Source organism: Peromyscus maniculatus, chromosome 1, assembly GCF_049852395.1.
Source record: "Peromyscus maniculatus bairdii isolate BWxNUB_F1_BW_parent chromosome 1, HU_Pman_BW_mat_3.1, whole genome shotgun sequence".
Lineage (NCBI taxonomy): Eukaryota > Metazoa > Chordata > Mammalia > Rodentia > Cricetidae > Peromyscus > Peromyscus maniculatus.
Window position 1 is genome coordinate 79009652 of NC_134852.1, and position 71630 is coordinate 79081281.

The 71630-nt window shown below is 48.4% G+C and overlaps 1 protein-coding gene across 2 annotated transcripts; it reads right to left on the bottom strand.

The window, feature by feature from the left end:
• Nucleotides 1–556: 556 nt before the first annotated feature.
• Nucleotides 557–30688, bottom strand: Synm (synemin). Of its 2 annotated transcripts, XM_042277832.2 has the most exons (5): nt 29742–30680; nt 23786–23910; nt 10363–10433; nt 4869–7318; nt 557–3977 (listed from the first exon to the last, which is right to left on the bottom strand). In XM_042277832.2, exons 1-5 carry the CDS (start codon nt 30549–30551, stop codon nt 3657–3659), a joined length of 3777 nt encoding a protein of 1258 aa, XP_042133766.2. In that variant the 5' UTR covers nt 30552–30680; the 3' UTR covers nt 557–3656. The 2 variants fall into 2 exon arrangements, with proteins under 2 accessions (XP_042133766.2, XP_042133761.2); XM_042277827.2 differs by having other exon boundaries at nt 557–7318; nt 29742–30688.
• Between the last annotated feature and the right edge of the window lie 40942 nt (nt 30689–71630).

Here is a 71630-nt window from a genome sequence, read left to right on the forward strand (position 1 = left end):
CCATTCGTGTTTTTAGTTTTGTTGATAAAAGGCTAGATTACAGACAGACAACGGTCACCCTCTCCTTTGTTTTAAGCCACTAGGTTTTTGTTTGTTTTTGTTTTGCAAGATACTAAGAAGGGACCATGAGTCCCATGTGCTTTGAGCAACCATCTGTCCCGCTCCCACCTGAGACAAGGCTGGTTTTTAGCACTGGGTAACTGTACCTTGGCACCCTCCTGGTACAGTTGGCACCCTCCTCCACCCTGGGCAGAATGGATGGCTGTCTCATCCTGCTGCCAGGTCTTCCAGGCTGTGATGACATGTTAGCACTACCTGTCAGGTCGCCACCTGGACACAAGCTAGTTAGTGCATGCTTTCTAGTTTGTACCTATAGCACGGAGTTCTGATCCCAGGAGGAGTCAGAGAACTGGAAGTTTCCAGTCGTGACCTTTCCAATAATTCAGGGCTACCATCGAAACATGGACAGAAACCCAGGTTGACTTTCATTGGAGTCTGAAAGAACCACACGGAAAACCGGCCGGAAAACATTCATTCTTGTTAGGAACAATGCAGATTTTTTTTTCCCCTCAGATCTTTATTTCTACACATTCTTGTGACAGTTCCCTTTGTAGGGAACAGGTTAGCAAAATAAGCTTCTCAGATAATTCTAAATAAACACTTTAAACAAACTATCAAAACAACCGGTGGAAAGCCCAGAAACATTCAGCGTCTTGTAGTCTCAACAATAACAGACTGGGAGAGACTGGGTGTGTCCCCACCCTCCCTGCCCTACCACAGTGTTGATCTGACTCCAGAGTGACTGCTTTCAAAAACCTCAGGGAGCTTTGGGGTGGCGTGCTACAATGTCACAGAGAAGATCCCTGCCCTTGTGACCTAGTAAGCAATGACAGCCGAGGACCCCTCCGTTCCAGTTAACACTTCAAACAGAACACTGCCTTGCTGCGCATTCCAGCTTAGCGATGAAAATTAATATTTAATACGAAGACATCTGTTTTTTCAGAACAAGTAGAGGTGGCCATGATATTTATAACCTGTTCATACTAGTGTCCATGTGTAAGTTCATGGACTAAGACAATGGCATCCAGCTAAGCCCACTTAGTCTCATAATAAACTCCACATTGTCACTCTGTCTCCTGTCATTACACCAAGGCTATCACCTCGACCACAGTCTAATAAATCACTCAGACTTGCTGATTACAGTAAAAAAAAAAATCCATCAGCGCATCCCTGACAGTATTAGAAATGACAGGCTAAGGCAGTAACTTCTGTATCAGGCTGACACCCAGGAGTTAATCTTTACAGGTAACAAAGGCTTAAACATTCCATTCACATCTGCTTCCTTCCTGTACCCCAATGCAAGATGTTTGCAAAGCAGATCACCTTAAGCCATGCTGCATTTCTCTTCCCCTTAGTAATGAAAAAAACTCACTCTCCTTCGCCCAGCTGCTGGGACCAGAGGGGGAGATGTGCCCTGTGAGACACACAGGAAGGGAGACCCTCCTGTACCCTGGTCCTCCCCTCCCTGAAGATGGCATCACCTTGGATCCTTCTTCCTCAGTGCCCTACAGGCCATTCTGTGGCCTGCGTTCAAAAGCCCAGCTCATACATATCAGAGCTGCTATTCTGCGCTCACAGAATCCTGCACTGTAGAGGCCATTTTTATGTGATGCTGAATCTTCAGCAATGGGAGTTTTTGAAACACTATCCATGTGTAAAAGAACAATTCCAAATGAGCACACTCATCCTATTAAACCCAGTGGTGCACAGCTTCAGGTCCACGATCTGTGGTCCATGAGGGTCGGGGTTTTGTCCTCTGTCAGAACCTGTCCTGGATGCCTCAACGCTGCGCTGCATGGGAAGCACCTGGTTCCTTCTGCTAAACACTGAAATCCCCAACCCTCATGATTTCTGTTCAAAGTGCAAAAAGCTTTTCTGAGGTTTGTATATGCTGCTGCCTTTTTATCCTTCATTCTAGGAGCTCAGAAAGACCTCCAGCCCATGAGAGGTGAGTTTAGAATCACTTGTTCGGCAAGCACTAGCTACTTTGGGCTTCTACGTTCCTGCCAGGACCAATTCGCCAGTCCAGCTGCAGTCAAAACATCTGTGTTCTCTTCACTGCCAACACAGCTGCCTCTTACCAGCGAGAGTGAATGTTCTGGTCATAAGGGCTACAGCACCAAGAGGCCCAACACAGCCCCTACCAAGTGGTTCTCACCCCTCTAACACTGCGACCCTTTAATACAGTTCCTCGTGTTGTGGTGACCTCCAACCCTAGAATTACTACTGTAATTTTGCTACTGTTATGAATCATAATGTAAGTATCTGTTTTCTGATGGTCTTAGACGACCCCTGTGCAAGGGTCATCTGATCCACATGCTGAGAACCACTGCTCTAGCAGGAGGGAGCTACTCCAGAAAAGTGTTCTGCTATCTCACAGCCGAGGACTGTAAAGACCCGAAATGATGCCATGAGCAGTCCTCAGTTGGCCATGCCTGTGGCCATGCTGGCAAATCGGTACGATCAGGACAGTCACATGGATCTGAAGCATCAATAAGACCACAGCTGTGCTTTCCATAAATAACTCTAAGCCCTCTTTTCAAAAATGTTCTGTACATAAAAAGTAATTCATTCAAATTGAAAATAATTTTAAATCTCTGATAAGTAACTTTTCCTTAAATCATCTAGTAGATATTTTTTCAAACATAAAGTCTTGCTTGCTTTCTCTCTATATATATATTTGGTTTCTGAGACAGCATTTCTTTGTGTACCCCTGACTGTCCTGGAACTCCCTTTGTAGATCAGGCTGGTCTTGAACTCACAGAGATCTGCCTGCCTCTACCTCCCAAGCATGGGATTAAAGGCATGAGCCACCACTGCCCTGCCTGGCTAAGATTTATTTCTGTTTTTATTGGTGTGTGTGTGTGTGTGTGTGTGTGTGTGTGTGTGTGTGTGTGTGCGCGCACATGAGTGCAGGTGCCTACAGAGGCCAGAAAGGACATCGGATCCTCTGGAGCAGGAGTTACAGGTGGTTGGGGGCCACCTGATACGGATGCTGGCAACTGAACTCAGCTCCTCTGTAAGAGCGGCACAGGCTCCTAACCATTGAGCCATCTCTCCAGCCCTTCCATAATTTCCTTTTGAAAAGACTTCAGAAGGGGGAAAACTCTATGTATTTTCCTTCCCAGTGTCCATCTACTGTTGGATATTAGCACATGCAAATAAAACCTACCCTTAAGCATCTTATTTTAACCTGGTTAATGTTAATGTTAAAGTGTCTTGCTTATAGATAAACAGTAGAACAGCGGTAAGTCACGCCTGTGACCTGATGCAAAACTGGTACAAACTCTCTCCGTATGTGGAAAGAAAGCTTTAGAGAAAGGAGTTTCTTAAGACTAAAAAGATGGAAAGTGTCTGCAAAAGTCTCAGCTCAAATGTAAAATCTGAAAGCCTTGAAAAGGCCCGAGTAGCTCTCAAACCTTTACAGATGACTTCTAAAGCAAACTGACTCTGCCTCAGCTTCTCTAAATAAAGGTATCGATAACCAGCCTCCCCTCCCCCATACACTTAGTAAAGGCTTTGCATATTGGTATGTTAAAGGCTGTGTGTAGTGGTGTGTTTCCAAAGCGCCATTTAAGACAAGATCATTCCACTTATCAAAACCATCCATCGCCCTCTTCCTCCTCCTCGTTGTCTAGATAGACAAGGGCGACCTTCTTCTCCTCTGAGGCCACTGACCTTTGGTCTACCATTCTCTGCGGCTGCACGGTCTTGTCAACTCCAGCCTGCTCCGTGCCTTTCTCTCCGCGGGTCTGGTGTCCATCCCCAGCGGAGGCCTGAGAGCGCGTGCTGGTGACCTGCTCAGTCCTACTGTGAGCAATTCTCCAGCCACCACGGTCAGACACACTGTGAGCTTCCACTTCCGACCCTGCGTCTCGGGTCCAGCTGCGGATCGCCCCTGTGTGACTCACATCCATCTGAAAAGTAAATGAAGTTTCTTTGGGCCCTGGTGCAAGGTGGCTTAGTGTGCTGCTGTCCCCTGCTAGCCCGCCTAGCTCAGGGGACGCCACTGAACCATCGAGTACAAATGTTTTAGACATGGGTCCATGGATGACAATGGGTGCAGAGGGGCTCTTCTCTGTAGAGCCTATCTGAATGTGCCTAAAGGACCTGCTGATGCCTGCTGTCACCTCTGCTCCTGTGTCCCCCACACTGTCCGGAAGGGACTCAGAAATGACCCTCTGGAATGTGTTCTCTTTGTTCCTCAGGATTTCTCTACCTGAGGTGAAACTGTGAGTGGCCTGGGTCATCCCTGCCGAGCCCCCCACAAGGACCGTGCCTTCTGAGCCTCTAAATTCCAAGGTCTGTGGAGCTATCAGCTTGGAGGTTTGGTGCCTCTGAGGCCCAATGTCAATGTGTTGGATGGATGTGCTTCTCCCTACAGACACCCTGGTGTGCTCAGAATCCTCTTCTGCTCCCCACTCCACTTGGTCTGGGATGGGAGCTATGAACTGGATTTCCTCCCTGAACCCTTCTTTGGGGCCTAACTGGAGATGCCTAACAAAAGTCTGGGTACCCACTGACTCTTCCGTTGCAAAATTACTACCAGCCTGGGCTGCCCCAGAAAGAGGACCCAGAAAACGAATTTCCTTTTCAGCATGAAATTGCTCAGAGCCAGACATTCTGTGGTCCCCGGATATGTCTGCTTTTACAGCCAGCGCTGTTGGGTGAGGCTCCTCTGTGTCTCCTGCTCCCCGCCAGGTAGGCACAGAGCCTCGGAAGGTGACTTCTGTGGACACGTGACTTTGATGGGGACCCAGTGTAATGTGTCCCTCAGAGCTGACTGTCTCACTGAGGTCCCCACTTACCTCCGCCACCTGTGCGGTGGGTCCTCCGTAGGACACCTGCTCAGTTCTCCACATTTCAGTGGGGCCTAGTTTAACATGCCTTACAGACTGGCTTATTTCCTCCAGCGTGTGAGACTGCACAAAGCCCGTTGGGCTGGTGACTTCAACAGTGGCCGACACTGGGCCCTGGGTTACACGCTGATCTGTGCTGGAAGAGGTCCAGCCAGCATCATCCCTCTCAACAGATGGGCTATACAGTTCCCTGGTGGCCCAGCGCTTGAAGAGAATGCCCCCAGCAGGCACCTCCTCTCCATCTTCCCTGTCTGGGCTTCTAGGCATTGGGCTGGAGCGCTTGGTCAAGCTCTCTCTTACCACAGACTCCACAGCCCTCTCTATTTCTCCAGCCTCATCCCTGCTCAGCTCCTCCAGGTCTAACTGGTCAGCATCCACTGTCTGCGAGAGGTTGACTTCAGCCATCAAGGTCACAGAACCAGGAGCAGAGCTCTCGACCTTCTTTACATCCACTGAGACACTCCCCGGCTCTCCTTGATCCTGTCTGGTCAGAGCAGACAGCTCCTCCTTCATGCGCTCGGGCAAGGTTTCCTCCAGCTGCCCGATGACCTCCACCAGCTGGTGCCGGGGCTCATTGGAGAAGACCCCCTTGATGGAGGTGTGGAACTCATGCGGTATTTTGATTTCCTTCTCAATGACTGTGGGTTCCGCATGCAGTTCACCACTAGCTTCTTCCTTCAAGTGAGCAGAACCAACGGCACCCCCCAGGGAAGGTGCTGGAATCTCCAGGACCTTCACGTGCTTCTCTTCCCCCATGTCATCTCTCGTTTTCCTCCTCCAAGTGCCCTGCACAATTTCATCTTGCCATGAGTACCGGATGGTGGACTCTTCCTCTATGTGGATTTGGCCATACACTGATCCATCATCTTCTCTGTCCTGCCCCCCGGGGTACTCATCTGGGGTAGACACAAAGTAACTCTGCTCTCCCTCTGAGTCACCGCCTGCCTCCATCACTTCTTCCACGTGAGGGATGCTCCCCTGGGGCTGCTGGGTCCTTCGATGTTGATGCGTTGAGAACTGCACATGGGTCTCTCCGTCACCATCCTCTTCCTCGACAAACCCCTTGGGGCTGGGAGACACATCATCGGCTTCTTCCACTTGGAAGGGGGTAGAAGACTCTGTTTTCCCACCACCTACGTAGCTCACGGGCTCTTCCACAATCTCCACGTTTACGACTCTGGCTCTCCCCTCCCTCCCTTTCAGCCCAACGTGGATCATCTCTCCTATCATCTTCTCAGCTGACTCGCCTTTCAGCCTCACTTCCTTGACATCCTTGCTTAACAGGTACTCCAGGCCAGCTTCGTCGGACACGTCGACGTCTTCTGTCAGCTTAGACTCCACCACAATTTCCGTCTTGGTCTTCCTACTGCCGGGGAGTTCTTGCCTGTCCACGTAAGTGACCTTTGTGTCTGGGAAAGAACTGGCATTCTCTTCCGCTTCTGGAGACTGCGTGAACTGCTTGAGGATGGTGGTGACGATGTTTTCTGCTACGGTCTCTGTCATTGAATCACTTGGCGGGGAGCCGGCAGCGTCCTGGGTGCCCAACCGGAACTTGGCCTCTTTGGTTTCTGCCCCTCTTCCCTTACCGTCACCAGCGTCCTTCCGCCCGGGTGACTGCAAGCCTTTGGTGGACACTTCTGGGCTGCTGCCCCGGGATGCTTCTAGATGGATGGGTACCTCCCTTCCCTTCACACCTCCCTCCTGCAGTGATTTCTTCTCTTTGAGCTCGTCCCTCCTCTGCTGGCTTTCTCTCGTTCTTGCGTCTCTGTCTAACTTGGTCAGTTCTTCCCACCTCAGGTTTCTTTCTTCTGAACCCTTCTCTTTAGAATCAAACCTTTTCTCTTCTGGCTTTAATTTGATGACCCCTGACCTGTCCCTTTCTTGTTCCCTAGCGGCTTTCACTTCTAGTTTCTTTCCCAAAATGACAGTTCTCTCGTTTGACTGAACGCTGTTCATGGCACCTGCCGCCACATTGTCCCGGTGATCTTTGTGTGACTCTCTGGAGATAATGGACTCGGTGGCCAGCCGTTTGGGGGTGTCCCTGGTGCCTTCAACTTTGGATCGATCAGGGAATGTTTTCACTTGAGTATCAGTGTTTCTCAGATGGCCATGGGTTGGAGCACCAGGTCGGAGACTGGCTTGACTGTTGACAGTTTTCTCAAGGGATTTTTGCTGCAGGGTTGTAGCTGAGGAGGAATACCCGGAGGTCAGGAACCCCCTTCTGGTAGTGCTCCCGACAGTTGTGGTCGTCTGTGAGTCAAGGTGCCCTGGCCTGTTAGAATACAGAGCTGAGCTGTGATTTACAGCTGCCCAAGGTGTTTTTTGCCTTGGAAATAGATTTTTCTCATTTTTCCTCTGTAATACTGAGTTGGTATAGCGATAGGATGTGCTTCTGGACTCTGTGAAAATCGAACAAACAGTTCATTTAGATGACAGGCATCGTTATTTTTTTTCCACCATAAAAGCACTGCTGTAGGTCATATCCCATGTTAGTATAAAATATACTGTTATTACAGGAAGAACCTTTTCAAGACAATACTTGTATTCTCTACATTATCTTTTGGTTGTTTTAGAATTCTCGTCAGAATAAAATACGGCCCTACAAATACCTCCGCCTAATGCTCTTCTCCAGCTGCTGATCTTAGAATATTGCTCCAGCTTAAGAGAACTGTCAAAGGTCTGAATGTGAAGTGTGCTAAGTGTGCCAGAGAGGTCAGAGACATTGGGTTTTCTGGTTAAACCTTCACGATATTATGCTGTTTCAGAATCATTCATTTCTAGTCTGTTGAGGTAAGTTTACTATTTCAGCAGAGAAAAGCTCTACCACTACAAAGTGTAGATTACTGGGTACCAAACAGCATACCCTCCACCTCAGATGCTCTTGTTTTATCAGTTCCTGTGCTGAGCTGCAGGTATTGAAGACTTTAGATTTCTAAGCTGATCTGTATGTTTATACTTGTCAAGGTATAGTTTCAAAACCAATCCAGTTGTCAGAGATTCCCCCGGTCCTGATGGCATCCTCCTGGAGTTAGCCAGCCTGAGGGCTTCTTGTTTTACTCAGGCTCATCCTCAGATGGTGCGACCCTTCAGGTGCACAGACTCCACCAGGGTAACCGGCTCGCCGGAGCGGCAACTGAGTTAGAACAAGACCAAAGCACCATCCACTCCGAGAGCATCTCTTAGTGTCCACTGTACCCCAGCTGGCTGGGCACCTCCCTACCCCTCCTTCATGGCAATGGAGCCTAGAGGCCTCACTGAGTCAGGTTCCCAAGATACAGGGAAAGAGACCAGGCTGGAACATTTTTTACAAAGATTTCTTTTTCGGGTTAATATACTGATCCTAATCTAGAAACCCCAGAAGACAAACCCCCAAGGTCAATAAGAGATATGGAAGCTCACAGGCTAGTTTTAGGTCTCCTGTGTCATAGGAAGCAGGCAACATTATCTCAGGGCACAATGTAAAAGGCAACTAAGTGCACTAATAAGTATTGATCAGCTTACTAGGCAATCATCAGCAGGTTTATTCCATAAATAGTTAATGAGTAGCTGTACTCTGCAGGAGACAGAACTACTTATAAGCATAAAGGCTGGATCACAACTAGTCACCTTTATTCCACAGCACCTTTCTTTAACATAATACCTAAGCATTAGGAACATTTAGTTTATAAATGTGAAGTACGCATATTGTTCAAGAAGCTTGAAGAACAATGGATGAGTAAATCAAGTTAGCAGAGACGCCTCCCTGCCTTCCTCCAGACTCTAAAGGCATGCATGGCCAGACAAATATCAGCAAGTCCCACACTTAGAAGGCTAGTCCTCCCAAAGAGTTTGGTCCTGGGCCCTTTATTTCTCTCTTCTAACTTCAGGTTATGTGTTAGATTTTAGTAAACCTTGAAATCTGGTGGGTGAACAGCTCTTCTTTTCTAGATGTCGGGTGCTAACTGATACCAGGCAGGCCAGTCATTGGTCCCGTGCAGGGATCTCTCCATTTTTTTTTCCCCAGACTTACTCTCAAAATGAGGACACAGGCTTGCTGGCTGTTACCTGAGGACAAATTCCTTCTAGTCATAGATGATTAGAACCAAAGTTCTGAGCCCAGGGACCCGCCAAAGCTGAGTTTGGCTAACAGGAGCAAGGAAGACTTAAACCACACTGAGGAAGGTACATGGTGGGACGTGCAGGTGATGAGTTCCGAAGGTGCCCCATCTATGGGCTCTACGCCCACACATCTGATGAACTAAAGGTCAAAACTATTTCAAGGGCTGGAAAGATGGCTCAGAGGTTAAGAGGTTAAGGCTGTTCTTCCAGAAGTCCTGAGTTCAATTCCCAGCACCCACATGGTGGCTCATAACCACCATAATGAGATCTGGTGCCCTCTTCTGGCCTGCAGACAGAAGACTGTATACATAATAAATAAATAAATAAATAGATAGATAGATAGATAGATAGATAGATAGATAGATAGATAGATAAGACTGTTTGAAATAATGTATCCACACTGAACACATGTAGACTGATCTCTCCTCATTCTCCTCTAAGTAATACAATGTGCCAGCAAGTGACATGGCACACACATTGTACTACACACCGTAAGTCATCTCGAGAGGATCTGAAGTCTGTAGGAGGATGTGCAAATCCTATAACATTTTAGACAAAGAACTTGAACATCTGCGACTCACTTATGAATAGATGTCCTGGCGACAGTCTCCCCCAGACACCCAGGAAGACTTTATGCTGAGCATTCCATATGTCTTTTAACCTGCCATTGCTTAGCCAGATTCTCTTTTGATATTCAGCAGGCTTAAATATTTCACTTAAAAGTTATCTTAGAGACTTTAAAGGTCTTTCAAGCGAGCATATTGAGCTCTCTTGTGCCCGATCTACTGCTGTAGGAAAAAAAGCCCCATCTGAAGGCTTGGGCCCAAACAAGACCGGACACCTTCTGGACTTGCCATGCCAACCTAAGGGGGCAGGATAGTGTCATTGACCTGGCGGAGTTACAGTTTCCAGAGTGCTGGCTGCCTGGTGTCCAAAATAACAATTTTGTGTGTTAGCTGCAGCCATAACTGTTTGGTCTGGAAAAAGAAAATATGCCCCTTCAAAGGATATAATGAACAAGTGCACATCCTTACCACCTTTCAGAAGGCCTGGATTAGGTGCTTCTCCTCAGCTAGAAAGTACCTCAAAATACAGTCTACACAAGCAGATAAGTCCAGTGAGTACTTCCAAGGTCATTCTGATTCACATTGTAATTTAAATTACGTCCCTTTCAACTAAAATCTACTTGGTACTTAAAAGTATGATGAACTATTTGTTATCTGTGAAGCAAATAGTTTGTTTTCCTAAACCCTCTTCTAAATAAGTTGAACCCTCCTCCCTCTGTGGAGTGGGCCGCTCAAATAGGAAGCATTTTAACATCACAAATACAGTCCCTAATATTTACCTTGTGGCATGTTTTCAATGTTCTTCACCCAGATCAGTATCTCCGGATTGCTTTCTCCTTCCAACAAGGCCCTGTGAAAGTTATTTTTAAAAATAGTTTATTATAGAATGAAAGAGAGGGGAAAAAAAAAAAAACGGTTTTCATCAAATACGTTGGGTAACGTCACAGGACCTTGCATTTTAAGACCTGTGCCTGGAGGTGTAGCTTGGGTAGGGGCTGCGCCAGGATGGGACCCTGCTCTGCTATCGTCCCCCTGACACCCAGCATAGCATCTGCTACATGACATGCTCGGGTGATACTGGCTGGAAGAAGAAGGTGCATGGGCTGAACTCTAAAACTACCAGAGAGTTACGTCCTTGTAGGAAGCCTCCCCCCTCCACTACCACCCCCACCGCGCCAAAAAAAAAATAAAAGAAAGAAAGAAAGAAGAAAGAAAACCTTTCCTGTCCTAGGCAAAGTGAGGCACACACCAAGTAGTGTCGGGGAGACTGATGAAGAAGGGCAGGCTAGGGCCTAGCTTCTTTGGCCAGCAGAGAGGCCCAGGCCAGTACTTCACCCAAGTCACAGTGCCCCAGAACAACATACACATACAGGAGTCACGGAAGTGGGAGACAGTTGGAGAGAGAACTAGGAACAGAGCAGGGAGCAGGAACAGACACTTTGCTGTGGGAATATGTGTGGCTCTCATTGGATAATAGATAAAGCTGGCTATTATCTATTGATAACAGATAAAGCCTATGGCAAGAAAGCTTACAGCCAGGCAGGAAATCCAAGCAGAGGTACAGAGAGAAGACGGGCAGAGTCGGGAGAGACTCCATCCAGCCGCCACCAAAGGAGCAACAAGATGCCCGCAGACCAGTAACGCCACAGCTACGCGGCAGCATACAGATTTATAGGAATGGGTTAATTTAAGATGAAAGAGCTTGCTAGCAAGAAGCTGAAGTCATCGACCATACAGTTTGTAATTAATATAAGGCTCTGAGTGATTATTTTATAAGCGGCTGTGGGACCTCGGATGGGAGAGATTCATCCAGACTGCTGGAAAGGAAGGACTGGAGACATTTCCATCTATAGACACCATCTGTAAATAGGAAGCTGGATGGAAGTTGGTGTTTCTTTCTTTCTCTTTTATAATGCTGAGGATCAAACCTCGGGTCACACATATACTAGGCTAGTACTTTGCCACAGAGCTGCAACTGCAGAACTAAGTGGACATCTCAGAGATGAAGGCGAGCGTGTAGAAAAGCAGCCCCACGGGCATCCCATTTCACCCAGAGTGCCATCCTCCGCCTCCTTTAACAGGACACAGTGGAAAACACCCGGCTAGGTTTAGCTCCAAATTTCTAAGACCACAGTCTTCATTAAGTTGTCATTGGCACCTGCCACCTCAGAGAGGCACTGAGGGTTATCATCTGTGGAGTGCCAATCAGCTGGTCACTTTCAGAGACCCACAGGACTGCTAGAAGCTGCAGATGCAACAGTTGTGTGGTTGCTAGAGCAACGTGCGACATCAGCAACCCCAGCTCCCAGAGATACAGCGCACATGGCAAAGGCTGATGAGAACCACGGCCACATGGAAACACTGATGATAGAACCCAGGGCCAGCAGGGAAACAGAGCAGGGAGCCGGGATCCCAGCTGGGCGTGGCATTTGAGGGAACTACACCAAGGTTCGCGGCTACTGAGTTAAACGTGGCGATCCCCACAGTGGCAATGAGAACCCTCTGGCAGCTAGGAGAAAAGAAGCACGGGATCTGCCTGAGGTCCACACTGGTGGGCTGACCACAGAAGCTGCCACTGAAGTACACATGCCAAGAACACCAAGGCCAGGGCTGAAGCACTTCCACTCAGGATGAAGGCCAGGAAACAGGACACCAATCCGTTAATCCCCCGCCCTCATGACCAAGCAGTTTAGCTTCCAGGAACACAAACAGCTTCCATCATCAAAAAAACAAAACAAAAAAAAACCTCTGAGGTCTGTATAACAAGAGGAATGTTTAGGGGCCAAGTCAGATTTCATGGGTCTACATCCTGGGGTTATCGCAGCAGAGAGGCGTTCCACAGTTGAGGACCACAGCAGGGTCTAGAGACAAGGCCAAGTTTAGACTGAACAAGCTTCACAGGCCACAGGGCCAGACGTAGACCCAGGCTGCCAGACTCAGGCCAGAAGGAGCCTTTGGGAGTTCAGGTCAGGAGAAAATATTGCTGAGGGGCCCAGGGGACCAATGACCGGGAAAAACTATGCCTTCCTCCACCCCTCAAAGGATAATGGTTCTGTCTCTCCTCCAGGGGAAAACCGAAGCTTTATCCAGCTTTACTGAAGACGGGGCCAGCACAGAATATAACACTTTCAACTCCCATATCCACTTACTCTGGTGCCCTGAGCGCTGGGCCTTGCCCAGCTACCTCTCAGAGGAAAACAGGCCAGAGTGAAGACAGCGTCTTCAAGGGCCCACAGAACACCCAAAGACAGAACTCGAACCCAGACCCTCACCTTCCAGTTGCTAGGCTTCCCTATGCCAGAACACACAAATTATGCCCTCTGTCTATATAGACCCTCTGTACCACATTGATAACAGCAAATTCAACCTCTCGGTAATTCCGTCCCAATTATGAATCCCTCATCTGTGCCCTAGTGGCTGACGGAATCCTAGAAGGCAGGGGCACCTATCACCTTGTAAGCACCCAGTGCAGAGCTTGAGATGGACAGTTGGCCCCTGGGTTCTCAATTCTTCCCACTTGAACCTCAGTGGCTGCACTGGACCCTAACCTGTCCACACAGCTCCCGGGACTAATGTGGCAGAGTCAGAGACTACACTAGTAGGGAGATTTCCTGTGACCCCTTCAAAGAGCCGCTGGAGAGACAGGCTTGTAGAACTTGAAGAAACATGGAGAGTGCTCTCTGAGGCTCCCACCAAACCTGGCTATTTTAAGAGCAGGGCAGGAAAGCTGCCTCCAGGCCACTGAGACTGCAAGAATGCCAACCCCCTGAGTCACTGGCTATTAGAGAGCACTTCATAGAGCTCCACAGGCTGGTTGCCTCTCCAGTAGGAAAATAGGCAAATAAGCAGGAGACCAGTCCCTGGCCTCGTTAGGAGCCCTGCACAACTCCATGATGTGAAAGTGAACTGTAATGTGGCCTCTGGCCCCGCTCCAGGCCCTAATGGGCCACCCAGCATCCCAACCAGCCCGTTACAGGGCTGCTTGCCTGGGATGGATGATCTGAATGGAATCTCAGGGCGTAGCTGCTAGTGCTCGGCATTGTGGGCACAAGGCTGGTGAGCAGTACATCTCCCATAACTGAGGATAAGATAAGAGAGAAGGACTCACGGGGACACTTCCAGGAGTGACACCCATGAGGAGCCCGCTGTGGTCCTGTGGATCCGTGCCTGGTTCACATGGTGCTTCCAGGCAGGTGTGGAAGGGGGGGGGGGGTGGAGAAAGCAGAGTCACAGAGCCTCAGAGCTGCCCCCTCCAGCCTGCTCACTGTGCAAAGCTGAGCTCCACGAGCGCAGGAGGGATGACAATATGGGCCGCCCTAGACACTGACCAGAGCCGGTCAGTCACTGGCGGATGGAGGAGAAAGAGAGAGGAGAGAAAGGGGGGACAAGCCGAATTCCATTCACAGGAGGAACAAACACTGTTACACAGATACATGAGTCTGGGGATGCAGGAAGGGGGTGAAGGTAACAAGGAAGGGCCATTGCTAGGCATCTGTGGTCATTTTTTCCATGATCAGTACTAAATTGTATTCCAAAAGCCAGCTTCAGATCCATACCAGAGACTGGGAAAAACAAAAAAAAAACATTAATTAGCAGACAAGCAAAGGATGCTGATAAAACAGAACAGAACCACTGGCAACAGGCAATGGAGCACACGCTAGATAGCCTGACTCAAACCCCGGATGAGACTTCTGAGTTCCCTAAGACTCAGCAGGCAATGGAGCACACGATAGAGGCAGGTAGCCTTGACTCAAATCCCGGGTGGGGCTTCTGAGTTCCCTAAGCCTCAGCAGGCCACTCTTGCCAGTTGTGACATCCTTTCCCTGTTTCTGAAATGGGACTCTCTCTCTCTTTTTTTTTTTTTTTTTTTTTTGAGGCGGGGTTTCTCTGTGTAGCTTTGTGCCTTTCCTGGATCTCGCTCTGTAGACCAGGCTGGCCTCGAACTCGCAAAGATTCACCAGGCTCTGCCTCCCAAGTGCTGGGATTAAAGGTGTGCACCACCACCGCCCGGCGGGACGGCGGGATGCACTCTTTCGTTTGTGATGACAAGTAAGCAGGTGGCAGAGAGTTCACAGGACAATGGCTGTCACCGAATCAGTGCTTGGTAAATGTCATTGGCACCATCACCTCCTGCTTCCACGGCCCCGGGGGAAAAGTGATTTTCAGTGGCTGAGGTCAGCCAAGGGGAAAGGAGTGCTCTTTTCTTTATCTGGCTAGGCCCTCATGTGTCGGTCCATCCTCTCACCTACTGTTGTTGGACATTCAGATAGTCTCACCAGGTCGCTGAGGGTGGCTTTGAACTTGAGATCCTCCTGCTTCGGTCTCTCAAGTACTGGGATACAGGCGTGCACTACCCCACCCAGCTCCTCTCAATTACTTATCCTTTATTTCATTTTATTTTGGTTTTTCGAGACCACGTTTCTCTGTGTAGACTCACAGAGAGCTATGCCTGCCTCTGCCTCCCTAGCACTGGGATGAAAGGCCTGTCCCACCATCACCCAGCTCAATTATTAATTCTTAAACTACAAAATTTTGTTCATTCCAAATATTTTACCTAGTAGCCAAGTCTCAGCGTGAAACACAGATTTCTAAATCTTCCCCCCAAAACTAGGATATAACTTTAAAAATAAATAAAATCTACATCATAGAAACCTTGTGAAAGCTCTAAGAAATATAGTCTTTAAAGACATGTGAGAAGATACAGGTGGCCTGAAAAATAATGGACCAACCAGAAATGCCATTACCATGAGGCTATAAACACTAGGAGTAATCTGCATTGCTCCATTAGCAGGCTGGAGACCACACCCTACCGTCTTCCGTTAGAATACAGTTATCTCATCCGCGGTGATCAGAAAGTGGAAGCAGGGGACTCTGTGCCCATTATTCACCTGCCTGGGGTTTTGTTCGTTCAGTGTGGGGCCCGGGGAGGCAGTACACACTTGTGTACAGGTCTGTGTCTGCACCAAAGCCAGACTCTGCACAATTCCTTTGAGTCAGGGTCTCTCACTGAGCCTCTAAGCCGGTAGCCAGCAAGTTCCAATCACCTGTCTCTGCCCACCCCACAGCAATGGGGTTACAGCTCAGCTTCTGGGGATAAGAACTCATGTCCTGGGGGCTGGAGAGATGGCTTAGTGGTTAAGAGCACTGACCGCTCTTCTAGAGGCCTGGGGTTCAATTCCCAGAACCCGCACGGTGGCTCACAACTGTCTGTAACTTCAGTTCTAGGGGACACAACACCCTCACACAGACATATATGCAGGCCAAACACCAATGCACATAAAATAAAAATAAATAAACTACTTAAAGGTGGAGGGAAAAAAGGACTCACATCCTCAAGTTTGCACAGCGAGTGGTCTTACCCACTGAGCCACCCAGACATGACTGTGTCTAACTTAACCTCCTCCAAACGGTTTATTATACTTATTTACTGGACGTGGACACGCTCACACATGTGCCACATCATGTGTGTGATCACACAACCGGTGGGAGTCGATTCTCTCCTTTTACCACGTGGGTTCCAGGGAATCAAACGCAGATGTGGCGGCAACCCACCGAGACACCCTCACCAGCCCTCACTGTAAGACCTGGGCAGTCCATCTCCATAGTCTATAACCATGTCCCGGGAGGAGGGACCTCGGGACTTCCTGTGTTGCTTTCCTGTTTCCTTGGATTGTGTTCGCTGTGAGAGAAAGTTTGCCGTCGGAAAGGTTTCTCTGGGGCTCAGTTTCCTACATTTCTGTTTGCCCTGTTTCTGTGCAGCTGCCGTGAGGCTGAAATGACACAGTGAGGCGAAGCAAGAGGAAGAGTGGAGAGGTGACCAGGGACAGCAGCAGCCTCTTTCCAGGTTCCACCTCCTGGTATGTATAACTTCTCGATCCTGCCGTCCACGGTGAGCCCAGTGATTAATCCACCGGTGGAGTCAGAGCCCTCAGGATCCAATCACTTCCAAAAGCCCGTCCGCTGGCAGGCAACCAAGCCTTCATTCAACACATGAGCCTTCTGGGGCATGCTTCATTTCTGCACCACCACCCAGGTAAGCTAGAGAGCCTCCACAAGTCTCTCACTCCATGTGTGCCTTGGTTTCTTTTCTGCTGTGCAGACACCATGGCCAAGGCAACTCATAGAAGAAAGAGTTATTGCGGGCTTGCTTACAGTTTTCAGAGGGTGAGCTCGTGACCATCATGGTGGGGAGCATGATGGCAGTCAGGCAGGCCTGGTGCAAGGTAACTGTGAGCCACATTTGGAGACAACTACCACCAGGCAGAGAGAGAACTAACTGGGAATGGTGTGGGGCTTTTGAAACCTCAAAGCCCACCCCCAGTCACACACCTCCTCCAACAAGTCCACGCCTACTAATCCTTCCCAAACAGTTCCACCAAATGGGGACCAAGTGTTCAAACATATGAGACGCTGGAGGCTGTTTTCGTTCAAACCATCACATGTCCAGAACTTAGAAAGCAAAGTCTCATTTGACTCCTGACCAAGGCTACATGGACTGTCTTTCAGACCAGAAATCCAGGCTGAGCCTCCTCCCCATGACAGACTTCAAGCTTCTTTTCCCCCACTGTCCTTTTTAGCAGCTCATGGATGGTGACAGGTATGCTACTGTTTTGTGAAGAAGCTACTTACTTTACAATTGCCCTTTCCACTCATCCTCCATCCATATCAGCTGGACCAGACCCTGATGTGTGTAGAATGCTGTTCTCCAAGCAAAACAGTGGTCATCTTCATCAGATCAGCTGCATCCACTTGCAAGAGTCCATCAGGTTCAGGCTAGTCAACTGTTGACATTCCCTCACAGGAGTGGGGCTGGGAAGTCACTGGACCCTCCCCCGCCTGAGATTCCAGCAGCTCATCCCAAGCATTTGGATGTAGTTCTGTCTGCCATATCTGCATGTGGTCCTGGGGGAGTTCAGGGAGGGTCTAAGGTACAGAGGCTGAGGGATGTCAACTGGAGAAGGGCTCTATCTGCCCCTATGGGGCTGCCATGAGTCTGGGGTGAAGACTTTGTAGGGTAGATGCTCTGAGGTCACCCGTGCTCTCCATGTGAGACCACTGGATCCTAGAGTGGAACCGTACGTTGAGTTGTCATTGGGACCTAAGGAGGGGACAGACATTGTTTATGTCTCGTCCGTGGAATGAGCTCTTGAAACACTGTGGCATCAGTGAGATGGGTTAGGATGCTGCAGGTTTTGTCCATTGCCATCCTCAGATTGTAAGCCAGTCCTCCATAAACATCCGCTCCTGATGAGGGCTCTGTGCTGGCTGCTCCAGCCTGTGACCCTGGGGGCTGAACAGCACGCTGCTCTCGGTGTTTGCCCAGGAGCACCGGCCAGCTCCCACGGGCTCACTCTCCACACTGCCACTTGTGTCAGGACTTTATCACGGACACTCGGTGACCAGAAGAAATCCCCCATTCCACCCACAGACATCCAGAACCTCTGTGCCCAGACTGCCTATAGCCTATCTGCCCAAAGCTGCCTGTCCTGCTCACGGTTCCAGACTGGGATGGTCCCTGGCCTGCTCCAGAAAGCCCTACATCAGGCTCCAGACATCTGAGGTCCGGCATGCAGCTTCCTTTCCAGAGCTCTGCTGACTCACCTCCACTTTTCCTTCCTCCACACATTTTGGAAAGCATGCTTGCCCAGTTGGAGTGCCTTCCCGGTCCCTTTCTGCCGGTCTGCTTCTTAGCCCCACAGACACACCTGAAGGACTCAGCTCAATGCCCACACCCTTTGAAAGCCTCTCCCTCCTTAATCTAAACCACAAACCACTGCTAGCATTTCCTCCAAATATTGCATTTTATCATTTGACTCACCTCTGACTTCTACGTCCCATGCCCCAAAATGTCTGTTCAAGTGTCCCTACACTTCCAGACCCTGACCAGTTTCATTTCCCTCTAAATCCTTCACACACACACACACACACACACACACACACACACACACACCCCACAACCATGAGCTCCATAAACCTTGCACTTGAGTGTCCTCTAGGACATCTTCTTTCTTACCATGAAAAAGGTCACCTGGGTTCATGCCAACTTAACTACAGTTTATATTCCTTAACACGGAGGCTACTCTAAGCACGGCACCCTGCATGCCCAGTGTTTTGGGGCAGCCTGAGGGCACAGGCCCTCCCTCATATGACACAGTCCCACAGGTGAGGAGGCTCTGGCTCACACATGACCTGCACGCAGCTCTCCAGACCCCATCTCCTCATGCCAGGCATTCATTCTGTCTAGAACACCCTTCCCATCCCATAGAGTGGTTTTCTGACTTCCCTTCCCTAGAACCAAGGATTTCTGCACCTCCAGAAATCCCTCCCCACAGGCCCTAGGTTCCTTCTGCTGGAACCTTTGCAACCACATACTGCCCGCAGCATCCCGGTACCCAGCTCCAGGGAGGGAAAGTCCTGAAGGTAACTCTCAGGCTCTGAATCTATCAACAGTTCGAGCTGGGGTGTTCATAGCTTCACAGCTCATTCAAACTGGGTCTCCACCAGGTGGGTCCACGGGACTCTGTGACCTCACACAGATCCACTCTGGCCCCACGGAGATGGCCACATTTGCTGAAAACCATCCCACTTTGCCTCCAGCATACAATAGTCTACCCTTAGTGTCTCCTCCAGGCTGCTGCTGAGACAGGCTTAAGTCTGACAGTAATAGTCGGCTGCTTACACACACACACACACACACACACACACACACACACACACACACACACACACGCCAGCACGAGATTGTCTTGGATCTTGTTAGAAGGCCACTTGGATCTAGCAGCTTGGAGTTGGGCTTGAGATTCCACATTTCCAATGTTCCACGCTGCAGCAGCTGCTGGGTGCATACCCCAAAGGGTCCTGGGCCAGAGGCTCTCCATGCTGGTGGCACCTGACAATCACCCAGAGGGAGGCTAACCTCTACAACTGGTCCCACCCTGCACCAATCCAACTGGAATTGTAAGGGCAAAAGTTAACCTGTCAGCCCCACTTGCCCAAGGCCAGGTAATTCCCTGGAATGCAGGGCGCTGTTGTTCATGTACGATAACCAGTCACGTGTCTTCACTTCAGGAAACAAGGTTGGTTGGTTGCCCTAGCGGCACATGATGTGCTTGGTCAGACTAAGACAGGAGGTACGGAGGCAGGGAGTATGTCAGGATGTATGCTTGCCTCTCCCCCCCCCCCCATTGGATGACAGCAGGAATTACTATAGGTTTGTGGGTTCTGCCTTTATGAGCGCCTGGCTAACCTAATTCGGCACCATTTTCTGGGAATCCTGGGTATGGACTTGGCCAGTGTCCATCTTCCTGGCCAGTATTTAATAAAGCTCGCTGCAGTCGGATGATCCTAGATTTGGTTTGTCTCCTTGCCATTTTCAGGTTCAACAGAATCTCTGGGGTTAGGGCCCAGGGGGCAACGCCTTTCCAGGAGCTCTGGAGGGTTTTCTGTTCTGCATCTCAGCATCCTTCCTCTCGTAACTCTCGGCTGCTGGGAAAAATCTGGTGATGACGGAGCAGGGTGATGAGCACTCCAGGCCGCACACTGCTGTGGTCAGCCCTGGAGGCAGAGGGGAGCACCTCCGCTGTCTGCCTGCCTGCGAGCCTTGTCCTTGCTCTGCTGTCCACAGCCCAAGCACTGGTTTACAGCCCCTGCCAACAGCCACCTGCACGGCCCGAAGCCAAGGCCAGGCTGGCTGGCTTCTAGGGCCTGGGGTCCCATTCTCACACAAAGCTGCCATGCAGGCCTGGCTACTGATAGGCCAAGGAGATTTGATAAAAATGTCCAGCCTTGGACTCTTCTAAGTTTGCCTGGTTTCCCATCCTAGCTTACGTTTACTTTAAAAAGAAAGAAAAAAAAAGATATATCGTCATCATTTATTAATGAGCCAGCATTGGGGAGCTGTAAACATGCAGTTCTATTTTATAATTACTTACATTTCTCCTTCACTGTGAAGGTTCCAGGAAGGGCAGAACATCTGGGTGAGAAAACAATCAAGGCCCTGGAGAGCTAACCTTGGTCAGCAGATAAAACTGCAGCAAAATGTGCCCACAGCTTTAGAGAGGCTCAGCCTCTCCCCTTTCCTGTGACCTGCTCAGTCAGAGGAAGCACAGGACTCTGACAATCACGGAGCACTTGGGGGCGATGACCATCACAGGGAAAAGCCTGGGGCAAATCACACCAGGCCCAGAGGGGGGCAATTCTTGCCTCAGCTGCTGTCACCCTCTGCCCCGTGGGGCCGAATGTTCCACACCATGGCTTTCAGAAAACACAGGAGTCCACGTTCAAAATTGGCAGGTCAGTTTGTAAAGCTCACAGGGCACAACAAAACGGCCTAGGTCACCAGATGGCAAGGGCACTAACGCACAGGAATTACCACACCTGTGCTCACACACAGCTCACCGAGGAAGAACTGAATGGAGGGTGATGTGAGCTTGCTTCAATACACCCCTTGCTGATAAAGAAAAAAAAAAAAAAACCTTCCAGGCTTTTGACTTACATAAAGAATTGAGTTGTATTACCAGTTGTGTATTTTCAACATCTATGGGTGTCTACCAGACTAATGATAAGTGCAGGAGGTGGGAAGTAGAGGCACACTAACCACCAAAGCCAGCCTGGGCAGGGCGAGGCAGCCTAGGCTTCTGATTTCCCCTGGGCAAATGCGAACAGCAGGCAGGGGTCCAGTGAAACCCATCACTCACTCCGGCTGAAGGCTTTTTAAGCGCCTAAGAGATGGCCACATGAACCCATGATGAGGTTAGAAGAAGCGTGGCAGCGACAGGCAGAAGCAATCAACTGCGTCCCTGCAGATGGTCTGACTGCGGGCTGGAGCTGAAACGGCTCATAATCAATGTGCTTGGAACAGTGAGGCCCGGAGCCCTGTGAGCACTGTAGCTAAAGACAGGCTCCGCATGCTTGGGCGGGCCGCCTGCCTGTGCACACTTGATTTTGGCGACCAAGAACCAGAGGCATGGCAAGTGAGGAAGAAAAGGACTCAAGACCCCAGGGCAGCAACACATAAAACCGAAGCTTCCTTATATGAACTGATATGAAAAGGAATGGGAAAGTTTGACCGTCTCTGTAGGGAAGGGCCCCCGCCCCAACGTCAGGTGATCGCTAAGACGGACACAGGAACCAGACCTGGGGGCTGCCTGGCATGTACCATAGTAGAGTGCCCAGTTTGGGCTACCTCCCCCAAGGGCCAGCCCCTGTCCACATACCTCCTAAGAGGCTGGCCCCACCCAAGTCTGGAGCACTTCGGTCCCCTGCCTAGGGAGATCTGGCTCAGGAGCATGAGGCTGGGAGGCCATTCGCCTAGAGCCATCACAGGATGGAAAGGGCCCACAGGGACAGATCTCTTCCAGCCATCTGGACCAACTCTGCCTAGAACTCAGGGCCTCTTCTGTTGTATGAGTAACACATTCCTTCTTCGACTCAAACTGGTCTGAGAAGCGTGTCTATTGCTCACACTTGAAAACCAGCTCTCATTAATGCTCTCTTTCTCCCCAGAAAAGCCTGCCTGTTTACAGTACCCCTTACCAGCGAAGCTCAGGGCTCCTGTGCAGCATGTGTGAATACCCAACCGGCTTAATTTTGCAATTGTTAATTTTGTGAGGTTTCTAAGAATGCCCAGGGAGGACCCAGGGGAAGAATGATAGGAAGGTGCCCTGCCTTTCTCTCTCTCTCTCTCTCTCTGAGCCCTGGGTCCAGACACCCTTCGCATGGTGGGAAGTAAGACATAATTCCAGGACGGACCCTCAGTTCAGCTGAGGTTCCTCCAAGAGCAGACATACCTTCAAGGAGGACTTCGCCTCTCAGCAACCTTCTAGGGCCCAAGATTCCCAATTGAGTACTTCTTCTCCATTAATGGAAATTCGGGCCAAGCAAAAACTAGTTTTCCACTCAGGAAAGGCATCATGGCCAGCCCAAGGCTCTGGGGTGAACTAACAGCATACAGCAGGCAGGTGGCATTGTTTTTCAGTGGGCATACAGCAACTCAACTTACTTTGATGTTCTCATAGCACAAATCAGATGTGGCAGAGATATTGCAGGGAGTAATGAGCTGGGCCTGGCTCTTACCTGCTCTGTCCCTAGTCAGAGTGCCCCTCTTACGCACTCCAGGTTTGACTCTGTCCTCTGCTAGGGGTGACACTCACCGTTGCAATGTTTCACCGACAACTGTGCCCTCTTACCGGCCAGGGCAGTGTCCAAAGCACCATCATACATGTAATTGATTTGTGATCACAACTCTGGGGATGAAGTGGGTATCATGCCCCTTTTACACACTTCAGTGAGAAAGACACAGGTCCACAACCAGACCCAGCTGGTTCTGTCTCTACCACCAACAGCCCCGAGGACAACCACCCCTCTCACACCTGTAAGAGCGATGCATGGCGTCCACTTAGAGACTGGGAGCAGAGGTCACTCAGCACTGTGCCTGACCAGCAGCACAGATCCATGATGACTGGGCTGCCGTCACCATTCTTACTAATGAGAACCCTGGTCTCCACAGACCTTCCACCTTAGGTTGCTGAGGTCTGGCTCCCTCTATGGCAGTCCTCATTGTATATGAAAGCTGCCAGAAGGAAGGGCACCACCTCAGCCAACCATCAGTGTCCACGCAGAGGCAGGGAGGGATCCAATCAGGAGAAAGAGCCAATGGGCTAAGGACTAACTGTCTTTTATGCCCTACTCTGCATACACACCCTCTAAACACACCATGACCTTTATGTCTGGGTTGGTTGTATTACAGTTGACATCTTGGGAAAGAAAAACTGTTCTGGGGTTCCACGCTACTCTCAGAACACAGATGCTGGTTTTCAAGACCAAACCCAAGACTCTAGAAAGTCAGTTCCTTGAAGCAACAGCACCGATGAGTCAAGACCCCTAGCATCCAAACCTTGAACCTCCGCCCTCTACCTCCAACTTTTCTGAGCTTAGCTTGCTCTTCTGTAAGCCTAGTACCTAACTCCCAAGACTGAAGTAGATATGCGCCACGTTCTTAAACTACATCCAGGATACAGAAGCACAGGGGACCTCAAGCAAGCCCATCTTCTCCCTTCTCCTCTCTTCTCTTCAGCTCTATAGTCCTCACTCAGCCATGCCAAAGGGCTGTTCTCTCCTGGTCACAAAGTCACAGGGATTCCTCAAAGGCCACAGGGACCATCCATCACTGGTTTCATCGAGACAGATTCAGCATAGTCTCACCTGTAGGTGGCTACTTCCAAGCTGAGGCCAGTCTTCACCTGCACAAGCTCCTGGTACTCCCGCAGCCTGTCAGCCATGGCCAAGGTGAGGGCTTCCTTCTCGTCCTCCAGGCTGTCAATCACTCTCTGAAGAGAACAAAGAACTTTTAGATCCATACCTCAGAGGTTCATAGAGCCAACTAAAGAAACCAACAGTGCAGGGCATAAAAGGAGCTGTAACCTGTATATGAATAGTTTCATATAACGAATCTCTTGAAGAGGGAAGGTTCTCTCTTTATTGCATATGGAGGATTTTGATAGGATAGGTACTTTTATGTTTGGACTTCCTGACAAAATGAAGGCTTAGTTTAGTAAAATCACTTCTGCTTCAGATATCAGGCCACATAGGAGACCCAAATATATCCAACCAAGCAAGTAAGGCACTACTTAAAAATTAGCCACAACAGGAAATCTTTTTATAAGACTTAAAACAGAAATCACTCTCATGTGAACTAAAATGTCTCCCAAAGTCATCCCTGTCCCAATAAAGGCAGAAAAGTTGATATAAATATCTTCTTTTTACCTATAAATGATACTTTAAAATAATCTGAGGAGAAATACATTCTGGGCATAAATGAACAAACTCAGACCCACACATAAGTCTTCCTTTTGGAATGGAGTTGATAAGTTGACAGACTCCCAAATGGTTAATTTTCTTCAGTAGATCTGCCTTTTCCCAAGCTGGGAGACACTGACACCCCTGTAATCAGGCCCCTGGCCAGAGACCAGCACAGACCAGTCACACAGTACACACCAGGTAAACTGAATTTAAGATTAAACGATCAAGATGATATCACCCTCTTCAAAAAGTCCATTTCAAGCCAAGTACTATCTTCTAATCAATGTACACTTTACAATTTTGTGTTTTCTTCTTCACTGTTGGCCCATCACTCTGGGAAATAATTAACCAAGCAAATATTTAAACACTAAGGTAAGTATTCGTGTAACTTCTGTAATGGGAAGTAGCGCTATGTGTGAATGCAATTAACCAAACTTGGGTACATATTCAACACAACCTTTGTAGAATTCAAAACTATACAAGTGTTGAAATATGAAAAAGGGAAATATGTTTTCAATATTGCTAGAGATCCCCACCAAGGGTCAGCAGAGGGTTCGTACTGTCTACAAACACAAGGACTAAACTCGACGAAGCTCTCACCTGGAGTCCTTGCTTGCATTATTTTATTTTATTTGGGGCAGGGTTTTTCTATGTCACCCTGGCTGTCTTAGAGCTCACTGTGTAGACCAGCCTGACCTCAGATTCACAGAGATCCTCCTGCTTCTGACTCTCAGGTGCTGGGATTAAAGGTGTGCACCATGTCCAGCTGCATTATTCTCAAAAGATGACTGTCACGTAGAGAAATCTGCTTTTGTAGCACTTCCATTTATAAGGTGACGACTGTTAAGTTTTCTGTATACAACTGGTGCAAAAAATCTTTAATTTTCTTAAGGATTTATTTTATTTTAAAGTGTGTGTGTGTGTGTGTGTGTGTGTGTGTGTGTGTGTGTGTGTGTGTGTGTGTGTTCCTGTGTGTGCATGTTGTACATTTTTAAGAGAGGGTCTCACTGCAACCCAGGGCAGCCTGTAACTCACAATTCTCTACCTCTAGAGTACTGGCATTTCAGATGTGTGCCACCATGCCTGGCTTGATAGCTTTTCTAATATAAGAACTTTGACCTAAGTACTAGAACTTGAGGATTTATCAATTATCCTATGCAAAGAAGTTTAAGTGCTGCGAAACCGCTTAGGAAAAAAAAAATCAGATGAACTCCTTTCTCCACTCACAGTTCAAAATTACAGAGTCATGCCACAGCCCTGTCCAGGAATATGCTGTCCCCTCCCTCAGAATAAAGGCTGGTTCTCTGTCCCCACCCCACAAAATATGAACAGCAAAGTAAAGTGGCTCTAGAGTTGAAATAGATTTAGTTCCAAGTGAATTTCCATGTGAGTCAACTCTTCCCAAATGGTGAAAGGAAAAGCCGCTGACTTTTGGAGGCAGGAATGAAATCACAACCAATCCTGCCAGTGGGAGGAAGTCTCAGACTCCAGCTCTGCTCTGCCAAAACTTTTCATGCCTGTGGGCCGGGCCAGGAGTGCTGGAGCCTCCCACACGGGGTGATACTTCCAGCCCGCACAGAAGCAGTTTTATCCGAGGCTCCGAAAACCCAGGGGAGAGCGCAGTCTTTTAGCCGCTATGCAGAGAATTTTCCAACAACAGCATCCGCAACGCTAAGCTCAAGTTCTATGTCAGGGACGGTGGGCTGCTGCTCTCTCTTCATCATGCTTGAGCCTGCCCTGGCTGAACACAGCAGACAGGATGGCCAGAGCTTGCTCATGTCCTTGTTGCCTGGGATCTTAAATGTTGGCGCTTGAGGGGACTTGAATACTAGGATAGTTCATTCACACTCAAAACTAAATAAATTAATAAGAAGCATGAATTGAGCCAGGTGTGGTGGCACGTGCCTTTAATCTCAGCACTTGGAAAGCAGAAAGAAGCAGGAGGATCTTTGTGAGTTCAAGGCCAGACTGGTCTACACAGTGAGTTCTAGGACGGCCAGGACGACATAGGGGGATCTTGTCTCAAGAGGAGAAGGAGTAGGAAGAAGAGGAGCATCGGCAGCATGACTCGGGTGCTATTATGTGTTTATAGCTGTACCAGGCAGCACCCTCAACTCCAGGCTTATCTCACAGTGCCAGGAGGGCATGCCAGAGGCATCTCAAACAGCCTGTGTATACACTGAACTCAGATCTCTGACCTTTACTGCCCTTCTGCATAGATCTCCTTCAGCAAGGAGTGCCCGTCTTCTGGTTCCTCTTCCACAGACCTGGGGTCAACTTTGATTTCCTGCCTCTCTCTTACTATATCCAACCTCTCAGCAAACCTTGACAGCTTGACCTTGAACGTAGGGCCCTTCCTCAGGGCAGCGCTGCCGCTCCCGGTCCAAGCCTCCTGCTGTCTCGGGTGCTGCAAGCGTGTCTTCACGAGGTGCCCTGTCCCCACACTGACCCAGCACAGACTATGCTCAATGCAGCAAAGGATGACCTGTTAAGACACTCCCTCTGCTCAGGACTCCCTGGGGCCTTTCAGTGGCACTCAGATTTAAAAAGAGGCATCTGAGCATCGGCTCTCTGCTTCACTCACGGTCCCAGCCACGCTGGTTTCCTGACTTCTCCGTGAGTGGCATGCATTGGTGCCACCTCAAGACATTTGCCATCAGGGCATGTCCTCTTCCGTTATTTTTCACTGCTTTATCCCCTGGCCACAACAGATGAGCCTGGCACCCCGAGTGTTCGACAAGTATTCACTGAAGAAAGTAATTAAATTCATTTAACCAATAGCAACCCGTGAGCTGCTTTTCATTTTCACGGATGAGGAAACCGGACCGCACAAGGGCTAATGAGCTTACTCTTGAGGAAATCTTATAATCTGAGATAGGGTGAGAGTCAGAATTCAGCCCGAAACAGGAAGGCTACAAGAAGGCGGAACCTTAACTGCACAGCTAATTCTGCCTGCATTCTTATGAAAAGAAATGCCTCATTCATATTTTGGAGTCATTTGCAAACAACTGGTGGCTAGGAGCTCCCGTCATAGGGAGATCATGAGCGTGTCTGGGGTAAGGCTGGAATAAGTGACAATGTCGCCAAGGCCCTTCTGAGGCCTCTTACAGGTCTTCCAACATCCCCTGCCTCCAGGATACAGGGGGAAAGCAAGTAAAAGAAATAATGCTAAAATCATACACCAGGGACAGGGTCTGACAGCGTCCTAAGGTTCTAAGACAGCAGGCCACCTCTGGGCTGGCTCTGAGAAAGAGCCATTATTTCACTGACGCAGAGTTAAAGGTTTTGCTTGTATAAAACAGAAGAGAGAAATGTGGCTCAGTGGTGAGCTGCTCACGTCAGTCTGGATGGAACTCTGTTTGGTCCACTTACTGACTAATGGCTCACCATCAATTTTACCATCTGTAAAATAGGGCTCATGATAGTCTCCACCTCCTGAGACTGCTGTGTGGACTAAGAGGGAAGACACAGACCAGATCTGATGCTCCTCAAAGCTGTTAGTAATGCAACATGTTTTTCAGGAAGTCAGCTAAGCCAGCCTTTATCTTTTCAGTCTCTCCAGAGCAATCTTCCAAAGAATTGTAAAAAAAAAGTAGAAGCTTGGGGTTGAAACAATATTTCCTCTTTAACATAATTCTGAACACTGTTTATGATTGGTGATAAATCATTCAGAATGGGATCTGAAATGCAATTTCTTTTAAGCTAACTGAGAAAGTGGTCATAATATAGTTAAGATTGCAGCTGGTAACATTTAGCAAAAACAAAACCTAAACAAATTGAGACTGAAGGAAAAAAAAATCAAGGTTCTCATTGACCCTGTCCTGGCTGTCACTTCCAGGGGGGAAAATGCCAAATCGGAAACAGAGAGATCCCAGGGTAGGGAGCTGAGGGTGGGTCCTATTTAAGTCAGGAGTGACGTCAGTGTGACTTCACTAGGGTCGGAGTCCTTGCACAAGGGCTGGACAGTGGTTCTATTTGTGCTTCCAAGTCCCGGTCTTCCCTCCATTCGGGGAACTCTGCTTCTATCTGCCTCAGATTTGAGGTTCCACTGAAGATCTTATTAAGGGGGAAAGATTTTGCTGCTAAAAAGAACCCTGAAACCAGAGATTCAAGGCCCCAAAGTATGCCAAGTAGGGTAGGAGAGGGAGGAGCCTAGAAGTCTACAACCCCAAATTCCCATCAGATTGCTTCCTTATCACTTTCCACCATCTCCAGCTCAGTCTCCAGCTCTCTGGCTACCAAAACACTAGCCCAGCCCTGGAGACCCAGAGGAAACCAAGAGACTCGAGGTTACCTCACACCTGTCACATCACCCCAGTCATCCATCCCACACATCTCATTGTGATTTGTCAGGACACAACATCACAGCCATCTCCAACCTTTGGCTCCTGGCTGCAAACTCATCTTTTAAAATCTTCCCGAAGTTGAGCTCATGTTATTTCAAACCAAATTCCCGAGAGCTACTAATAGTACAATTTAGGAGTACATCCAATTCTGGCTGGGGCGGGGCAGGAAGGGAGCCAAGCATTAGGGCTGAACTGAGTGTACAGACAATAAATCAGCCACAGGTATACCCAGGCGTCAGAGGGTTAGCGCTCAGCTGCGCCGAAATAGGAACCGTTTATATGAGTCTGGAGTTGTAATAACATCTCCCCACGGGGACTGGCTTTCTCCTAGTTTTTACACAACCCAGAGATCTGCCGTCAGCTCATACTGCGAGCAAAACAGCTCTGACCTTTTTTTCTGTATGACAATGACTTAGTCCTCTCAAGGGAACAAACAAAACCCAGAAAAATATGACGGCCTGCCTGCCCAGAGAGCTATGGATAGCTGCCTCCAGCTGGAAAATAATTCTGGTAAAATTAAAGAGGCACTTGGAGTCCCAGAAGCGTGGGCGGCCTCCAGGTAAGAACTTGGCAGTGCCTTGGAACCTCCCAGTACGCTACCTGAGTCTGAAATCTGGGCTGAGTTCTGGATTTCAGGCTATTGGATCTAGCAAGCCCAGGAAACAAGAAAGAAAAGAAAAAGTCAGAGCTAGCAGGATCGTTGGTCAGGATGTGCCTAGACACGTCTGTATCTAAAAGTGATGTCATGTGACAGGTCCCGGCTATCCACCGGGACCTGTCACATGACATCAACCCTCTGATTGAAGGATCACTGCACCAAACCCTTATTCTTAGACTAGCTACATGCCAGAATTCTGTGGTTTTATAAATAGCAAAGCTGCTGGCAGTGTACGCTTCCCTGGGTGGGGTTGAACCGCCTGCGGGACCAGGGAACCCCACCGCTCGCCCACTGGGTACGCGGGGGGGTGTCTGGACAAGGCTATAGGGAAGGGGCGCGGTCCCTGCCCACGGACCTGCCGCTCCTCGGCCTGCATCCCGTACTCCTCCTGCATCCTCAGCAGCTCATCCTCCAGCCGCGCGCGCAGCTGCTCCAACTCCAGCGCCTGGTTCCGCAGCGCGTCCGCCTCCTGCGCGCACAGCCGCGCCTCGTCCTCCGCCTGGCGCCGGCTCTCCTGGCCGCGGAGCAGCGCCTGCTCCAGCTCGCGCACCTCGTCCTCGTACAGCTGCACGCTCTCCCGCCACGACTCGGCCACCAGGAGCGCGTAGCTGTCGTGCACGTCCCGCAGGCGCGGCGGGGGCGCGGCGGGGCCGGGGGCGCGGGCTCGGAAGTGCATGGTGAGGCTGGCGGCGCGGGCGCGGAGCTCCCGCACTTGGCGCTCGTGGACCGCCTCCAGGTCGCGGCGCTCGGCCTCTAGCTGGCCCAGCAGCGCTTCGAGGGCGGCGCGGGCTCCCAGCGCCTCCTCCAGCTCCCGCCGCTGCGCGCCCAGCTCGGCGTCCAGGCGGCTGCGGGCAGAGCTGGCTTCGGCGCCCTCCCGCTGCAGTTCCCGGAGCTCCCTCCGCAGCGCGTCGCGCTCGCCCTCGGCCAGCGCTGTGGACCAGCTCAGTTCGTCTAGCTGCTGCCGCAGGCTGCGCGCCTCCTCGGCGAAGCGCGCCTGGTCCTCGATCCAGAGGTCCTCCCGGCTCAACCTGCTGCGCAGCTCCTCCTCCAGCAGCAGGTTCTCGCGCTCCAGCTCCCGCACCCGACACACGTAGTCATAAAGCCGAGCATTGAGCTCCTGGAGCTCGGCCTTTTCCGAGCCCGTCTGCAGCCGCCAGGACAGCATTTTGCTGGATGTGAGGGGCTCTTTCGATCTACCGCTTGCCTCCTGCCCTGATCTTGTCCCCTTCGCCCCGCCGCGCCGCGCCCGCCGCGCCGCTACCTCGGAGGCCCTCAGACTGGCGCTCCGACTGGCGAGCTTCGCCACTTGGTGGCCGGGTCGTGCGGCGGTGGACTAGGGCCGCCGCCTCCAGCCAATCAGAACGCGGCCCGCGCGGCCTCTGCGGCCGGACAGCGACCCCTGCCGGGAAGATCGAGACATGGCGAGACTGCCCAGCTCTGACCCCTGGTGGCCCAGGGTAATCCGCGTGGGTTGTCGGATTGCTGCGGGCGGGTTCTCTGGGACATTTTAAAAGGCTCTCTTGGTGTTACCCCTGGGGCACACCTAAGGCACACCAAAGTCCCAGATTTCTCTAATGAAAAATAAGTTGCCATTAAGTGAGACATGCCAAGTACCGGTGAAGGGCCTTAACAGATAGGATGCGTCTCATTGGTGGAACTGGAGATGGGGTGGGGGCGTGGTATATTCTTTAAACACAAACTAGGTTTGTAGCTCAATGATAAAGCGCGATATCAATACCCAACCATCACCACAAAAAGCCTTGTTCATGAATATTGCACATCCACATATACATGTATGCACGTGTATTTTTTTCGAGCAAGATCATTTTAGTGTTTTTAAGATTTTGTTTCTACTTTTTTATGTGTATGTTTTATGTTTTGCCTGCATGTATGTATGTGCACCACTTCCCTGCCTGGTGCCCCACAGAGACTAGAAACGAGGCAGATCCTCCCGGAACTGGAGTTAAAGGCAGTTGTAAGCCAAAACGTGGGTGCTGCCACTGAACCCACGCCCCCTGGTGCCAGTGAGCCATCTCTTCAGCCCTACATACGAATCTTCTGGCATGAATGCATCTCTATTTTGCCAATATGCTATGTTCGAGTAAGATTTCCTTCCCATGCAGAGTGGGAAAGCCTTCTCCCTTCTGACTTGCACGGACCACCTTTACGGGACTTTGTGCCTGGCAATCGCCGCTTCATTCTGGTGGAGGAAGAACCTAGAAAGACTTCGGAGTGCTTTAAGCACAGAACATTCTAGACACCTACTATCTCCAAACTTCTGCAACTGCCTGATACACACCCCCACTGTGACAGCCAGTTTTCTTTTCTTTCAACAGTGTGCCCTGAAGGAAACACTCAGTTTAATTACCATAGAAACCACAGCTCTCTCTGGTTTTGCATACTTGCGTTTCATTACATTACGCGGCAGTTATTTAAGTTACAAATGACAGTAGCCAGAGTCAGTAGCATTAAAGAGTGCAGGAATAAGCCCAGCTGCGTGGGGCCAGGAGCAGGAAGAGAGGGCTGGAGAAGTCACCCAGTGGCCACAGGTCTCTTCTCGGCAAGGCCACCAGTCGGTGGTATTCTCAGGGGCATGGGAAGATGGTTGACGGGTTGCTCAAGGTCCCTTGAGGAAGCTTCCAGGGCTCTCCTTGTGAAGGACAAGAGTCTGTCTACAAATGACCCCATCTCCGAGGTGCCATTCTGCAAGGGATAGAAATGGGTGTGTGAAATGGATGTGCTATCCAGCTCAGAATTCCCTCTCTTTTTCTGCTGAAGCTAGCTGGGCACGGAGGGTGGGCGGATTCAGCAAAAAGGCATTGGTGCTGGAAGCCCCTGACCCCTGTTCTTATCTCTTCACCCATTCACATCAGGGACACATCCACACTTGGTCTTTGATAATCATCAGCAGACCTGCCTGCTTCTCCACTCAGCATCCCCTCCTTAGCCACCCCAGGACTGCAGACCGTCACAGGGCAGCTATAGGTCATCGGGACTCAACCGTTCATTCTCTTGGCACTTTGGATGCCCCACTTCCACGAGTTCTGGCTAGGCAGGGGACAGCTCTGCCTGGGAGTGGGGAGCCTTCATAGACATCAGTGGGCCCCCAAGAGATTGCTTTGCTCTGACTCCTGGGTTTTTCTTGTCCCATCTGGGATTTTGAAATTCAAAATTTCCCCTCTCATCCACTATAAACCTGTCTCTGAAGAAAAGACTGCTCCTCCAGGGTATAGCTTAGCAGAAGAAAAAGATGTGTGCCATTGGGAATATTGCCAAACAGTATCCCATTGATCATACGTAATCCTCACAGAACTGAGACTCAGAGCCGTGGACTAACTTCCCTAAGTACATGGCTACAAAATGCGGGAAGAAGCAAGCCTGTTAGAGGTGACCAGAGCAGCCAGCCTGAGCGGGCAAGGGCTGCACATTCAAAAAGAAAAGAGTAGCTGGGAGGGGGGGGCTACTCGCAAAGCTCTGGGTGGGGTGGAGAGGGGCCAGTGACCAACAGAGCGGCAAACCAAGAGCCTTTAGTGTCTCAGGGCTGGGGGAGCCTGGAGCTCTGGGAAATGACCCCCCAGAGGGGGGAAGCTGCAGAACAAACACAGGGAGGGGGGAGGAGAACACGCCCTCTCTCTTCCTGCTGCTCTCCTGCCGGGTCCCCCACTGTGGAAGCCAGAAGCTGCTGAAGTCTGGCAGCGGTGTGTCTGTCCGATAGGACTCCCTCTGCGGGAGTCTGCCAGCTGCTCCATTTGAACCATGGGTCAACACAGCCCTTGTTGAATATAATTATACAGGTTTATAATTCACAACACAGCAAAAGGAAATAAATTCTCCAAGTTTAACAGGTCCCGATCATTCAACTGCATTTACTCATCTCTTCTTGAGGTTCTGTATGGATGCTGTCCGTGAACATCGTGTCAGGGTGTTGAATATTCACACTATAGAAATCGGTCAGTGATTTGTCATCATTGGCTGGGACCTGTTTGTGGGTTGTCTAACCTTAGGAAAGTCTCCTTGGTGCTTGCTCATCTGTCAAGACTGCAGGTCACACTTAGCAGTGTGTTATCTTGTAGCTAGCTATTGAATTGGAAATGGTGTAAAACACTGAAGAACTTTTTTCTAGTGTTTCAAAACTATTATCCAGGTCAGCAAAGAAATTCAAAATGGAGATTCTTCACTATTTTGCCTTTGATAAACAAAAATATTAACAAGAATTCATGTCTTACTATACCCATTCATCAATTGCAACCATATATGAATACCGAGTCTTCAAATAGTCACAAGAATATTCTTTAAGAATCAATTGATTATATGAAGTCTATGACAAGGAGTATTGGCTATTTTGCTATTGCTTATAATAAAAAGGTGAAAGCTGTTTCAACGTTGCTACAATGTAAAGAGGTATGCATTTTAATTAATGTCTTACTAGAAAAAAATCCCTGTGGTTTTCATTTCTTATTTTCACTCTTTCATTAAATAGAGTAGATAATCTAAGCTGTGTAAGTGCAGGCATATATATTAGAAAATTAATTCATATATGTATGTATGTGTGTATATATAATATATGTTTATTTAACCATGGAATTAAACAATTTTCACTTTGAGTGAAAAAGAGGTCTTGTCTTAGTCACTGTTCTATTGCTATGAAGAGATACCATGACCATTGTTAAAGATGTTAAGTGGGACTGGTTACTGTGAGGAAAGGTCATGAGGCACGAGCCACGACAAAACCCAGTATCAGAGCTTTATTAGGAGGAGTGTGGGGGGGGGGGCAACAAAAGAACCAGGCCTGGGAAAGGAGCAGGTGCAGAGAGCAGAGAGAGGGAGAGAGAGAGAGAGATAGTGGGGGCAGGAGAGAACAGAGAGAGAGAGGAGGGGTCTGTGTCCGGCTTTTTAAGGGTTCCCATGAACATGCGCAGGCGGGTTTACAGAACTACTCCACGCATGTGCTGATTGCATGACCACGCCTTTCGCATGTAATCACCAGCGCACCCCGATGACAGAAGGAGCGAGACCCCTTGCTTAGCTCCTGGACTGTGCATGTGCAGTCATGCAGCTGGAGTGGGAGCAGAATCCTAACAGCCATGCTAACTCGGGGGAAAAAAAGGAAATCTTCTAATTGAGCGCTTGTTTACAGTTTCAGAGGCTCAGTCCATCATCATGATGGGGAGTGTGGTGGCATGCCGGCAGGCATGGTGCTGGAGACGTAGCTGAGATCTACATCCTGATCCCTAGCAGGCGTGTGTGTGTGTGTGTGTGTGTGTGTGTGTGTGTGTGTGTGTGTGTGTGAATGGGCCTGGCTTGGGCTTTTGAAACCTCAAAGTCCACCCTACAATGACACACTTCCTCCAAGGAGGATATACCTCCTGATCCCTCCATGACAGCTCACCAAGTGGGGACTAGTCATGCAAATGTATGAGCCTATGGAGGCCAATCTCATTCAAATTATCACATGTCTCTTTCTAGAACTGCCCTAATATAAAACAGATTTTTATCACTGTGTTTAAAATGGCATTTCTTGCCGGACCATGGTGGTGCATGCCTTTAATCTCAGCACGCAAAAGACAGAGGCGAGCAGATCTCTGAGTTCAAAGCCAACCTGGTCTCCAGAGCAAGTTCCAGGACAGCCAGGGCTGTTACACAGAGAAACCCTGTCTTGAAACACCCCTCTCCAAAAAAAAGTATTTCTTGGATTTTGTTTGTTGGTCTCCTTGGGGACTGAGCAGGTGTGTGTGTGTGTGTGTGTGTGTGTGTGTGTGTGTGTGTGTGTGTGTGTGTGTGTGATGTTCTTCAGTTCCCCTCCCCCCTGGCCTGTCCACTTTTATTTCTCAGGCTGGCCTTGAACTCACCATAACCCCAGCCCTCCGACCTGCACTCCTCCCACCAAGCTCTGCTAAGGACAATGATTTAAATGCTTTGTTATTGTTGTTTTTAAGCACAATCTTTTTTAAAGTGGGGGGAGCAAACAGCTCAAGAACCATCTGTCCAATCCCTTGTCTGTTTTAGTGGGAAGAGAGCTCAGTATCAGCACAGAATTGGAGGAGAACTGGAAGAAGTGTGCTTTCAGTGAAATCTGGAAGTTGTGAAGACCGGGGGGGGGGGGGGGGGGGGGGAGCGCTCTAGGACAGAGAGACTCAAGGGGGCGGGGTTCCCGGATGATGTAGTCAACAACCCCTTCCACAACCTTGGGGGTAGCGGGAGGCTCCCTAGAGGGGAAGCCCAGGGTCCCAGAGCTAGCCCAGAATGGAAAGTCCCGAGGAACAGAAGGGGCCTCTGTGAGGGGCTGGGGAGGTGGGAATGCGGGGTCTTTCTCAAGCGAGGAGGAGGAGGAGGAGGAGGAGGAGGAGGAGGAGGAGGAGGAGGAGGAGTCCCAAAGCCGGTCAGTCCGGCCCAGCTGGCAGGCTCTGGGAATGTTAAAGGATCTTCCCTCCCCTCCACTCCAGCTCACAGCACAGGCAAGTGCTGAGTCCCAGGCAGAAGGCCAAAAAAGGAATGGGCCTCCCTGATTCTTGTACCCTAAGTCTGGCACAGTTCTCAGGGGCACTGGGGAGATCTCAGCGAGACAGAAGTGGGGAGAAGATGCTGGGTGAGGAGTCGGGAGGGAGCTGGGCTCTCTGGAGAGAAAATCTTGAGGAGTTACTAAAGAAGGGTGATGAAGGCCCAGTGATGACGGGCCTGGCACAGAGCGCCTGGGGCCTCTTCCTGGGCAGGGCTGTAAGGATATAGGTAAAACCAAGCTACCTGGGCATGGTGGCTCCTGCCTATGATCCCAGCCCTTGGGAGGCTGAGAAAGGACGATCACTGTGTGTGAACTGAAAATGGGCCTGTGGTACATAGAGAGCTCCAGGTCAGCATAGGCTGTAGAATGAGACCCTGTCTCCCAAAAAAAGCAAAGCCAACCAAAAGCCAGTGGCAGTGTGGGCTACAATACAAGGGCCCTAACCCTGTTTCCCAGAGGCCTCTGGTGACAAGCAGGCCAGAGGGAGCCACTACAACAGAGATGGGGACCCCAGCAGGACCAGAGCCCCCTCTAAGACGGCCTTGGACAAATCACAGAAACCCCCTTTTTGAGCCCATTGGTTACAGCCTTGCGGCTGGATAGTTCCTTGATGGCTGAGGCAAAGGTGTCCTAGAAGCTCTGTGTCTGTACCCAAGCCTTAGCAAGCCCAACACACCCAGCACCGTAATTGCATCACCCCTTCTGTTAGGATCCTGTACACGCGCAGCTGGGGGTCTTGCGTCTTACATCATCGGGGGCACTGACGACTACGTACCTGCCATGTGGCCATGCAGTCCACGCCTTAAAAAGCTGGACGCGGACTCCAACCCTCCACCAGCACCGATTACCTATCATCACCTTCTCCAGACAGCTTCGTGCAGTGAGCAAGCTGCTTGACTGTCCATGGTAGTCCCTTGTCTTATTAGGGTTTCTATTGCTGTGAAGAGACACCATGACCATGGTAACTTTTATAAAGAACAACATTTAATTGAGGCGGCTTACATCTTCAGAGGTTTAGCCCATTCTCATCATGGCGGGGAGCATGGCAGCATGCAGGCAGACATGGTGCTGGAGAATTCTACATCTTATTCCAAAGGCAACAGGAAGTGACCTGTCTCACTGGATGTGGCTTAAGCATATATGAGAACTCAAAGCCACCACAGTGACACACTTCCTCCAACAAGGCCACACCTCCTAATAGTGCCATGCTCTTTGGGGACCATTTTCTTTCAAACCACCACACCCCCTTTGTTGTTGATTCTGTTTACTCTTTAGGGGGCCTGCCACTCAGCTCCCAAATAATCACACAGAGTCTTATCATAGCTTATGAATGCCCAGCCTTAGTTTGGCTTGTTGCTAGCCAGCTTTTCTTAAATTATCCTGTCCATCTTTCGCCTCTGGGCTTTTATCTTGCTCTATTCTATATACCTTTCTTTACTTCTTACTCTGTGGCTTGCTGTGTAGCTGGGTGGCTGGTCCCTGGTGTCCTCTCTCCTCCTTTTCTCCCTCCTCCTGCTTCTCTTTTTCTCCATTTATTCTCTCTTCCTGTCAGCCCCACCTATTCCTCTCCTACCTCGCTATTGGCCGTTCAGCTCTTTATTAGACCAATCAGGTGTTTTAGGCAGGCAAAGTAACACAGCCTCACAGAGTTAAACAAATGCAACATAAAAGAATGCAACACATCTTTGCATCATGAAACAAATATTTCACAGCATAAACAAATGTAGCACATCTTCACCTAATATTCCACCACACCCCTTGTCCCAGGCTTTGCCTTGCCTGATGAAAATAAGGATTCTTAGGGAAGGATAGTGAATGTCGGCAGAGAGACGTGACATGGAGACCAAGCAGGCTCCCAGCCCTGGTCCTTTGTGACTGTTTAAATCCCTCTAGAGAAGGGACTCAGACCCTTGAACTGATAGAAATTGAGTTCCTATTATCCTGGTGGAAAGGGGGGGGGGCTCAAAGCAGAAATTAGGTGGAGATGCAAAGATTATAAATCTGTCATCGTTTTCTGCACACATACGTCTGAGAGCACATCTGCCCACAACAGGCCCCTCCAGGTAGGAAACAAGCAAGTGGAGAGAAGGGACTACCACAGAGCTGGCAATGAGCAGGACACAGTGGCCGTAGATAACTGTGTGACCAGGACACAACAACCTTCCTGGGCCCATTTCCTTACCCCTGTGATGAGAAGAGAGTACCTCTCTGTGGGGTACCACAGAGGTATCCCGGGGCCATACACTCCAAGGGGAAGCTGGTGGTGCCTGCCTGCCCAGGACCACAGAGAGAACACTGGCTACACCATCTGTTGGTCTTAGCACAGCCCCTCCCCTCCATGTGCCAATCACTGCTCTGAGCTCCGAGAGTGGAAGGATATTCAGCACGTGCCCAGGGCCTGACACACAGCCCTCAGGAAACATGGACCTTTCTCTACGGTAAAAAGGTTGGAGCTCAAAGCTTAGGCATCACTCGGAGACAGATGGCCGGAGAGATGTCCCAGGAAAGCTGAGGAGAGGAGGAGGACTCTCAGAACACTGATGTTCAGAACACAGAATCCACAGTCAAGTGGGCTGGGGACATGGGGAACTGAACCTCCCAGACTCAGTTTCCTCTTCTGTAAAGCTCTCTCTTCGGGGGTTTGCTAGAAGGACTAGATGGGAATGGAGGAGCCTCAGGACACAGCTTTGTCATGCCTGCTGCATTCGAAGTCCTGTTTGCACCCAGCGTCTCTGGGAGAGAGAGCCCAGGGTATTCCCCACTCGGCTCTTGGTGCTTCTGGCTGTTTCTGGTGGACGGATGGCTTGCTTATCACTGGTTCATAGGAGCACAGCCACTGTTAGTTGGGGTCTAGGCTGCCTTTTCAAAAGGTGCAAAAATAGCCTATGTCGTGTGAAGAAAAAATGTTCAGTAACTTAAGCTGCATAACTCCCCTGTCTTAATTTGGAAAGTCATGTCATATACATTACAAATGAACTTGGGGAGCACCCGAGTGGCAAGGAAACACCCCCTGGCTAATCTTCCTGACAGGCACAAGATGCTTGCTTCTGACTGAGAACTATAAAAGGAATCATTTACCTGTAAGGAAGAGCAGCATGTTGGCACTTACACCCCTAAAAGCACCTTTCCCATACAGGATGTTAGTGGCATTCCTGATGCAGTGACTTAAAATACTGGCATTTGAGTCCCCCTTGTGTATCTGGTACCAGGTGGCTCCTGGGAACTTGGGGGAAAGGGAGACACAGCCTACACAGCACACCCATACACCCACTCCTAAGACGTGAAGCTTTGTAGACAATGTACTTGCCCCCACCCGCCACCAGCATCTGTTTCCTCTCTCAGTGACATCCAGGATTCAACAACCATCTCTGTTCCGTGCCAACTGTTCTTCCGGACCTACTGTGTCTCAAGCCCGGCGTCTGTTTGTGCCACGAACCCCAGTGGTCCCTCCTGTAACAAGACGTGATGTGTTTCACATCCTCAGGTATTGATGCCAATCCGGCAGTAGACACCAGCTGTGGTTCACGGTGTTTTGTTCCCTCTGAGACTGGCTGGAGTTTAATTCATACAGTGAGACGCTAAGAGGGTAAAGACTTAATCCAACTAAAGTGTTTCAACATGGATCTTTGGCTTAGCTAGCAAACAAACGAACGGGATTAGATAATGTCATCTGGGTGGCATCAGATGATAGACACCAAAACAGGCCACAAAAACATGTTCTCCTATTGTTTGAGGGGAGCATCTCCAGCCAGGCTGGTCTGTAACTTCCTATGTAGCCCAAGATGTCTGAAACTCCTGGTCTTCCCCTCCCCTCCCCTGAGTGCTGGGATTACAGGTATGTGCCTCAGAGTATGGTTTATGCAATGCTGGGAATCAAAACCAGGACTGTGTGTGTGTGTGTGTGTGTGTGTGAACATCTTGAAGAGATCCCAGTCCTGGAGGGAGAGGAGACGGGGCTTTTGCTCAGTTACTTTACTTACAGGGGCACACAACGCAGAATGGCATTCCCTTTTGCTTGGGTCCACGGACAAAACAGCTCGAAAGTTACAGACGATAAAAATGTTTTTCTCAATGACAGAGCAGAGAAAGGGCAGCCAAGCTGGAAAGCCATCTCCGTCACTAAAGTGTTCCTCTTGTGGGTATGAGGACTTGAGTTTAATCTCATAAAAAGGGGGGAAGGGAGCCTAGAAGGAAGGCTAGGAGTGGAGGGAGACTGCAGTTAGAGGCAGCAGAATGTACCTGTGAGCAGACAGGTAAACAGACAGAGAAGTCCAGATACATGTACAATGCACGCACATGGATGTGTGTGTGTGTGTGTGTGTGTGTGTGTGTGTGTGTGTGTAAGCACACACACGCATGTGTTACCATCCTAATAGAAGTGATGTCTATCCATTCTTATTTCTTTTCAATCTTTTCTTTCTTGCGTGTGCTGCAGAGCACCTGTGGAAGCCAGAGAACAACTTGTGGGAATCGGTCCACTTCTTCCACCACGTGGGGCCCAGGGATTGAACTTAGATCATCAGGATTGGTGGCAAGCGTCTTAACCCTCTGTGCCATGTCTCCCGCCCATATTTAGGTGTTTGCAAAACAACTTACCTCAGCAACATTTTGTTGTTGCCCCGCTCGAGTCTTGTGCTTCTTTGGCTAATTTTCTTCCTAAGTGCTCTTTTTTTTTTTTTTTTTTTTTTTTTTTGTGCCATGATCTTCTACACTTCCCTTGCGGATCCTTCATTGTCAATGGCAGGTGGGACGCTCCTAAGGTCCCGGAGTGCTGTCCACTCATGATTGCTAAGACTTCCTCTCGGTGGACTGGAGCACCATCTAGGTGGGAGGGGACATAGGATGATGTCTGATCCGTGATTAGTAGATGCCAAGCAACTTAGAACAGAATATGAGTACAGAGTTTCTGGGGACTCTCCCATGCTAGGTAAATGCTCTACCTCCGAGCCCCAGCCCTGCCCCAGGGTGGGTATTTTGAAAAGTGTCTGAGGGATGCTGCTGTTGCTAGCACAAGGTGTGGATTTTGAGAAATATTGGGTAGCAGAGGGCAGGTGGAAGTCTATGAGGTGAGTATACCCACTCTAATGAGAGGCAAGCTCAGAATGGCTGTGTGTGTGTGTGTGTGTGTGTGTGTGTGTGTGTGTGTGTGCGCGCGCATGCATGCAGTGTTGGGAGCAGTGTACAGGGATGACTCATAGAACACGATGTTCCTAAAGGGAAAATAAACAGGCTACCCACAAACACATCACTAAATATATAGAATTGGAAACATGGCTGTGTGTGGTCATAATCCAGTTTTCCCTATGGAAAATCACTGCTCCATTTCTGGGCCTGAGTCAGTTCTTGGACTCAGAACCCACCCACTAGAGGAAGGATCCAGCCACCTCCGACAGTGAATAAATGTGATCCCTGTCCTTCCCCAGGGAGGATAAGTAGAGCGCTTGTTTTGCTTCTGAATGCTTGGTGTACTCTTGGCCCGGTTTCTCTTGCTGGTAACACAATATTTCAGCCTGAGTAAGTAATAAAGAAAACAGGTTTATTTTGATTCACAGGTCTGGCCCAGCGTCAAGCGACAATATTTGGTAACAGCCTTCTTGTTGGCAGAGTCCAGTGACATCCCCTGTCAAAAGGCAGAAGAGAGGTCTTCAGTCTCTTCAGGAGGTCGGTGGTTCGAGTGCCGCTTCCACCCACTGGTACGTCGCCTGATTTTCTAACCTCTGAGTCGTGAGGGAACAGTGCCAGCTACCATTTGTTTTTTTAACGTTTATTGATTCCTGGTGGATTTCACATCATGCACCCAGATCCCACCCATCTCCTCATCCCTCCCAACTCCTCCAATCTGCCCTCCACCCTTTCAACCTCCCCCCAAAACAAAACAAAACTTAAAAGAAAAAAACCAAAAACCAAACAAAGCAAATAAAACAACCACCACCACCACCACCAAAGGAGAGGAAGCGGCCGTGTGGTCCATCGAGTCACACCGCTAACCTTTCAGTCCGTCCATATTCGCTCACAAGTGTTCACTGCCACGAGCCACTGGTCTGTCTGGCTCAAGGCCTCTGCAGCAGGGGGTGGGATCAGTCCTCTTGCTCCCAGGCCCTCAGGGCCAGCTCACCAGTGACATCTCTAGTGTGCTGCCCCGGCAGGACTAGTTCTCCCATCCTCATGACCCCGGGGCCAGCTTTCTTGCCTGCTGCTGAAGGTGGCAAGGGTGGGGGAGGGGATCTTTGCCTCACCCATGCCACCACACGGCAGATGAGGGTGGGCGAGCTCATCTCTCTTGCTCTCATGCCCTCAGGGCCGGCTCACCCGTGTACCGTGACAGCAGGGTCAGCTCTAGTGTGCTTCCCAGGTGAGGTGCACGCCCATGGTGAGGGGTGTGGCCAGCTCTCCTGCTGCAGTATCCAATGAGGAGCAGAGCCAGCTACCCCAGGCCCAGTGAGGGGAGGAGCCAGCTCAACACAGCCTTTAGATTTCAACACTCATGGTTCCTATGACCCCTGTGGTCACGAGGGCCACACACACCCCAGCTGCAGCAGGACCACGGACCCAGACATGGCCCTTTGTAACAACCCAGGCCCGGCTATCACCATGGCCCTGGTGGCAGCACAGGCCACCCACATCAGTATGGCCCTGGTATCAGCATGGCCCTCAGACTCCAACATGATCTCAGATGGCTGACCAGACCCCAGGCATCCACACGGCCATCGGCATTAACAGTGGCCACTGACATCAATACAGACTCTGGCTATGGTAGGACTGCGGACCCAGATATGGTCCTAGGACACAGCCTGGGCTCAGATGTCATCATGGCTCCAGGTGGCAGCACAGGCCACCTTGTTTGGCATGGCCTCTGAGGCTGTTTGGCCCCTGGACACCAAAATGGACCCAGGTGGCAGCCTAGAACTCTGGCATTGGCATGGCCTTCAATGGTATCAGGAGCTATAGACATCAACTCAGACCTTGGCTGCTGTAGGGCCACAGACCAAGATTGGCCCTTGGTGATAGCCCAGGCCCGGACATCACCTTGGACTCGGGTGGGCATGAAGGCCATTCACATTAACCTGTTCTTCACCATCCTCATCCTGCCTCTCTCCCCAGCCCATGAACTGCTGCATCTCTCTCTCTTTCTTCCATCTCCCTACCCTGTACCCACTCACCATAGTGGTGTCTGACTGCCAGGCACCATAGTCACTGGGTGACACTTGGTTGAGTCTTACTCTGGCCAGATGCATGGCATGGCACAGAGCTGTTGCTGTTGCTGTGTTCAGGCCTGGGGGCTCTAGCTATTATTCTTATTAATAATATTGGCCCAGCACCTGCTTTCTAAACAGCATGGAGAATAGATCGAGCAAACATGTTCTCTAATAGACCTCCACCAGTCTCTCTTAAGCGTCCACCCTCCTAAAGCTCCTGCTCTGTGCTTGGGATAATGAAGCACCAGCCCAGGTCCGCTCTTTCTAACCTCTTACCATCTCCTCATAAGGGAATCTCACACATTGACTCCCAGGCAGGGGCATGAGTGAGCAAGGATCATTCTCCCAAAAGAACAGACTCCTGCCCTCCAGTTGCACTTACTGATTTTGGAGGTTGCTTTAATGACATAGGACAACCATGGTCTGGGTGCTGATGTGAATTTCTCTATCACCAAACATTAGTACCACTGGTCAAAATAATGGTGGCCTTGTGTGCCTCTCCCTGTCCATGCTGGGACGCTGACTGGCTTGATCACATGATGGTCTCAGTTAGGCGACCACAGACGCTGAGAGTTTATTGTGATGGATCTGTCACAGCTCGAAGACACTGCTTCACAACTGTCTTCCGTGACTTCTGACTCTTACAGACTTTGGCCCCTTCTTCCAAATGATCTGAGAACTTTGTGGAGAGGGAGGGTGATGTAGGTGGGCTGCCCATTGTCTATCGGATGGCCCCACACCCAAGCACACACAGCACTAATTGGATTCATTTTGTGTGTGTGTGTGTGTGTGTGTGTGTGTGTGTGTGTGTGTTTGTGTGTGGGAGAGAGAGAGAGAGAGAGAGAGAGAGAGAGAGAGAGAGAGAGAGAGAGAGAGAGAGAGAGAGAAAGTTGGGAAGAGGATATATTTGGGGAAGTTCCAAAAGGAGTTGGAGGGAGAAAGTGGCAGATAGGTAATATGAAAATACATTGTATATACTATGAAATTATCAAAGAATAGACTTAAATTTGTGTGTGTGTGTGTATACATGTGTGTGAGTGTGTGTATGTGTGTGAGTGTGTGGGTAGGTGATTGTATGTGTATAATTGTGTGTGTGTGTGGTGCTGGCAGCCAAGGCAATCACAGTCCTTGAAAAGCTGCCACGGCTCTCCTTCCAGATTGCAGCACTCCATCCCTAGCAAGGATTCAGCCCTTGAACCTTCAACGAATACTTTCCTAATCTAAACCCCACAGACCTAGATCAGGAGACTTGGGTCAAATCATGGACTCCCATCCTAGCTGCACCTCGTTCATCCCCATCGGCCTAAATGTATTGGCTTTGGAGTATGTCACATTTGACTGTACACCCACTCTGCCTTCTCTGTGTCTGCCTTTGAACTCTGAACTCTTGAGAGCCTCCACTTGCCTCTTTCTGACATAAGGTGCTTGGTTCCACCCCATCTTCCCACGGAGTATAACCCACTCTACACTAGGGCTGTGACCTTGTGGGTAAGGACCACGGTTGCATCCCTCATCCCAGAGTCCCCAGGCTGTCCGCTGCAGTCCTTGCTTTCAGTAAGCATTGAATAAATAAAACACACAGTTTCTAAATTACATAGTCCTAAACTATGGACTATGTAATATCCAACACAAGTCCTGGTTTGGATATTAACCTATGGTGTGTGATCTTGGCCAACACATCTCCTCTAGGCTCGGCTTTCTTTGCTGTGACAGAGGGAATTAGACTTTAGTATCTCTAAGGTTTCATGGTCCCCAACCTCCAAGATGGCTCCCAGTAATCTCCAATTTCTGAGGGTGTACTGGTCAGTTTTCGTCAACCTGACACAGACTTAGACATACCTGGGAAGAGAGTATCTCAGCTGAGAAACTGCATCCTTTAGACAACCTGTAGGCATGTCTGTGGGACACCTTCTTGGTTGCTAGTTGATAGAGGGCTCAGGCCACTGTGGGCTGTATAAGTGGTTGGGATAACACAGCAGGTGCTCCTGGGCTATGTAGGAAAGCAAGCTGAGCAAGACAAGTCTAAGGAAGCCAGGAAGCAGTGTTCCTCCATGGTCTCTGCTTCAGTTCTTGATGCCAGGCTCCTGCCCAGCTTGAGCCCCTTCCTGGCTACCTTTAGTGATTGACTATAAAGTATAAAATAAAATAGATCTTTTCCTCCCCAAGTTGCATTTGGTCACCGTGTTTATCACAGAAAATAAACTAGAACACCAGGATGGTCAATTCGTTACTTCCAAGATTGGGTTATTATTTTTTTTTAAAGTGGCTCCCTTCTTGTTACCCTGTTTCTCCTTTAGATCACCTGCAGAAAGTTTGATGTCATGGACAACCCTCTGCAAGGTCTAGACAGTAAGTAACTGGAGCCCTTGGTCAATGACCTTGAGAAATTGCTGACTGTGAGCTCGGAAACCAGCTCAATGGCCCCAGTCAATCCTTGAGATGGCCACAGATTGACTGCCGCTTCATGAGAGAGTCCTAAGGCCTAAGTCAACCCAGTGAGCCACATCTAGATTCCCCACATCTAGATCCCTCACCTTCCAAAACTGTGAAATAAGAAGGATTTATTGGTTTGAGCAACAGATAACTAATGAAGACAGCATCACCCTAAGACCCTAAAACAAGGCTATTGTATTTGGGGGATAGCCCAATTTCCAACCATTGAGTCCCACCCCCAAGGCAGAATCACCAAAGGACGATTTTTTTCTTTGTGTGTGCAGTGTAGGTTGATGCGCACACGCATGTGCAGGCCAGAGATCAATGTCAGCTGTCTTCCTCAACTGCTTTCCACCTGATTTTTTTGAGACAAGATCTCTCACTGGATCCGGAAGTGACTAATTCAGCTAGAGTGACTAGCCAGAGAGCCCCCCGAGATCCTTCTGTCTCCACCTCCCCCGCTACGGGGTGACAAGCAAGCACTACCATAGCCTGCTCTCCATGGAGGTGCTGGGCATATGAACTCAGTCGCTCAAGCTCTCAAAACAAGCGCTTTACCATCTGAGGCATCTCCCCCGACCACAGTAAAAAGATAACACAAAACACGTCTAAGTCGATTTGGGAGTAACGGTATTTATCTTAGTGGCTTTTCCAAACATTCTCACAGTTTCACTGAACCCCTTATTTCACACATGAAGGTAGGAATCCAGATACATTAAGTAGTTGGGATCATGTTAATCCTTTCCCTTTCACATCTGCGTGTTTCCAGTGTGAATCTCGTCTCCAGAAATTTATCCTGAACGGTCTGATGTCTGCACACTTCTTTCCAGGCATCCCGGGGCCCAGTGAGACCCCAGAGAAGAAGGGAGGTTCTAGAGGAATAATTGAAGAGACAGCCCAGTGCTGGGACTGCCGCATGAGGCTGGATAGAGAGAAGACGTTTGACAGGATGAGCAGAGTTTCCTGTTGGAAATGAGATCACTGGCCCATGTGCTGCTGTGTGATGTGAACAACCGTCAATTCACCCCACATGGGCCCCAGACAAAAGACGAGGATAGACCAAAGAATCTGTCTCATCCGAGTGCAATGGAACCAGGGAGTTATTAGGCAGCTTCCGGAGTGTGGGTGAGTGTGGGTGTTTCCGTGAAGAGTCCACTCCAGAATGGGTGAAGATCTGTGAGGGCTGTGTGCCTGGAGCTCCCTGCAAGGCGGGCAGCTAACCTTGGAGAGTCTCCTTTGCCCAGCAGCTGCTCTCTGATTTTAGACCGTCGGGGATGGCATCAGGGGAACCCCTGTAAGTTTAGCTTATGTTCTGAGTCTGTGGGCCTCTCTCACCCCTTCAGAAGGGAACGCTTCAGTTTAGAGGAAAGACCTCCGCAAGGCCTTGAAGAACTGAACGGAGAAGGAAATCCAGAGACTGGAGGGTCAGTGTCCCCTCTGGCTGAGGGAGAGGACACTGACAAGGCCCTCAACGAAACGAGCTGAAGATGGCGCCGAGAGTGAGTATGGTCGGTTCGAGGCTCTTATCCGGGTGCTTGGAGGGCTAAGAGCTCGGGATTCGGGGCTATGTGCCTACCCACAATCAGTCAGACAATGAGTGAGACCCACGTCTAAAACTGAAATTCGCTTGCATTCTGCGTACCCCTTATACACATAACCCGGAGGTAATTTTATACAACATTTTTATCTGCACTTTGATCAAAGCTCACCACACAAGGTCAGGGGTGAATTTTTTTATTCATTGCATAACATTAGTCCTCAAAACATTTTGGATTTTGCAACATTTTGGACTTTAGATTTTTCAGTGAGGGAGGCTTAACCTGTCAAGACTTTAGGGAGACTAGGGGATGGTGTGGAGGAAGCCGAGATGACCGGGGTACATTTGGAAGGCAAATGTCTGCTTTGCTCCTCGTGTCTCCAGATTTAGTGTCACAGAGGAGACTCTTAAGGTAGATTTGATGAAAGGCCAAAGGTGGGGGCTGGGAATGGAGTCCAGGGGTAGAGGAGATGCTTAGTGTAAGTGTGGCCATGGGCTACATCCCCAGCACCAAGGGAGGAAAACAAACAGAAGGGCAGGGGGAGGGAGGGAGGGAGGAGGGAGGGAGGGAGGGAGGGAGGGAGGGAGGGAGGGAGGGAGAGAGAGGGGGCAAAGTGTTCTTCACTGGATGGGATTTGAGGACCTTTTGGTGTTGCTACAGACTAAAGAAGTAAGTTGGGCAGGTGGTTAGATGTGAGAGGCTAGAGGAAGACTAAGCAGCTAGAAGAGCTAGCCGAGCCTGTGGGTCACATCTCAGGGAGACTTGAGACCAGAGAGTTCTTTGGCTCAGCTGCTGTTGCTTTCAGCCCGTCTGTCTGTTATACTGAGACCGCTGAGACCGAGTCCTGGCTCCTCACAGTGAACGTGGTTCTCTCTCTGATTTCTGCACCGTGTGTTCTTAACACCAGGCTTCCCTTTGCGATGCGATAGACGTGCATGGGAGTGAGGAGCAGAAAGGAAACAGCAAACTCAATGGAAGTATCAGGGACTGTGAACCCGGAAGATGAAAGGATTCATGTTGTCAAACATTAGTTAAAGAAGTGTTACATTTGTTTATACTGTGGAACATTTGTTTAAAGATGCAAAGATGTGTTGCAGTCTTTTATGTTGCATTTGTTTAACTCTGTGAGGCTGTGTTACTTTGCCTGTCTAAAACACCTGATTGGTCTAATAAAGGGCTGAACAGCCAATAGTGAGGCAGGAGAAAGGATAGGCAGGGCTGGCAGGCAGAGAGAATAAATAGGAGAAATCCAGGGAGAGGGAGATCTAGGAGTGAGAAAAGAAGGGGCCAGACAGACAGACAGATAGACACACATGGAATAAGAAGGAAAGAAAAGATATACAGAAATAGAAAAAGGTAAAAGCCCAGAGGCAAAAAGTAGATGAGATAATTAAGTTAAGAAAAGCTGGCAAGAAATTAAGCCAAGCTAAGGTCGGGCATTTATAAATAAGAATAAGCCTTTGTGTGATTTATTTAGGAGCTGGGTGGTAGGGCCCCCTCAAAGAGCCAAAGAACAAACAAACAAACAAAAAAAAAAAACCCTACAACCAGCCTTGGCTACCAAGTGAGTACCAGGAAAGGCGCAAAGCTACACAGAGAAACCCTGTCTTGAAAAACCAAAAAAAAAAAAAAAAAAAAAACCTACAAACTCAGATATCTTTTAGTATATAAAAGAACAATTTCTTGGAATCCCAACTCTTGTGAGGCTGAGGCAGGGGGATTGCCATGAGTTAGAGACCAGTCTGGACTACTGAATGAGACTCTGTATCAAAACAAAAACCAAAAAAAAAAAAAAAAAAAAAAAAAATTTCTCAAAGAGTGGTGGTGGTCCATGCCTTTAATCCCAGCACTTACTTGGAGGGAGAGGTGGGTGGATCTCTGAGTTCCAGGCCAGCCTGGTCTACAGAGTGAGTTCCAGGACAGCCAGGGCTGCACAGAGAAACCCTATCTCAAAAACTGAAACCAATAAACAAAAATAATAGCTTCCCCTTTGTATTTGTTCAACACCCGAGGGTTCATTTTCTGAAAGCGAGTGTTTGGAAAGGTGTGAAAAGAGATGTGAAGGTGTCTCAAGTCCAATAAACTCCTGTTTTGATAGTGACGGTCACCTGGCATTTCAAGTGACTCTTGCCACATAGCTGTCAGGAAAGGAGGAAGCACCAGCAATGAATGTTTGCAAGAACCAAGCCTTGGAGTTTTAAACGACTTGCTCAATGGAAAAGGATATTGAGGGTAGATGACATGGTGACAAGTTCTATGCTATAGAAATGATTGTGGCCACAGCTCCACTCAAACCGTCCTTGTTGGGCTTCATAAAGCAGGATAGAAAGTCAGGAGGCCCTACCAAACAACTGGGTCAGCTGGACCCTGTTCTTATCTGTTTTTAATCAGTCATAGGCACAAAAGACCCAGGACTTATCCTGGGGAGGATGTGGGTAATATCTAAGTAATAGCCCAAACTGTTCTTTGCCATTGCATCTCCAGGCTTTCCCTGTCACTTGGAAGGAAGACTGCAGATGTGAGGGAAAGCAGATCCAGGCAGCAGCCTAGGCTTTGCCAGTGATTGGTACATAAGAGTTATGCAAGAACCCACACATGCACTGCAGACCCAGGAGGGGTCCCAGAGGACCAGAAGACAGCTTCGCCCCTCACCCTCAGCGCTCAGCCCAGAAAGATTTCCTAGACTCGATGGAGTAGAAGTGTTATTGCAAAGATCAGCAGCAGTGCCTTAGTTTCCAAGTGGGGCTTTTGAGCTCTGTTTCCTTGGGCAGTGTGCTAGGGAGAAAAAAAACCCAAAAAGCTGTTATTTCCCAAAAGACAGGGGGACTGGTCTGGGTAGGTGGCAAGATCTCATAGGGAAAACAGCACAGTGCAATGAACGTACACAGAAATGCTTTGAGCTGCCTCTTAGACTTCTGCAGAATGCTTTTGTTTCTAAGGATGGAGAGAGAGGGAGAAAGAGGAGAGGGAAGGAGAGAGGGAGACAGAAATGGAGACAGATAGAGGGAGAGAGAGATGGAGAGAGAAGGGGGAGGGAGAGAGAGAGAGAGAAGTTTGAATGAGAACCCACATGTTTGAATACTAAGTCCCAAGTTAGTGGAACTGTTTGGCAAGGATTAGGAGGTGTGGCCTTGTTGGAGGTGCTTCACTGTGGAGCTTCCAACTTCTCTCTGCGTTGTGCTTATCGATCAAGATGTAAGCTCTCAGCCAGGCATGATGCTGGAAATCTTTAACCCCAGCACTTAGGAGGCAGAGATAGGAAGATCTCTGTGAATTTGAAGTCATCCTGATCAACACAGGGACCTCCAGGACAGCCAGGACTACACAGAGAGACCCTGTCTTAAAAACAAAGATACAAGTTCTCAGCTACTGTCTAGTGCTGTGACTGTCTGCTGCTTTGTCCCTTGCCATGACAGCCATGGATTCTAACTAAGCCTCTGAAACTGTTAAGTCCAAATAAACTCTTCCTTCTATAAGTTGCTTTGGTCATAGTGTCTTATCATAGACTAACTCTCTCTCTCTCTCTCTCTCTCTCTCTCTCTCTCTCTCTCTCTCTCTCTCACACACACACACACACACACACACATACACACACACACACACACACACACACACACACACACACACACACACGGAAAGAAGGGGGTGGGGAAGAGAGAGGGAGATAGAGGGAGAACAGGAACAAGGGGACATCTTTCTTAGGGCCCTGAAAGAGCCTAACACACACACACACACACACACACACACACACACACACACACACACACTACTATATGTTCTTAGTAAATGCTCACCCACATGAGACATAATTGAGATATGCCTTGTAATTAAACCTGATTAGCTTCCAAAGGGGTAGTGTGTCTTTCCAGAAGACAGCGAATTTAGAAAGAGGACATTGTCTCACACGACAACGGTGATAACAGTCCATATGCTACATTTACAGCCACCTGCTTTAAAAATACTAGTTCTAATAAAATACATTATGCAACCAATCTTAGATGAACAAGTGGAGATGCAGACAGGGGCCCTTGTACACAAAGACATTAGGAGATGCTCCTGCCAAAGGCTGTCCTTCAGAGCAGAGAACACTACTCTAAGGCTTTTAATTCTGATTTATTTCAAAATGTATAATGGGACAAGTCCTTTGTGTATGTGTAACAGGATTTAGGGGTTAAGAAATACTCTTTCTGTGGATATAACTCCACATCAGTTCATGCCTATCACATGCAAGGCCCTGGGTTCAATCCTAGAGCTGCTAAGGATTCAAAGTCGGTGCTGGAGAGATGGCCCCAGTGGCTAAGAGTGGGTACTTGTTCTTACAGAGAACTCAAGTTCAGTTCCCAGCACCCATGTCAAATCCAACACCACTGGCCTCTCCGGTGCCTGCACTCTAGTGCACATGACCCCTGCACACACATAATTAAAAACAATAAAAAGATACTTTCAAAATATAAGCAAATAAATAGAGACATTTTCAGGACCAGGAGTGTAGCTCTGTGGTGGAGTACTTGAGAGCTAGAATGTACAGGGCTCTGGGTTTGACCCCAGCACTGTAAATAAATAAAGGAAGAAAATTAGGGGAAAAGCAGAAGGAACAGAAGAAAGAAATGGTCTTCTTGAGGTCATTTTATCCTGCCCATCACTGCTGAAAATTTCCTCACAGTAGAGGAAGTCCATTAAAAAATGAGGGATTCAACTTTCATTTGGACTAGGAAATCTCAGTACACATAGTTGGGATTAAAAAAAAAAGAGTCATCACCAACAGCTCTGAGGATAGAAAAAGATGCAAAGCACTGTGTGCTGCCTAAGAGCCAAAGATGGCCTGGAGCAAAACCAAAAGGCGGACCAGTCTCCGGGAATTGCTCAGCCTGCAACTGAGCCTGGAGACCAATGCCCCTGGGGCCAGCTTCTCCCTGGAGCAACGCCAGCTTGTTTGCCTTGTAAAGTTGCTTTAGTAGCCTGTGGACAGCAAAGAAAATATATTGCCTGATTTGGTCCCAAGTGGGCCTTGAGTTGCCTAAGTAGACTGTGTTTGACGTGTGGAAGAGCTCAAATCCTAAGTGTGTTCACTATTCACATTGTCAGAGAGCCCACACTCAGCGTTCCACCAAGAAGGAACAGACGGCAGCTAGCATCCAGAAGCTCTCCAGTGTGTTGCCTCCTGGACCACAGAGGGGCTCCGCCCACAGAACGGAACCCCACAGCACACATTCTCGTGGGTCAGACTTCTCTCACTCGGCATGGAGTGTTGTCATAGCCACAGATTGGGAATGATCCAAACAAGTTCGTAACAGAAAAAACGAAAAGCAAATGGTGATCCAGTCAGACCCTGGAATACAGCATAACAACCCAAATAATTGACCTGTTACACACACAGGAGTAGATGAATTCCACAAGCGTAAGGCTGAGTGAAAGAAGCCATGTTCAAAAGCAAACACAAGCAAACTGTGGGGCTGGAAATCAGAGCTCTTCTCGGGTACAAGGGACAGCAAGCCACAGAGGTTCCCGAATATCTCACATCACACCCATGTGGTGCATGGTTAGCCATGCCTCTAGAGCCTGGGGGCGGGGTTGGGGCGTGGCAACAGAATGAGGCGGGGTATTACATTTTCCTGGCCACTAATGAGGTGGGACATTTTTCATATATCTATTGACTATCTGCATATCCTTTTTTAATATATAGTTTTCCCATTCCCCCACCCTGCCTCCCCTGTGGGGTTTTATTTTTATTGTTTTCATTTACGGGGCGGGAGGGGTCAGAATTAGAGTTACACGTGACATGAGCCGTCCAATCGAGGTGGTAGGTGACTATGCAGCCCCTGCAGAGTCCACGTAGGTCCTTCTACCCTTCGCTCGTTGGTCTACCTTTGTATGTTCTGGATGAAATTCCTCTTTGGTACCTATGGCTATACCCTCTGATGATGTGGAGTCCAAGCATTCACAGGCAGCCGTGTGTGTGTGTGTGTGTGTGTGTGTGTGTGTGTGTGTGTGTGTGTGCGCACCTGTGTGTGCCAATACATAGGCTAGAGAAGTTGATGCTGCATGTCTTTCTCCACTGTTTTCCACCTTATTTTTTGAGACACGTTTTCTCATTGAACCTGGAGCTCCCGCATCTGGTAGGATGGCTAGCCAGTGAGCTCTAAGGGTCCCCCGCCTCTGCCTTCCCGGGGCTGGAATGACGGACATGGCCACACCTGGCTTTTTATGTGGGTGCTAGGGCTCTGGACTTCAGTCCTTCATGTTCGTGTGGCAAGGGCTTTAATGACAAAGCCACGCCCCCCAGCACCTGAGAGTTTGCTATTAATATTAATATCGCCTGTTTAAAATGGAGGCACCACTCACATTTGATTTTGGTATATTTTCAGATTCAGAGTTCTGTATTGATCACCAATCCAGAACCTTCCATTCACTTCAGAAAGAAACTCATACCTTTAACGGCCAACATTAATTTCTTCCCACTCCTCCATCCCTGTCAACTATGAATCTAATTTTCAATCATTGCAGATTTACCTATTCTGGACATTTCAATAAATCATCTCATACCGTCTTTTGAGTCTGATTTCTATTACTTCATAAAGTATTTTCAAATGTCCTCTTATGTGTCAAACTTCATCCCATTTTAGACAGGAATACTTTGTTGCCATTCTTGTTACCAATTCATCAGCTGATGGGCATTTTAGCTTGTTCTGCCTTCTGACTGTTATAAACAACACCGCTATGAACAATCGTGACTATGGTTTTGTGTAACGTATGTTTTCATTTTTTGTGCATTTATATCCAAGAATGGAGCTGCTGAAATTCTCTGACAGCTCTAACTTTAACTTTCAAAGGAGTGGCCAAACCTGGCGGTGGTGGCACACACCTTTAATCCCAGTACTTAGGAGGCCGGGGCAGGCAGATCTCTGAGTTTAGGGCCAGCCTGATCTACAGAGTGAGTTCCAGGACAGCCAGGGCTATGCAGAGAAACCCTGTCTCAAAAAGCCAAAAAGAAAAAGAAAGAAAGAAGTCGCCAAACTGTTCTTCAAGATGGCCTCCACATTTGACATTCCTACTAACAAGAAAGGAAGGTTCCAGCTTCTCCCATTCTTGTCAACACTTGTAACTGGCTTTTAAAAATTATAGCCATATAATTTTTAGGTATGAGTTGGCATTCTTGTTGTTTTATTTATATTTTCCAATTCACGATATTTAGTGTCTTTTGGGGTGCTCCTTGGCCATTTCATTTCTTCTTTGAGCAAGTATTGCTGAGATTCTTTGCTTTTCGATTGGGCTGTTGGCTTTTTCTTGTTGAGTTGCAAGGTTTGTACATGGCAGACACAAGTCCCTTATCGCTTCTGTGATGAGACAGACATATTCTTCCCACTCTGTTGTTTGTTTTTCTTTGCTGATAGGATTCGTTGAAGCAGAAAAGGTTCTAATCCATTTCTTAGAATATTTTTCTTTTATTTATTCTTTGATCATACTCACCCCTAACTCTCCCTCCCACTCTCCCAGACACCCCTAACATGTCAGCCACCCACCTTCATATCCTCTTTTTTCATTCTTTGTAACCCACGGAGTTGAATTAGCAATGCCCGCTGGAGCATTGACGGATAACCTTGTGCAGGTAACAATGGCCCCTGTGAGTTCATAGGCACAACAGCCATATCCTGTCCAGAAGATAATCTTTCGCACATTTCCCATCTTCTATGCACTCTTCCGTGATGTCCCCTGAGCCTCAGGAGAGTTGATGTAGATGCTCCGCTTAGAGTTGACCACTCGCCAGTCACTCACTCTCAGTACAGTGACAGTTATGAGTCTTCGCATTCTGTCTCCTGCAGAAGGCATCTCCGGCAAAAGCTGAGAGCAGCAGCAATCTACGGGTAGAGATATAAATATTTAGAAGGCAGTTTGACAGCATGTCCATTTAGCAAAAACAATGGGAGGTTCCCTCCTAGGGCCTATGACCTCCTGAGCCAAGAGCTCGGCTTTAATTTTAATTAAAATCTAATATGTCTATCTTATTTTTGCTTATTTGCATTTTTAATGTCATACTGAAAAAATCAATACCATGATTTTCAAATTTTAAAGGTTTTATGATTTAGCTTTAGCGTATGATCCATTTTGAGTTTATTTCTTGTACAATGTAAGGTCAGTGTGATAGTTAAACTTGTGAACTTGACTGGCTATGGAATCGCCTAGGAGACCCATGAGGGCATTTCCAGAGAGGCTTGACTTCAGAGGAAAGAGACAGAATGTGGCTGGCTCTGTAGACGGCCCTGGACTGAACAAAAAGGAGAAATCAAGGGCTCCAGCATCCACATTTCTCTGCCTCCTCACTGCCATGCTCCTGATGTCACGGCTTCCCTGCTGCGGTGGATGTGAGCCAAAATAAACTCTCATTGACGCTGTTGTTTTCCTGGTACTTTGCCACGGCGATGATTGATGTAATTGACGCAGTAGGAGTCTAATCTTGTTCCTTGTGTGTGGGTACAGTTGTCCCAGCATTATTGTGGAAAGGACCCTTCTTTCCCACCATGGCATTGCCTTGCCAACCCTGTCCAAACAAACAAAATTGATCAACTACAGATGTGTTTTCTTACCTTAGAATTCCATTCATTGATACCCATGGCCACTCTATGTCAGAATGACCAAGTCACGGCTATAGTTTCCCCATAAGCTTAGAGAGAAGGACTTCCAACTTTACTCTTTCTCAAATTTTTTTCTGACTAAGTCTCAAAACAAAATTCCACATGAACTTCTAAATCAGAGTTTTAATTTCTGAAAAAAAAAATCTGCTGACCAGTTTGGAGACTTATTGCATCTTAAGGATATGAAACTTCCCAACCCACAAAGAGAAGTTGCTCTCAACCCCACCTATCTTTAGATGTCCATTAGTGTAGTTTCAGAACACTGAAGTTTTCATGACATGAATCTTATCTTTCTTGCATTGAATTTGCTCCTAGATGCTGTGGTGCCAGCATCTAGGAAATTGTTGCCTTAATTTCATTTTCAGATCTATTGCCATTAGTATGTAGAAACACAACTGGATTTTTGTTTACTGATCTTACATCCTGCAAAGCCACTGAATCATTTACTCTCATGGGTTAATTTGGGATAGGTTTCTTCGGATCTTCTCTGTCAATACTACGTCTGTAATTTCACTTTCTTGCCTACTGGTCCTACTGGCTACACACTTCAGAAGGATAATGAATAGAAATCGTGAGAGCTGCCGTTCTTTTCTTCTGTTTGGTCTTTGGTGAAGCCAATCTTCTGCCAAGTCACCATTAGGTCTTTCTAAGTTTGATGCAAACTATAGGATTTTCATAAGTGGCCTTTATTGGATTAAAGATGATCCCTTTTAACTGCCAGTTTGATGAGGTGTGTGTGTGTGTGTGTGTGTGTGTGTGTGTGTGTGTGTGTGTGTGGCCAAAATTGCATACTAGTAAATACAAAATAAAAAATAAATGAATCTTTAAAAATATAGTGATATATAATCATTCACATATTGGGTTTCTCGTGTAGAACCAACTAATTGAGTTTTGACAAACAAATTCTTTTTTAAAAAGATAATGTATATTATACATAGTATTTTGCACCCTGTGAGAGCACTGGAGAGGGTATTGGATCCTCTAGAACTGGAGTTACAGGTGGTTCTGAGCCTCCATGTGGGTGCTGGGAACTGAACCTGGGTCCTCTGCAGAAATAGCAAGTGCTCTTAACCGCTGAGCCATTTCTCCAGCCCAGAGAGGTTCTTAATTTTAAAACAGGTCAGTTTATCAATATTTTAGAGATTTTGGTTTTGTATTCTGATTATGAAGTAGCTGCTTATTTCAAGATCAGAAAGACATTCTGTGTTGTCTGTAATGTGTCTTTTCATTTGAGCTTTTTACATCTATACCCATATAAGTCTGGAATTAGTTTTCATAGAAAGTGTTTACGGAGGCAAACATAACTTTTGTCTGCACTGATTTTGAATTGACCCAGCATCACTTCTTGAAAAGGGTTGGTGATGACTTACAGCTGTCTAACTGGGCTCAAAGCCCACTAAACAGGACATGCCTGGTGCTGAAAGCCTAGGCACTTACCCAGAGCTAGTGAGGTTACGGACCTTAGAAAATAATCTGCCATCAGCCAGGCATGGTGGCACATGTCTTTAATCACAGCACTTGGGAAGCAGAGGCAGGAGGATCTCTGTGAGTTGGAATCCAACCCGAGTTCTAGGACAGCCAGGGCTACACAGGAAAACCCTGTCTCAAAAAAGCCAAAAAAAAAAAAAGCCAAAAAAAAGTCTATGAAAACAATCTGCCATCATCCTTGTGCTAGTCCAGCATAATTTATATGTTAAATCTTATCCTTGTGTCCACAGAAAAGAACCCTCTTTATAGCAAATGGAGACCCTCACAGAAGACCACGAGGGGATTCAGTGTAGACAGAGATCAGCAGATCGTGGGGAGCCCAGCCCCAATACACCTACATCACAGCTCCTGAACCTTTGGTTCAGGGGACACCCCAGAATGGGGGTCAGAAAGACTGTAAGAGCCCGGATACTAGGAAGTGAGCTGTGACGAGGTCTCTCGTAGACATGGCTGCGTAGACAGGACAGGCACAGTGGCTGTACCAGAGGACACGTTGACATGCAAGGGGGAAACTTTGAGGGGCTCCCACCGCAGACAAAGAACTACAGACAGCTAAGGCCTACTGGGAGAAGGAAAATTGGCCTCCCCAGGGATGAGGCCCTTTTTGGTTGTCCAAATCAGAGTCATCAGCCCTGAAACCATATTCACCCAAACAACAATAAAAGACTCAGCAGTTGTATTTCTATGTGCATTTGTGCGTGAGGGCACATATATACATATACATGTATATGACACTAATAATGCCGAGACTATGAGGGTTGGGAGGCATGGGAGGGATCTGAGGGAAGGTGGCTGGAAGGTACTGGAGGGAGGGGCAGAGGCAGTGACGTAATTCTATTTCATTTTTAAAATATTTTTTAAAAAATTTTAAAATAATAAACAAGAAAGCTAGTGATCATGAGCCTGGGAGTGAGACAGAAAACAGAAATCAAGCCAGCAAGCAGAGTTCCTCCATGGTCCTGCTTCTAGATTTCTGACTTCAGTTTCTGTCCTGAAAGTGTAAGACAAATAAGCCCTTTGCCCCCAAGTTGCTTTTGGTCTCAGAGTTTGATCACAGCCACAAAATGAAACTAGACTGCCATCGTGTGATTTTGTTAGACGTGAACGGTGTGGGAACACCTCGGTGCTCTGCTGTGTTGGACACTTGTCTGGATTTGCCTTGCTTCTCTGTTCTCGAAGCCACTGAGCATCATTACAAATCTTGGTATCCTGTGGTGCAACACTCTTGCAGGATTTGTGTGGCTACGTTTGGTGCTTTGTATTTCCATATACGTTTTCCAATCAACTTGTGAATTTATATACACAGTCTCCTAGGATTTTTACTACAATACATTGATAGACCCGTTAAGAGAGAAACAAGATTTTTTTACAATACTGGCACTGAGGTAAATTTCATCAGTGTGCAGTTTTTCAAAGATTTGCCTTTTCTGTGATTTATTTAATAAAGACAAGTGGCGATAATAATGAATGTAATGGTGATAGGGACACCCAGCATGGCCAGGAAACCCAGGAGGCTTGTGTTCAGTACTTAGGGGATTTTTATTTTATTACCTTGTAAAAATTAGCTGTTAAGATATCAAAAGTTAGAGGAGCTTCATAAAGAAAGTCATGACATTTTGTTACAGGTTATAAAAGCCACATTTGAACTAATGGAGGAGTGTGGCATGCCCTTTGTTGGGAAGAGTTAATAACCATGAGTGTCTGTGATTTCCAAAGAGATAAGAACCTTAATTCCAATCAGAACATCAAACAACGTGTTCCTGGGGTCACTTACGAGTATTTAACATTTATGTTCAAGCAATTCTAAATGTTTTCATTTCACGAGCAAAATTTTAGCTGTGAAGAACACTGATATAAAACGGTTGTGCTAGATACCGAAACTCTTTACAAAGCTAATATAATAACTTAAAAAGCTGCATGGCTTTGATTCACAAGTATTAGGAGACCAAGAAGTTAAAAAACAAAACACACAAAAACCACTCAAGATCCTTTCCAGTTCCTTTTGTTTTGTTTCGACAGGGTCTTAGTCTGGAACTTTCTGTGTAGACCAGGCTGGCCTCAGACTTATAGAGATCTACCTGCTTCTGCCTCCAGAGTGCTGGGACTAAGGGTGATGCCACCATACCCAGCCCATTCAGACATAAAACATGAGGGACACATTTCAGTTGCCAACAGAGAGACGGTTTGTTTAATCAATGCTGTTACCATACTTGATCATTGACTTGAAAAATAGCGTCTTGAACGGATTAGCCTTAACTTAAAACATTAAAATAATAGAGCAGATTTGGGGGAAATTTGACATAAGCTCAAGATAGGGGCAGCAAAGATAATGGGGTTCAACGCAGAAGAGCTAGAATTCATAAGGGAGAAATACAGATTTAAAAATAAAAAATTAAAACATAAAAATCAGCTTGAGCCGGGCAGTGGTGGCACACACCTTTAATCCCAGCACTCGGGAGGCAGAGCCAGACGGATCTCTGTGAGTTCGAGGCCAGCCTGGTCTACAGAGCGAGATCCAGGATAGGCACCAAAAACTACACAGAGAAACACTGTCTCGAAAAACAAACAAACAAACAAAAAATCAGCTTGAGAAAAATATTTGCCTAGGGAGCTACACCACTCTTGATTGATGGATTATTAGCTCTTTGCAGCTGATGAATTAAAAATGTGCCCACTAGTGAAGGGGGGTGGTGCTGGGCAATACACAGAACTTAGGAGCTGCTGATTACTGCCAATAAACACATAAAAATGTAGCAGTCGAGACGCGCTACCCTGAAACACGACTCTGCAGCTCATGTAGAGCTATCTGAGAAACTGTGCCTACAGTCCAAGAAGCTTAGGTCTATAAAAAAAAGTTGACCTTAGAGAAAGGACTTGTCTAAGGAAGGAAATTGTTAATACTTCCCACACTTTTCATCTGCAGAGCAGAGAAAACAACTCTTCTCCCCGCTCTCCTTGTCATGGCCCCAGCCCCATTCCTCTTCCTAGCTCAGGATTTCATAAGGGCTCTAAGCAAAGTTGGACATGGTGGCTCATGCCTGCAATCCTGTCATTCAGGAGGATGAGACAGAAGTGTTAGGAGTTCGATGCCAGCCTGGGCTACATACTGAATTCTAGGCCAGCCTTAACAACAGTGTGAGACCTTGACACACACACACACACACACACACACACACACACACACACACACGTATGTGTATATATAATAATTTGATATATATGTATATCTAATATTTATTTAAAGCTTTAATCACCTGGCTCTTTGAAATCTGGCATTCCAAGGGACTCGCATGGCTACTAACATAATTACAAGCTTTCCCACTTGCTGATTGATCTCTTTTACTGTCCCTTTCGGAGACTTCATTATCAAGCCTTGGAGAAGCTGAAGTCGAGTTTTCACTATCCTATGGGAAGATGTTCAGAGCTGCCTGCTAGGGAGCGACACCTCACACCAGCACCCCCTTTGATCACTGATCGCTGATCACTTTGAAGGACTGAAATGGCTTGATGAGCCCAGCACACAGGAAGTTACGAGAGAGACAGAGGTGGGTTTCCTTTGGCTGAAGGAAGCAGCCAGTCCTGGCTAAAGGGCCAATCGTGAGGAATTTAACTCAGGCAATGCACCGGGGGAGGCGACACTTCAAGGGACATGTCTCCACACCTGTTGGAAAGAAGTTAGAATGACTGTTTATTTTATGGGATGTCTGAAACATATTGATTTCCAAAACAGCTTAGTGTTAACGGTGCTCGACGCCAAGTCTGATGGCCAGAGTTCAATCCCCAGGACCCACACAGTAAATGAAAGAAATGACTCCCTCAAGTCATCCTCTGACTTCTACACATCCACCATAGCACATGTGTGTGCATGCACATGTGTTCACACACAAAATAAATAAACACAATAAAAAGTACATTTTCAAATGCAAGTTAAGAGGCTAGAGAGATGTCTCAACAGTCAAGAGCACCTATAGAGTGCCTGGCTCCCCAGCACCCATGCTGGGCAGCTCAAACTGCTGCCTGCGGCCCCAGCTCAGGAGATCCTGATGCTCTGGCCTCTGTGGGTACTTGCTCTCATGTGCAGATGCACGTAAACATAATTTAAAAATAAAAATGAATCTTTTTAAAAAGCAAGTTAAAAGTAATGTTATAGACTCCTAATAAAATTCACCTAAATAGAATTTATTGTACAATCGCATCAGGTCTATGTGATTCGTCATGTGTGGTTAGCTTTCTCATTGCTGCGCTGGAACACCCGGCTAGAGGAACTGAAGGAAGGAAAGACGTACTTGGAATCACACTTTTAGGGGTACAGCCTATCAGGCAGCTGACCATCAGTTCAGGACATCAGGCTGGGGTGGTGGAAACCTGCAGTATAGCTTCCTTAGACCCCTGTAGGTCAAGTGTGCCACACCTCCATATGTAGCTCTGTCCATATGTAGCTCTGTCCATATGTAGCTCTGCCCATATGTAGCTCTGTCCATATGTAGCTCTGCCCACATGGCACGAGGTCCTATGCCATCTAGGTCTCTGGCTGCAAAAGTTCCACAGCCTCACCAAACTGCACCACCACCTGAGAACTGCGTGTTCAAACGCACCGGTCAGGGGATAGGGCAGGGGTCCACACTGCACATTCAAACCATAACATACAGGGATCCTCATGGAACCTTCATGATGATCCATGATCCAGTGAGTCACCAAAAGGTCCCCGTGGCAGGTAAAGCACACATCTGACATCGAGCAGTCAAACTCCAAGTTTCTGCTTGCAGTCTATCTAGCTTTCTGCATATTGATCCCATTTTTAAAAATAGAATAAAGAGAAAGGAAGGAAGGAAGGGAGGGAGGGAGGGAGGGAGGGAGGGAGGGAGGGAGAGAGGAAGGAAGAAAGGAAGGAAGGAAGGAAGGAAGGAAGGAAGGAAGGAAGGAAGGAAGGAAGGAAGGAAGGAAGGAAGGAAGGAAAGGAAGAAATCAAAACCATACAGAGTGGTGCACACCTACAATCCTAGCAATGAGCGTGGTTGGAGGCAAGAGGACCAGAAATTCAAGGCCAGCCTGGGATGCACCAGATTTTTGTCTGAAAAAGAGAGGGGGGAGGGGAGGAAGTGGAAGAAATGTACACACTCAGTATTTCCCAGAAACGCGAGATACTGCCTGAAGTTTTCTTTGTCTTAATCAACTGCTTTGGTTGTAATGATCACAGCTCCCAGTCATGACCCAATGGGTTCCTAGGAATTCCGACGTAGTCGGTATGCGGGTGTAGCCTTCCCATCAGACATTTACAAGCTCGCTGGGACGTTCTAGTGTAAGCCTAAGAACTATTGGCGTCAATAACTTAGGTCTGAAGGCCAGTTTTGGCAAATGACCCGGAAAGCTGTTTTTGCAATTCTCTCTCTGACCACGAGATGGCGGGTTGTCCACACAACAGCATTTCAATACCAGGTGTTTGCAGAACTGTTCCGTGGGCCGCATTGAAGCCAGCAGGAAGCTCCACGTTCAAGCCGATCAAGTATTCTGCAGGCTTGGCCTCACCCGGAATCCTGTCGTTAACGGGCATCTTTTTTAAGTTCTGAGGGGAACGAGAAGGGGAAAGGGGAAACGCAGAACCCTCAGATCTTTTAAGCCTGGCTTTTTCTGCAGCCACAGCGAGGCTGTCCCTCACTTCTTTTTGGCCTAGGTCTTTTCTTGAGTGTAAATAACAGCAGGGCGTTCTTTACCGCAAGGCCACGCCCTTTGTTTGGAATGAGGCTTTTTGGAAACCTTTTCATTAAAAGTAGCTAGTTCGCCTTGTTGCAAATAGCCAAGAGGCACTATGTATTTATTATCACTGACTTTTGCCCACAGGGAATCAAACTCAGGGCCTCTTGCAATCTCAATGAATGCTCTACCACCGAGCAACCAACACCCTCAGCCTCAGAAGGGCAATATTTAAACCCTATTTATAGATTCCGATTCGTGGTGGGAGTAAATGGGGCGGGGAGGAGAAAACTGTGAAATCAAGAAGATTCCTGTCACCCTAACACACGAGAGTGTGATTTTTCCGGAAAACAAGTACCTCTGGGCTTAATTTTTCTCCCTTGGATCTGAAAATAAACAGCAGCCCCCACACCCCTTGGTTGCGCACTGTCGGTTCATTAAGGAACCATCTGCTGATTCCCTGTAAGAACTCAACATGCCACGATTATGGGCAAGGTCCAGAAACAACTTCAAGACAATTTAAAAAAATAAAATAAAATAAAATCAGCTTTAAAATGAAAGTGCAATTACTGTATCCGTGTTTCTGCCATTTGAGTTTTTCCCATCGAAATTCATAATATATTTGTTTTGGTGAATGTGTAATTTCTGTATTTCTGAAGACAGGACACTCCTGACTGATGGCGGCTGCATCTCAGAGCTGGAGATGAGGACGAAGGACCCGAGACCACCTTCCTTCACGGTCACTGGCTCCCACCTTAGTCTGAACTGCGAGGCCCGGCGGACCCTCCTACCAAAAATATGTTCCAAAATCCAATTAGGCAGGAGTCTCCAGAGAAAACAGGACCAGTAGGATGTGAACAATTAATTGATTGCAGGGAATTTGGATAATGGATTTACGGAGGCTGGGAAGTCCTAAGAGTCTCAGCACACTGGAGATGCAAGGGAGCTGATGGTGGGGGTCCAGTCGGGAAGGCCAGTGAGGGAAGTTGCAGCTGAACTCCAAGCAGTCTCTGATGGCTGGGTGCGGGGCTAGCTCTCTCTTGCTCCGTCTTTATGTTCTATTCAAGTTATCAATACCCTGGGTGGCAATCTAATAGACTTGTCGAAGTGTAGGCCACAGAATTCTAGCTCCTTGGGATGTCAATAAAGGCAATTTGGTACAAAAAGTTCCGGTGTCAAATAAGTTTGGGAAATCCTGGGTAAGACTGCTAAACCAAAGTCTTTCCTGGCAGGACTTCTTGGAGCTTTTTTAACATGCCTATGTGCGTTGTGGTCATTCAAAAGAGGGTGATACATTGCCCCCTTTCCTCTAGGCTGGCCCACCTTCCACAGTCTACCGTTTCCTAATAATTTATTAAAACTCCACATCTATCCACGGATGAAACCACCAAGTAAGTCGGAGCCTTCACACTCTCTTTGTCTCTAGACCCTTCACAGACACACCCAGGGGCGTGAGCTACTAACCTCATAGGTGTGTTTCAATCTCATCAAGTTGACAGTCGCCTAACCGGCACACTCACTTAACACAGTGCCGCCTTCAGCCTGCCGCACCTCTCCAGACCCTGCCGCACCTCTCCAGACCCTGCCACTGAGGCTTCATCAAGCACTTCTGAGCAGAGGATGTCTTTCACCTGATTGTGTACCTAGCCCCCAGCTTGGGACAGTAAAACCAACAGACTCCAGCGATGTTTGCAGGTCTGCTAAAGGCAAGGACAAACCACAGATGATAATACAGCCGAGAGGGCGCGTCTACACAAGCCAGTTCGAGGCATAACTAGCTGGAGTCTACCGGAGTCCTTCCCAGTGGCTGCCACAGGTCCAGAAGATGCAAAGCAGACGTGGAGGGCCTCAGAGCAGAACCTCAGCTTTCACCGAGGCAGATGCTGCAGCGAGCAGGAGAGGCTCATCCTTCCTCAGAGACAGGATGAGATGTGCCTGCCATGGATTTCCTCTTTCCTGTGCTTGCTTTTCAGACTCTGGGAGCCGCCCACAGGCAGTGGCCCCCTGGAGTCGAAATTCCCAAGGGCTCATGTTAATTGGCAGCTTGACAGAATTTAGAAGCACCTGGAAGATGGGTGGGTGAGCATGCCTGTGGGGATTGTCTCCACCGTGTTCACTGTAGGGAGACCCACTCACGATGGGTAGACCACACCCTGGGTACCCATCCTGGATTGTATAAAGTGGGGCTGGGGAGGTGGCTCAGTGGTTAAAGAGCTTCCCACACAAGCATGCAGATCTGAGTCCAGATGCCCAGAAAGCTCTGTAAATACCCGGTGGGCATCGTGGCCTGCCTGTAACCCCAGCCTTACAAGGTGGCTGCAGAGGATCCTGAGCAAGCTGCCTGGCAAGAGTAGCCTAATCTGGGAGCTCTTGGTTTGACTGAGCGCCTCCCCCTCAATGAATAAGGTGGAAGAGTCATTGAGGATGATTCCAAGCATCAATCTTCAGTCTCCACATGTGCAGGCCTGCATGTGAGAACTCACACACGCACAACACAGGCACACACACACACACACACACACACACACACACACCACACACACACACACACACACACACACACACACACACACACACAAATGGAAAACAATAAGGAAATGAGAGCGTGGGTTGGCTACCAGCAGTCATCATTCTCTTCTGACTCCGGCTGCAATGTGACCATCAAGCTCCTGATGTCATGCCCACCCCGCCATGACGGACTGTCCCCTTGAACTGTGAGCAAAAACCAGTCCTATGTCCTTCAGGATGTGTCTAACTGTCTATAACAGCAACAGAAACAAAACAAAACTAAGACAGAGTTTGAGGACCGAGGCTCTCTTGCTCCTTACCTGGGAAACCCTAGGTGGTTCTCTGGGATGGAGCTTCTGGGTAGGGTTGATTAAATGCTCTGCAGGGTGACTTAACAATGCATTAGCTTCCTACCACCCCATACCCTTCCTTTGCATCCTGCCTGCTTTCTGAGATTACATAAACTACCAGGATCAGAGGCTGTAGGATGATTAACACTCTGCTCATCCCTTCTCCGGACTCGCTTACCTTGAGACCATCCATCTTCGACAGAGAATGTTGTCTAGAACCTAGGAAATCCCTCTATATCGTTTCTCTGAGTTCTCAAACAGGAAATCAGAGTCCTTTATATTAGTAACTTCTCTGTGTGTCTCTATCATTCACTCACTTGACCTTTGGGGAAACTGTGGGGGGGTGTGCGTGCTTGCACGCTTGTGTGTGTGTGTGTGTGTGTGTGTGTGTGTGTGTGTGTGTGTGTGTGTGTGTGTCCCAGGTGAATGAGATAGGCTTGGAACTCACCTTCATGAAGTTTCCAGTCTTTTAGGGAAGACACACGTAGCACATCATTGCACAGGGCACAGAACAATGAAAATGCTCTGTGTTCTGAGGTTGCACTCAGCTCCCCACCGACTCACACACACACAAGAACCTGCCCTGCTGCTGAGCTACACTGCCCAAGGAGAATCTGTAATACATGCCAGGAAGTAACCCCGGGTGCCAGGAAAAACAGCCGGAGGGGTCCCCCAGTCAGAGCCGGGAGGGCCGTCCCACCGCCACTGGACTTCTTGCCGAGATGTGAAGCATGAAAAAGAACCAGGCTTCCGTGGAGGTAGGGAGGAGAAGAGGGACGCGGGCAGTGGGAACAGCCTGTGCAAAGGCCTTGGAGAGGGGAAATGCCGCTTTCCACACCAGGATCTCTGATGGATGGTAGGAGCAGAGGTAAGGAAAAAGAGCCCTCTTCCTAACCCACAGAAATGTGGTCCTCAAGCAGAGATGCTCGGTCCCACAAGGATCACCCATGTCCCTCTCGCAGCCCAGACCCAGGCCCTCTTTCATAGATGGTTCAGCAGCCCTGCAGGTGTTTGATGGCTACCCCCCACCCCCCCACCCCCACCTCCCACCCCCCACCCTCCACCCCTCCCACCCCGCCCAAGTTGAGTTAGACCGCGTGGTTTACTTTGGGCACACATGCTAAGCTGCCCTTCCCAGGAACACGTAGGAAACTGATGGTGAGGTGAGACCTGCTCTCTCTTCTGTCTGCCATGGCGCTCTGTCAGGGGCATCGGGACCTTCCAGCTAGCTCTTGGTTATCCCGCGGCATAGGCCAGATAACAAATTTTTGCTGTTTCCGTCCACTGAGATTTGAAGGATTCTGTGCTAACGTGGTCTGGAGGATAAACCTACAAAAAGCTGCTTCAGGAAACCCACCCAGGAGCAGGGTTGCTGACTGCTTAGCCACACTCCCTGCTGGGCCTGTGAATCTCCTTTGAATCCTGGCCTCTGCCACTTCCTATGGAGAAAGGCCGGGTAGGGCCCTTGAAGGCTTCATACCTCCGCTCTTTCATCTATAAAATAGCAACGATTGTATTCACTGTGAAAAATACATAGGTTAATTCATGGAAGAAGCCTGGAAAGTTGCCAGGCACGGAGTAAGTGCTCAATAAATATTAGCTTTATTATTAATATTTCTTCAAAAACAAACAACAGTTGGATGCCGCAGGTGGCCTGGTTCCCTCCTTAGGAAAAATATTATCCAGAGGAAACCTCGCTGGCATCTGCCTTTGGGGAGAAGGGTATTGTAGCAAGGGATGCAAGCTCAAATGTACCTGTTGGCGGAGCCAGAGAGTGATTTTAATATGCTTAGCTTGAGTTTTCCATATGTTTGATAGAGGCCTGGTTTAGAGAGAATTGTGTCTTCTTCCATAAAAACAGGGGTGCACGCCAAGTGATCAGTGGCAGCCATACCAGCTGGAGAGAAGGACACCACAGAATGATGGAGCCCCACCCCCACCCCCAGGGCTGGTGTTGTTAGATTGTAGGGGTGTGGGGTTTCATTTGTTGTTTGTTTGTTTTTGGAGGCAGGATTTCTCTACGGCCCTAGTTTTCCTGGAACTCGCTCTGTAGACCAGGCTAGCCTCAACCTCGGAGATCTGCCTGCCTCTGCCTCCCGAGTGCTGGGATTAAAGGTGTTTGCCACCACTGCCTGGCTCAGGCCTGTGTTTTTAAGAAATAGATGTTGATTTTCAGATGTGACTTGTTTTAAGATACACTTTAGGGCAGTGGTTCTCAACCAGTGGGTCGCAACCCCCCTTGGCAAACCTCTGTCTGCAAAAATATTTACATGACGATTCATAACAGTAGCACAATTACAGTTATGAAGTAGCCATGAAATAATTTTATGGTTGGGGGTAGGGGTCGCCACAACATGAGGAACTGCATTAAAGCGTTGTAGCATCAGGAAGGTTGAGGGCCACTACCTTAGGGCAAAAGATCACACACGGCCCTTGCACTTGTGAGTTTTCAGCAGCTATGGTCCCCTGTAGAAGACGGAGCCCACTGACATTCCCTAATGGACGTGGAAGGGTGCATGAGGCCCCACCCCTCCCCGAGAAACCATCGGCAGTTCATGGCTGGGGTGTGTAGGGAGAATCATAGTCCTCAGTGGTGTAGCTATTGATATGGGTTGCTCTTACGCCAATAATCACTTAGACCCACGCTCACAAAAACAACTCTAACCAAACTCAGTGGTCAAAACAAACAACAGCAACAACAACAAAATCACGAAAGTAGGAGGGATTTGTCAGGAAGAATGGGGGCAGGGAGTGTTAGGGTTTCTATTGCTGCTAGGAAACACCACAACCAAAGAGCAGGCTAGGCAGGAAAGGGTTTATTTGACTTACACTTCAGCATTGCTGTCCATCACTGAAGGAAGTCAGGACAGGAACCCAAACAGGGCAGGATCCTGGAGGCAGGCGCTGATGCAGAGGCCATGGAGGGGTGCTGCTTACTTGCTCCCATGGCTTGCTGGGCCTACTTCTTATAGAACCCAGAACCAGCATCCCAGGGATGGCACCACTTGCCGTGTAGGCTGGGCCATAGGAGAAAGTAATGGAGGGCGAATATTATCAAAATACATTGCATACATGTATTAAATTATCAAAACAAAAATAAAAGTTTAAAGGTCTGGATGGAGTCGTTTTTTTATGTCTTTTTTGGGTTTGTTTGTTTGTTTTTGTTTTTGAGACAGGGTTTCTCTCTGTAGCTTTGCGCCTTTCCTGGAACTTGCTTTGTAGACCAGGCTGGCCTCGAACTCACAGAGATCCTCCTGCCTCTGTCTCCCAAGTGCTGGGATTAAAGGCATGCGCCACCACCACCCGGCTTCATGTCTGTTTTCATGAACCATCATTGACATGGGCTGATATTTAAACATCTGTATCACTAAATATCTGGGTGCTTGTTTTGGGGTGATTTCCCAGGACCTCAAGGGACACCAGCCCAAAGATGTCCCTTGCCTCCATCTCCTGCAAACATACTTTTCTGGCTTTGAACTGACAAGATCCTCAGGACCATCACCCTCTTCGAGACCACCAGACCATGGTCCCCATCCGAGCTCAAAGCAGTGTGGCTGGTCTCCTCAGCAGAGCGATTGAGGAAGACCCCCGATGCTGGCCTCTGGCTCCACATGTGCGCTCATGTACAACAAAAACTCTTCTAGAAATTTAATTGAGGTCTGGAGAGATGGCTCAGAGGTTAAGAGCACTCACTGCTCTTCCAGAAGACTCAAGTTCAAATCCTAGCACCTACACTAAGCAGCTCAGAGCCACCTGTAACCATACCTCCAAGGGCTCCAATGACCTCTTCAGGCCTCTGGGGGACACCTGTACACATGTAGCATATGCATATAAATAGATTATAAAATAAATATTTAAAAAATTCCCTGACATATATAGTGTTGTATTATCTATGGGGTACAATTTGAAGTATTGACACATATTTCATCCTATGTTCACCAAACGAAGAGTTAGCACCTGCCATCTCACACTTTTATCACTGCTTTGTGATGGGTGCACTCAAAAACTACTCTGGCAGCTGTTTTGAAGTGCATACTACAAAGCTCAGTGTGGTGGTACGTATCTGTCAGCCCAGCACACAGGAGTCTGGGACAGGAGGGTTGCTACGTGTTTGAGGCCACCCCAGATGGCATTGCAAAAGCCAGGGCTTTGTAGCAAGACCCTGTCTTTAAAACGAGGGTGATCCATTTGTGTGAGTATGATGCTCCCACTGTGAGAGCCAATGCAGGACTTAACATCTTGGTCTCTCACTGCACCCACGGACTCATTTCTTCCCCTAGCAAGGGCCTTTAAGGAACTGGCTACAGCTCGAGCATTTATCGCCTCCCCACAAACACACACTTTGTCCCTTTAGGATCCATTTCTCTGTCTGCTTCCTCCAGTGGCCAGTTAGCAGAAGTCCTCCTGGTGAACGGCCCTCCCGATTTCTTGTTGTTGTTAATATTTCTTTATTTGGTTGTTTAGTTAGTTCATTCTTTTAGGCCAGGCTGGCCTTGAGCTCATGGTTCTCCTGCCCCTGTCTCCCGAAGGCTGGAGTTAGGAGTGTGCTTTACCATGCCTCCTAGCTCCTTGAAGATTTTTAAATCTCATGACTCTGCAGGGTTCCTCTCAGACTCCCACCTTTCCCCATACGGTGGGGGGAAGTGTGCGTTCCCCTTCCCCTGCTACCAACCTGAGTCAGCGGAACCCATGAATTCATCAGGCAGAACAGAACAGCGGGAGCCTTCAAAAAACCATCACCCGCCACTCTGAGGTTGACACCAGGCAGAGCCTTTAAACCTTTTTCTCTAGGATAAGTCAGTCTCTTATCTGTGGTGTGGGTCAAGTAATAGCTAAAATCATACTCGGTGAGTCACGTGTGGCCCAATCCATCAGTATTTCCTAATCCCCTGTGATCCCTTCCAGGGAGGGTCCGCATACCAGCAGCCAGCCCCATGGAATCACATCCACAAATATCTCAGCTCTCTGGTAGCGGCTGAGTAGGGAAAAGTGACGCTGAAGGATGCAGTTTTAAACAACTCCACACAACGGTGTGTGAACACTTCACAGGCCTGTCAGAGTTTCTGGCTGCCTTTGTCTCTTCACCTGGCTCTCGCCAAACGGAACTGGCAGCCTTTCCTCCTCTCCAGTCCGCCCCCAATTCCAGCCCGGATCCCAGTCTAATTTCTTGCATGTGGTCTGAGGACTTAGCCGCGCACACACGCAAAAGAACAAGTTGGTTTTTAATCACGTGGGAGAGGCAGAGAAGCAAGAGCCTTCTCTGGGCAATGAAAGGCAGATAGCCTAGCGTTCTGGAAGAACACAACCTAACCAGAGAGCCCCCCTTTGACTCAGGCTCATTAATATAGAAAACACTTGCTGACACATTGAATGGTGAAGCTTTGTAATACGCCTGTAACCAGCACAGAACAAATTTCTGTGGTTCAGGTAGACTCACAGAGGCAGCATGCAAAGCTCTTGCTCCCACTCCAGCCCTTCCAGCAGGCAGGGCATCTCTGGGGCAGAGGACAACTGGGCACTACAGGCCCTTGATGAAGGCTTGCAACAAGGCAGGGGAATCAACCATTTCCTAATCTCTTGCAGGAACCCACTGAGCAAAAGGCAGCCCAAAGTGAAAGGTTCTATCGATAATCTTCAGATGTTTCCAAATATTTAACCCTTGCAAGAACAAAAAATGGGAGCGTAGAGGGACAGGCAAGGATTCATCCATATAGGCTTGCCAATCTCTGGTGACCAGTGGCACCCAGCTGGGTGACCTGAGCCAGTGGAGAGTGGGAAGCCTAACCCGCTCTGGGCAGCTTTGCTTTCTTACGGCAGGTTGTCATCCAAGCATCTCTGGGATGGCACCAGCCGTACCAAGACCGATCTTGGTCACATGGGTTGACTCAGTGTCTCTTCCCATAAGTTGACG

Coding starts and splice junctions, on each gene's coding strand:
- Synm (XM_042277827.2), bottom strand. CDS start 30,551: ATGCTGTCCTGGCGGCTGCAGACGGGCTCGGAAAAGGCCGAGCTCCAG. Junction 10,434..23,785: donor TTGGAAGTAGCCACCTACAG/GTGAGACTATGC, acceptor TAACTTTCACAG/GGCCTTGTTGGAAGGAGAAA. Junction 7,319..10,362: donor CATTGAAAACATGCCACAAG/GTAAATATTAGG, acceptor CGATTTTCACAG/AGTCCAGAAGCACATCCTAT.